The sequence below is a fragment of the Seriola dumerili genome, unplaced genomic scaffold (assembly GCF_002260705.1).
Source record: "Seriola dumerili isolate Sdu_G_001 unplaced genomic scaffold, Sdu_1.0 BDQW01000068.1, whole genome shotgun sequence".
Taxonomy (NCBI): domain Eukaryota; kingdom Metazoa; phylum Chordata; class Actinopteri; order Carangiformes; family Carangidae; genus Seriola; species Seriola dumerili.
Window position 1 is genome coordinate 5,353,777 of NW_019174323.1, and position 72,089 is coordinate 5,425,865.

General features: G+C 41.7%; 1 protein-coding gene across 1 annotated transcript; it reads right to left on the reverse strand.

The window, feature by feature from the left end:
• Positions 1–16,225: 16,225 nt before the first annotated feature.
• LOC111220152 (glutamate receptor ionotropic, NMDA 2C-like) lies at positions 16,226–58,643 on the reverse strand. The gene is made up of 17 exons (XM_022743140.1): positions 58,287–58,643; positions 57,229–57,327; positions 53,164–53,180; positions 47,249–47,285; positions 46,559–46,624; positions 45,766–45,954; positions 44,591–44,931; positions 43,997–44,111; positions 39,671–39,882; positions 32,174–32,342; positions 30,139–30,292; positions 29,530–29,655; positions 27,415–27,644; positions 22,129–22,289; positions 20,732–20,919; positions 18,985–19,217; positions 16,226–17,785 (listed from the first exon to the last, which is right to left on the reverse strand). Exons 1-17 carry the CDS (start codon positions 58,641–58,643, stop codon positions 16,226–16,228), a joined length of 4,254 nt encoding a protein of 1,417 aa, XP_022598861.1.
• Between the last annotated feature and the right edge of the window lie 13,446 nt (positions 58,644–72,089).

Sequence of the window (72,089 nt, forward strand, 5' to 3'; positions counted from 1 at the left end):
ACAAACCTCACAGAGATATTCATTACCTCTCCTACTCCCATCTACACTCTCAAAGAAACACACTCTGTCCCTGCTTCAGGTACAGCGGCATGCTTTAGCAAATTCGGTCACAAGACATTTCTTTTGTGAGGATGATTGGACTTTAAAGATCAGCAGTAAAGCACATTTGATGATCACCTGTTGCAACAGAAATCAACTAGAGCTGGCCACAGTCGCTAGGAGGAGAGGTTTTTGGTGACCTTTACTTTTACTTTCTTTTTTATCAATGAGGAATGATCATCCAGTAGATTTTTCTGAACTCTGTTTTGGCCTTTTACCTTTTTATTCATCGTGCTTGCAGCAAAATGCTTTAAAGGACCTATTTGCAACAACCTTCTTGTTTTACTTCTATTTCTGTTCTTCTGCTGAACTTAGCATGCTAACCAGATAGCTCCTGTCCGGCTAGAACCTTCTTGTCACTTTTTCCAATACTGAGTCACTGTAGCATCCAGGCTAGAAATAGTGCTGCATCATAACCTCTTACCTTGTAAACTCAACGATGACTGAAGCTCTTGGCAAGAGTAGTACTCCTTTAACACCTGGATTATCAGATGGTGGATCTAATTTTTGCAGGTTTATGTAGGCTATATGTTGCTAGGCCCGTTACCTATCATCTTACCTATGTTTGTTTGTACCTTATGTTTGTTTGTTTGTTTGGCCACCTTGTGAATATAGTGAATGTGAATGAGCTTAGAGAAACAATTCTTGCACAGAATTAAAGAAAGTTAAACAGGAAGACGACTTCTAAGACAGACACAGACATACCAGCAGTTGATAATGTAATTATGGTGAATTTAAGAGTATTAAATGCTGCGCTGCAATTACTCCCTTACTGTGTGAGTGTTCGATGAATACATCAGGCTTTATTTAAACGCAGCAAGGCAAATGGTTCTCTCATCAGAAATGAAATCAGCATGAATAAATAAGTAAACAAGAGCAGCCGGGCCCTGTGTTGACGAGCAGCGCCTGCTCACTGGATATACTAATCGATAGCAGCGGTTTCTATCTTTGACTCTGTGATGTTTAACAAGAGGAGAACAGCAGCAGACAATTAGCGGTTTCAGATGAATCCTGCTATAACTTGCTTTGTACATCTGTCGGGTAGTATTGTTCACTCACAATTGCTCTCCTTTCATTCACTGTCTGTCTCCTTTTCTGCTTTTTTCTCTCCTCTCCTATTTTCTCTCTTTGACTTGTTTGACCCAGCTGATGGCCTCCTCCGTCTGCTCTTTTATTTTCGCTCCCCGCTTCTATCTCCCGTTGTTGTTGTTCTCCTGTCCCTCTTATCACTGTGTTGTTGTATCAGGTGAGCGGTCAATGGCGTGAAGTGGACAGCAGACAGGTAAAAATGAATGGGGTCCTGGCTCGGGCTCTGCGGGGGCCAGGCCGGCGTTTCGCACACGGATCACTGGCGGTGCTAATTCAGGCATAAACAGATTCAAAAGCACACAAAGAAAGTAATGAAGCATAGCTGATTGGGCAGTGCAGAGAGAGTCCCTGCACATCTACACACACACACACACACACACACACACACACACACACACACACACACACACACACACACATTAGAGATATAAAAAGGCTGGCAAGTGTGCAGCTCTCCACTGGGTCGTGTGCATGTTCACCTGTCAGTGCTTCAGAGAACTGACCGAGTGTCTACATCCGTCTCATCCTCCTCCTCTCTTCTCTCCTCTCCTTTCCTTTCCGTTCTTGCCTTCTTCTTTTTTTCTCCTTTCCTCTTCTTTTTTATTTCCTTCACTTTCATCTTTTCCTCCTCTTGTTCTCTTCTTCCTCTCCTCTCCTTTTTTTTTTTTTTTTGTTCTTTACATCTAAACCAGTGAGTCTGGTTTGATCTCTGCCTGATGGTGATCTGTCTCCCTGAGCGCTGACAGGTAGCCTACAATGGGCTTCAGATCCTCTGCTCGGCGCCTGATGACTTAGGGTGAGTGATCAGAAAGTGCAATGTTCTCTCCTCCACATAAATGAACAGGGCTCAGCTGCATGGAGAGTGGAAACAAAACAAGCGAGAGAGTGCAGGTGTACATGGGTGTAAAAGGAAAGTGAATAAGAGCGCATGCCTTCATGCATGTGTGTGAGAGAGAGGGATTAAAGTCTAACCAGGAGAGACAAAGAGACAAAATTACTTTGGTCGATGTCTCTTTCAGTGACTCAGAGATAATTGAAGTTTACTGCAAGTTGAGTTAGAGTCGTTTTCTATCACCATCCATCTGATTTTGTTACATACTTTTTACATATATGCAGTAAAACACCTGTTATCCTTTCACACTAATTGCACTGCAGGAAAATCCACAGCTCCCCCATTTGTTTCATATCGGTCCCCTGTGTTGGTGAAGCAGTGGCGCTGACTTAGAGAGTTCAAGCTAAACAGAATCAGGGTCATTTGACAAGAGAAAAAAAACCAAGCCAATCAAACATGTGCAACAACACACTCCAGACAGATTACTTTGTAATGTGAACTGCCTATTTCTACTGTTTACCTTGCGATCGATGCACAGAAATATAAAATAATTGTAATTATGCTCAGCGTCTGATTATCCTTCGATCTATCACTCAATTTCATCGTACCGCCAGTAGTGTGATTTTTTTAACAAGCAGTGCTGTTTTCAGTCTGTACGGGTGGTAGTATAAAGTGGGCTTTATACTTCGTCCAAACAGATTGTTGGGTGGTTGTGTAACTGAAGATACCCCACCCCCGACCTCACACCTTTCAGACATCAGATAGCGATTGCGTGTGCGGCCGACCATTTCTGTAACTTTCTGAGGCCGGCGATTCTGACATTCACACCCACTTCACATCGTGATTGGCCAGCTGTGCAGATGTGAGAAAGCCGCCAAGGACTGAATTACTCTCTCTAGCTCTATTTTTTTTTTTTTCCTTTGTGGCTCTTTTCATGTGAAGAACCGAGTGCAACACTATGAATGTCTTCCAGGAGATAGTGTCTGAAAATGTGCGCCATTATCCTTATTTCTAAACAATATCAAATCTCTCCTCTCTTTGTGATGGCTTCGAGTATGGCCAATTGAATCAGGTATAAACACTTGATATCCAGCATGGCTGAACAACGTAGGTCTGAGAAACCGTAAAGCATCCAAGCCGGTACACTTTTCACCTGGAAATTCAGCTTTTTGAAAATACATACTAAGAAGTAACATCAAACCCACTCATTTCAAATGGCTCTATAGCCAATGACACAATGCATATGTGCTGTAGTCATTAAGTTTTTTGTTCTAAGATCAATTACTGTCACTGTCACCTGGAGCTGGTTTCACATTCACGAGCACTGCAGATCACAAATGGTGGCTCTTATAACAAATGATTGTCACGTGCAAAGTACAGATACACTTGCATGTCCTACAGGGGTTTTCAAGGGTCACATGGTGTTTGTTTTGATCAATGAGATGTGCCAAATTGATTAAGAGGAAAAGCATATCACAGCCTGTATTTTGCAAATTTGGTGAAATAGATTTCAACCATCTTCTTATTATTTATGAGTTTCAGTGTCGACAGCAGTGGTCTGAAAATACAAGTGTGGACTCGCATTGTTTTCCCATGAAGAGAGCTTTTTCAGATTTAACAGGATTAGTCTCAATCAAACTGACCTGGTTTAGCAGGTGGATGAGTGTGTTTGTGTGAAGTTAGACAGAGAGGGAGAGAGAGACGTTGTTCAGTGAGTCTGTATCACACGCCTGAAACTCACTCTGGAGAAATTGGTCTTGTCTCTAAAAGTGAGGATACGATCTTCCCAGTCTTACACAACACACACACACACACACACACACACACACACACACACACACACACAAGCAAACACACATGGGTATTATCAGTGTTGTCAGAGGTGGTTTGTGCTGACTCAGATAAGGTACTCCCATCTTATCGTCTCCCTAAAGTGCCTCATTCACCTGCTCTGCTCTGATTTCTCTCTCTCTCTCTCTCTCTCTCTCTCTCACACACACATACACACACACACACACACACACATTCTTGTCTCTAAGACGTGACCTTCCACAGGCTTTACTTATCACCTCTTATGTACTGATAGCTCTCCCCTCTGATACCATTTTACATCATCAGCTGGTAAGGGCTGACTTGGATGATCAATATATATTAACAAAATTATTATTATCCTGTTTGAGAAAAAGGAAATCTGTGAGAAAATGTCCTAAAATGAAAACTACGTTAATACCACAGACTGTAAATAAAGATGGACGTGGCCTCTGTGACGTCACCTTTAGGTTTCTGAAGAGCGGTTTTGAAGCTCAGAGTGGGCTGGGGTCGTCGCCATCTTCCCAGTACCTGACTCCACCTAACTCTTGGTTAATCCAAAACTGGGCAAAGAGGTGGGCCGCGTGTGGCAGGCACATGTTCACCCACCCTTCGCTCCACTCAAAGCAGCCATGCCCGCAATTATGCATAAATTTAAACATAATTAAAATTCAAACGAATGAGTTATGTAAAAATTCACCGCCCGTGCAGTTGTCATGACTGACCCTCAATTGTGTCATTTCCTGGGAAACCCCGCTTCCCAAACTCACATTCATGACAGCAACAAGAGGAGTTTCTGTGTTATGCGCATAGAGACGGTTCTCCTCATACAGTCTTTCTTCGAAACAAGAACCTGTTTTGCTTTTCATGCGCAGTCTGCAACAAAAAATTTGGGCAGACATGGGGCTGTAACTAATTTTCACTCAAACCCTCACGCTCACGCAGATGAATTCTGTCTTTCTGCTGTGAATTTCAGCAGGTAAGAACGACAGAATGAAATGCCAGCCATGGTGTAATCATTAAAACTAGAGTTACATAACGTAGCTACGGTTCTGTGAATTCTCGATAATCGTCACACATCGTCGTGAAATGGGTTAAATGGGAGCTCCATCTTTTCATCTTCGTAGCTAACGCTTTCAGGGCTTATGTGACAAATCAACACATTAGAGAATCTGCGGGGAGAGAGTGGAAGTGGAAGGTCATGAGTAGTTTCTACAACAACAAAAATGTCCTTCCCCGCTGAGTTGCCCTCGCACCAGAGTTCGATCCCTGTGGTGAACCACGATGCATGAGGAAAGAATTTCTAAACTCCTGGTTGTGTAACATTGAAAGACTTTGACAACTCAGAGTAAGTATCCAGTGTTGTCAATTAATTAAAAAAAAAATGTAATGGTTAATCACAAGTTTTACATAGGAGTTTTTACTTGTATTTTTGGGGCAGATGAGACAAATATGTGTATGGAAGAAGAATCCGACTTTTATTTACTTCATCATAACATCCCAGCTCAGGTTTGATGATTTCTAAATTAGAATCTCTTTAAAAAAGTCTCAGGGAGCACTTTGCATCGCCCACAACATCCATAAGGAATTGCAGACTTAATTAGCAGACAACCACATAAAGAACAGTTGCAATAGTCTCATCTGTCACAAAGTGAGTGTAAACAGCTGGCCTGTGATTTGTTTGCACAGTTACATCTCAGCCAAATGAATGCTACAGGCCTATTTAAGAAACTGAAGGCCCTGGTGTTTTCAAGAGACAAAGTGAACAGTCCCTTCAGTCACACTCTTAAGATAAGGTTACTTGAGAAGTGTGTGAACTTGTGTGACGTGACCTCAGTCAACCAGTTCATAAAATGTCATGGTCTGCCCCGAAGGGACTCTTTTCATCTTCTGATCTCCGTCTGCGTTTGGGTCCAGAAATCCTTCAAACTTAATATAAAACCTACTTCTCTGTTAACCAGTTGCTCGGGCAGAGGAGCTTGCTGACATTTTCAGATGCCAGAGATGACTTCTTCTTCTGCACAATGTGACCTCCAAAGTAAGAAAAAAAGTCTCTCACTGTTGAGGCAGGTGTAGCAGCCTTATGGGCACCTTTATGTGCCGACCACCACTGTAGAAGACATGCCTCTATGCCGATACTGTGCTCTGCCATACACTTTGTCTGGAGTTATGTTTGCGGACAGTGGCTCATCATCAGACTCTGACTCCATCAGTAGGAGGGCTACCGTTTTCTTTGGTGGCTATGGATCCATTTCCTCTCCTTCCTCTGGTTGCTTACCGATGTCCAGTGCTCTCCAGTCAGTGCAATAAATGTAGCTTGTGCCAACTGCTGCTCTTTTGTTGCATAACATAAATTCTTGCTACAGTAGTTCTCCTCAAAGGTGTAACTCTGACCACAGCACGACTCAGACACAGGCAGTCTTCAGAGACCAAACAGTTTACTGGTCAGAGGAATACAGGCGACAAATCCAAAGGGTAAATCTCAGGCAAGGAGGCAAGCAAGAAATCAGTAAGGACATGTGATTAACACCAAAATAAAACAGGAAATAATGAAAACATAACCTCAAGAAGAAGAGTGGGGCATGAAAAAAGGCGGTTTGTATGATGGGTTGTCTGAGGTGATCTGGATAATGACTGGAGGCTCCTGCTCATCATCAATGTTGATATTTTAGTCCAGCAGTAGCATTGGTTAGGTTAGTTGTCGCTTTGTTGACGGACCTGCCCTGACTTGATGAACACAGCTTGATGCTGTCGTAGTGCTAGCATCAGCAAAGATATATTTGCCCTAAGATGGTACCTCAGGCAGTTCATCACCGCAGCATGTGCACAAAACTTTGGTTTTATTCTTCCATCTGGAAGCTTTTTAAAATGAAATTTGCCGTTGAGCTCACCGGGGGGGGGGGAGTGTCTCCTCAGTCATCATGTTATCTGCATTTGCGACGCCTTTTTAGTATTTCAGCCAGGTGAACATCCACACTGGAATTATGGGAGGAAGTTGGTGTCAAACTCGGTAACATGATTAATGTGTGTTAAGAAAATGAATGCTTTAAAGCTCTCAAGATAAATCACCAAACATATCAGTGCTGACAGTCCTGATATCCACCTGTCCTGAAGAAGCATGTCAGAAATGAGTGATAGAAAACCAATGTAAAACCCGGAGGCGAGAAGTTGTCTTTCCAACATGTGCGTTTACATAAGGCCCGTGAAGCAGCATCGTGAGATGAAGAAGCCTCAAGAAAAGCAGCTGTTTTCATTTCATGTGCAAAACAATCACATGAATTTCCCCTGCCACTTATTGGCTAATGCCTAAAAAAAATCATTTCCATCAAGAATACAGATGAGTAAGGGATTTAGAGTGAGTGTGTCTCGGTGCTGACAGACGTTGTTTGCGGTTGTGGTGAAGGTTGCTGTGTCCCTGTAGCCACTGGGTCGGAATCATTGTTCCAAATTTCTAATAGTTGCTGCTTCCTCACTGATTTCCTCGGGGGTCCAAACTGAAATGGATTTTCCTCAACTCAGGATTCATCATATGTCTTATTTTCCTTTCTTCTTCTTTTCTCTTTCTGGTCTGACGGTGGTCTTGTAGAGCCGCTTGCACCAAAGTCATATATATGTTCTGGTCTGCAAAACTGCAAGTCACAGGCTTTTTAAACACTACTTTCATCTTTGCAACCTTGAGAGGAAAGTAATTATTGCTGTTCGGAGAGCGTAAACATGGGCCATTGTAAGAGACTGAAATGACCTGTGCTGTCATTTAACAGCCACAAAGCGACTTAAAGATCACTGAAACCTAGAAAGACCAGACAGCCCACATATGATGACTATTTCCACCGGGACTGTGGCTCAGGAGGTCCTGTCGAAGTGTTGTTGGGCAAGATACTGAACTCCAAATTGACCATGATGTAACACCGATGTGTGAATGTGTGCGTGTGTTGAAAAAAGCGCTGTATGAATGTGTGTGTGAATGGGTTAATATGGCTTGTTAAAAAGCACTATATAAATGCAGTCTATTTACCATTTTCCACCAATGTACGCAGAGTTTTTAATTCCTCATTGGTCCATGTTCCATTAAAGAAACAGAAATCAGTTTTACAATAGTAAATTAATGATGACTAACTAATTGATGCTGGAAAAAAATCGTTTCCATCTCAATTTTGCAAAACATGGCTTTGTTGAATTGTCTGAAAAACCACCTCATATGAGCGTATCGATTTTTTGGCGATATTCGAGATTTTTTTCTTGAAATTAAATTGTTTCCATTACTTGTTTTTTAAGTTCACAATTTCATCCTGTGCATTAAGCAGTGCATTAATACGTTCAGAGTGGTGGTGTCTCCGAACAAAGAACCAGCAAGAAGACAGGAAGAGAGATAAAGTAAAAGTGTGAGACGGGTTTTTGAGTGAGTAGAAGAGACAGTCTACAAACTCTGATGTTACAACTGTCCCATCTCCAACTGAGAAAAAAGGGGTCAACAACTTTGAAAACCACAAGTCTCCATTAATAACATCCTAACGAATATCTTTCTCCCTTCTCTTCTCATTTGGCAGTGCTCCTCCAGGATAGCAGAGGGCTGAACCTCATTTCAGCAGAGCGGGAAAAGACTCAGAGAGGGGTAAAGATCTGGCTGATAATAAGCCTGCTCTTGGCTACTGGGTCAGAAGGGTGGGACTGGTTAATTAGAGGGCTATGGTTTTGGCTTCTGTAGCCTGCAGCGCGTGAGTGTGAGTGTGTGTATGTTTCTGTGTTGGCAGACTGGAAGATGTCTGTTCACACTCTGTGATGATATGGCATGTGAGCGAGTGTGCGTGGCCTGGTTCCTCTTTGGTGCCGTCGGCAGCTCGTCGTGGGGCTTTGTTAATTTGCTGAAGTAATCGTTGCCAAAACACCCCAGGAGCTGTCACCTTGGAAGGACAAGAGGAGAGACGGTAGTGTGCGCTTTATAGTGTTGTTCACAGGACGTCAGCAGCGTGACACCAGCTAATCACAGCTGCGGCTTTCATCTGATGCCCTACAGTTTCTTTTCACGCAGAAATCAAGATCTTCCAAAGAGCTGATTTATTTTCCAGACGAGGTGGAGCTGAGCACAGAGGACTTGTTGTTCCTCCGTGTTTCTGGGTGCGGCTGCATTCTCAGACTGATGATATATAGGCTGTGAACACACAACCCAGACCTGGATGTGCCACACCGAAATTGCTCCCCGAAAAACTCATTGAGAAACTGGTGCACCTCAGGATTGGAGCCTCAGGTCTAATAGAGATCGGTGACAGTTTGGAAGGGATGAAAAATCAGGTTGATCAATAAGAAGCCGAGGAAAACGCCACATGAGGTGCAGGAAGTAGAACCACATCATCATTCACCAACCCTGCCCCTCAGAAATTGCATTTGTATACTGCTAATTTGTCTCTCCAAAAAGACACATGGTGAGAAACATAATCACTGCCTGGGTTAATTTAACAAGGATCTTTTTTTTAAGGAAGTGCTACATTTTTGTACCAAACAGAAGTTGTGTAGAGGACGTTGGGATGGAGGTAGGATGTGCAAAGGGCAAGACACTGGACACTGGAAACTGGAGTAGGCAACCTGAGTCCTGAGTGTGGTTAGGTTTAGGCAACCAGGGCAACTGTTTGACACTTCATGAAATATGCTTACAGATTTAGATCAGAGGATAAGTACCAGTCTCATGTTTGTTAGCTTATTTTAGCAGCCCAGGTAACAAGGTAACAAAATCCGTCTGGGCTAAACGAAGTAAGCCGGCGGCTTTCAGTCGCCTCATTTTTAGCGTACAGGCATGAGAGTGGTGTCAAACTTATTCTCGGCAAGAAAACAAAAGGTCTTTCCTAAAGATTTTTAAATATTAATGTGACCAAGATGGCTATTTTGATGTGAAAATCATTTCAAAATTTCAAAGGGGTTACTCGTAGTAATGAATGTATGTAGAATTATCCCCTGAAGATGCAGCTCCCCTCAGCTTTGTGGCGCTTTATAATGAGTTTCATCTCATTTTGGGTTCATTCTCATTGCTCTAAGAGACAGATTTTCAGCAGGAGCAGGCAGCTGTTTTCAGCCAAAAGCCTCTAAAAACCCACTGTACAACAGTTGGTGGAGACTAAAAACAGAGTGAGAAAGCAAGTTAATTTTGGATGTACATTCACCAGGTGGCCAGAAACATGACTTAGATTAAATGCTAATGCTGGTCCATGTTCCATTTTTCAACAGTGATTTGTAAGTGATGATTTACAGCAAAACATTCATTATCCATTATTGTCTCCGCTGATTTTTGGACGTGGAAAGGGAAATTTCATTTTCAAGACCATGGAGAAAAATTCTTCCAATAGAGGGCATGCGCTGGACTCCATCTGTATTGTTCTGCTTATTTGATTTCCTCTTTCCTCCAAACAGATTTGAATCAGAGGCTCGGTTGGGATCCGGGCTTCCTGAATGGCCGAGCTCATTCCCTTCCCAGAGATGGGAGTGATTGTGGGAAGTGAGCCTGAAGATTGCTGAAGTAATTAACGTTCCTGCTGGCTGGCAGATCCAATCGTCTCATCTCAAATACGAGAGGAGCTGCTGCACACACACACACACATACAGAGAGAGAGAGAGAGAGAGATACACACACACAACAGATTCTCAAATTCAAAGTTGAACTGCGTAACTGTAGCACAATAAAATGTGTCCTCATATGCACAGACAGCTGTCACACTCCGAATGCTGTGCTGCTTTGATGATTTAGTTAATGTGATAGTGGAAGTCAAAACAACCAGAGCAACTGTCATTTACGTCACGTTCCTGCATGTATGTCAGTGAAATAATAATGATGTTGTTTCTTGGTGCTCGTGTGTCTCCCTATCATTGCAACATTACACTTTTCCAGCGTGGAAATTAAAGATGTGTAGGACCTGATTGATTTATGAATCAGGTAACATCGATGATCAAGGAGCGCTGGATAGGCGAACCTGCCGTGCCACAGCTCACCGACGATTTGACCCTCCCCACACAATTTGTTCACACTCACACACAATCCTTTCCTTGTTCCTCGTCCTGCAATTCAGATTATAATCCTTTCTCTGTCAGACAGAAATAAATCGGCCCGTCCCTCGCTCCTCTCTCCTGCTCACTTCCCACCTGTTCTCATATCAGCTGTCCTAATATGGCTCCTTTATGCTGTCCTCCTCCCCCTTTTACTTCCCTATCTCTCCTATTTCCCTCCACCTCCCTTCCCTTATTCTCTCATCTCCTCCCCTTCTTCTCTCTTGTAACTTATTCTATCACTCTCCTCCTTCCTTTGCTATCTTGTTTCTTCCTCCTCCTCCGCTTCTCAAATACCCTCAACCTTTGTCCCAAATATTTCTCTGCTTTTCTTGATTTCGTCCCACATTTTTTTTTTTTTTGGTTGACTTCTTATCTCCTCCACTCCCTCTCCTTTTCCTCCCTCTCACCTATCAGGGAGGGCAGGCCATGCAGCCTTTTGTCTCAAGGTGACTCAGAGCATCTGGAGCTGTTGCCGCGATACGTGAAGCAATTTATTCGTAGGCGGGAGGTGTGAGAAGACCCAACTCGGGCCCTCTGGTGACTCCAGACGTTGTGGCCAACGACCCTGTCAAGGTTGCTGCTTGTTGTTTGTATATACATATAAACAGCACCTGTGGGCTTTTAAAATCGATTGGGACACCAGTTTGAGTTTTGCAGCCCTTGACATTAATCTTATTCAGAAAGAGTTCAAAAACAAGCAGATGGATAAAAGAGTTGAATGTCCCTGGTGGAAAATTATGAAGTGACGTGTGTCTGCGTGTGTGTGCATGAGTGAATAAATGAATAATGTTCGAGCTGGCAGGGTGGTCCTTATAGACTCCTGTGTCCTCCTGACATGAATATTAAATCCCCATGCTTGTGAAGGCGCCTAATTGTTCTTCATCTCTGCATTTGCTCCCCTCCTCCTCCAAAGATGTGTGAGATGCCATATTTCAAGTGTGTGTTTTTGCGAGCATAGATGTTTGTGATAGAAAGATTATTTGAATGTGTACATGTTTATTTGTATATATTAGTGTTAGTTCTGCTGGTAATGTGTCAGTCTGTGTGTGTGTGAAGTCTGCAGCCCGTCCCAGGTGCTCCATTGATGTTTTTGTATGCACGACTCACATCTTTCATCATTTGGCAAGACAGGCCCTTCATCAATCCTGATGCAACCACTACACACATGTATCCAAGACACACACACACACACACACATACACACACACACACACACACACACACACACACATTGTTGACACACACACACACAGTGATCTGTCCGAGCATTCAGGGCATTTGGTGATTGGAGTGACTGCAGTGAATTATCATCATTGTGTTTGTTAATACAGCACTTAAGTATAAATGTGAAATTATATACGCTATGAAATCCAAATTACTAGCTGCATGTGTGCTGGTAATGTGCTGATGAAGGTGTTCTTTGTATATATTATGAAAAGTTTCTGTTGCTTTTATGCGGGGGTTTAAGTATAAAAAAGTACAGCTGAGGCTGATGGGCAAGTCATTAGTTGTATGGATTTGATCATAAATTAAAGTAGACAAATTAACTTTATGATGCTATATGGAAAGAACAACCGTGATTAAATACTAAGAAATGTGCATGCATTAAAAACTGGGGGAAAAAGTGTCAGTTGTACAGATGTAAAACAGCTAAATGTGACACTTGGACATCAAGCCCCAGCTGGCCTCGAGGTGTAGAGGTTGTTTACAGTCTGATGACTGTTGAAATGAATGACTTCCTAACCTTTCCCTGCAGCGGCATGGAGAAGCTCCTCTGGATGATTAGTGTGTAATGGAGGGGTGAAATGCACAGTCCATGAATGCCAGTCTGAATATCATCCTCTTCCACGTGCCACCTGGATTATCTCTTTATCAGTGTAATAATGAAAGAAATATATTCCACATGCAAAAAGCTCAGACTCCTCTGTCAAGTGGAGCTTGCAGTTATACACATGTAGTCTAAGAGTGGATGTAATCTTGACAGTGGATGCATCAGTCAGTAATGTTTCCCCTTGTCTTGCAGGATTTCTCCTTGTAGAAGTTGTGGCACGTAAAAAAAAAAAAATAAAAAAATCACTTCCTAATGTCTGGGAAGTGCAAAAACAAGCTTCAGTGTTAAATATTTAATTAGTTCATTAAAGTGCTCAAAAGGGCCAACACACTCTCCAAAATTCAACAGGTGATTAAACATAGTAGGTTTTTTTTTTTCAAACAGATGGGATTTTATTTTGCGATGAAAGCCTTCAGCTATAATTCTTAATAGACTGTGAGAATATTCAATGAATTTGACATTTGAGTGGAGAAGTGTAGTTACTATGGAAAATAATTTTTCCTAAAACCACAAAGTTGAGTTTAAAGGAGCTATTTGTAAGTTTTGCTGTGCTACATAGCCAACGTTAGCATTAACAGCTGTTTACTTACCGGTCTTGCCAAGAGCTTCAGCCATTGCTGCGTTTACAAGAGGTTATAATACGTCCTCTGAGCAGCACTACTTCTTCAGGGCAGGCTGGATGCTACAGTGACTCGGTATCGGAAAATGACGAGACGGGCCAACCAGGCTTGGGCTAGCTGGTTAGCATGCTAACTTAAGTACAAGAAAAGGAGTGGTAGAAATAGGTCTTGCAACGTTTTTTATTGACTGGTAATAGCTGTTAGTGCCAACATTAGCTATGTAGCAATAACAAAAAATTCAAATAGCTCCTTTATTCATTCGTCATTTTCATTTACTCTCCTCACCTTGAGTTTGTCATATTTAGCTGTGCTTCTAGCATTCAGTAGTTTTTTTCACTTGAGCCCTGTCCAGTCGATCTCTTTGGCTCTAAAACCTGAAAATGTCAATAATGATGACCCATTTAACTTGATAAAAAAATTGCTTTGTAATGTAGATGGGGACAGCTTCTTGTTCCTACTGTACACTTTCCTCCCTTCCTTCCATACAATCAGATATTCGTACAGAAATAGATCAAATCCACCTGTAACTCTGTAAATCCAGGCTTTATGTTAGGCCAACAAGCACGTCTTAATTACATAATCATCATGTTGTGCTGAGCCCCTCTCTGAGCTTTAGGGATGAAAAGAAGTCCAATTACCTTGAACTCTAAAAATATGGGATCAGTAGCAGAGCAGGGGATTAAATCAATATTATGGTCCAATTTAAGGCAATGCCCCAGTAACAAAGCAGAGTAATGGAAAAATCAAAGCACTCGATGTTTGGACTCTGCAACATTACTCATCTGGCCTCCTGAATGGAGTCTTATCTTGTCATGACAACAGCATAGAGAGAGAGAGAGAGAATAATTGCCATGGCAACAGGTCACCTTGGGGTGGAGTAGCTTATCTTCACCCAAACTTGCTTCAGGTGAGCGTTGAATGAAAATTTTTAAGTGGCATCGTGACAATCGTGAAGCAAAAGAAGAACATGATTGCCACTTGGCGCTGTCTGTTTTCTGCAGCGTATTTGTGTCAGTCACCAGCTGACATGTGACCCAAGCATCAGAAGGATATTCCTCCAGGATGCTGCGGCAGATGACTGACCTCCATATGACAAGATCAGAGAAGGAGGCTTTGATCAACGACCAGATCGTCGTCTTCCTCTTATGTTCTGCCTTCTTCATTCCTTCCTATCCCCTCTCTTTCTCTCTCTGTGTTTCCACCTTAAAGTTAATCACTTTGGGGAAATATGCTTATTTGCTTTCTTGTCAAGAGTTACATGGACAGTTTAAACAGACAACATATAACACGTCAATCAATGAGCTTTAGAGGTGCTGGTGAGTGGATATTCTTACCTTTGGACTGAGCCAGGCTAGCCTTTTCTCCTTTTCCTGTCTTTATGCTAAGCTAAGCGGCTATAACTGTATATTTACTACACATAAGCATTTCCCCAATACGTGTTCCATGGATGCACAGAAAGGCTTTCCAAAGAATACACACAAATGCATGTTCATCCAAAAAGGCTCTTTAATTGGTCTAAGTGATTAATTACAGGGTGAGGGAGCCGGGTAATATAGATACTAGAATAGCTTTCAATTACCTCATTTAAATTTGATCATTAAACAGTTAGAGGGGATGGGAAATAAAAGAGGGGTGATGAGGGAAATATAAAAGACTGGAAAAGAGAGTGATGAAAATCTTAATATAGGCCAACTGATAGAGTTAATACAGTAATAACAAATATTTCAGTAAATCAGCAACAGCTTTACAAAAAAGAAAGAAAAAAAACGCAGAATGTGCCAGAAGTGTAATTAGAAAATTTTAAGAGTGACTATAAACTTCTATCATATGTAGAATACATGAATATGACACTAACCAGCCTCAAATAACACATTTTCTCTATATCGATATAGTACTTAGAATACAGAATCTATTTATTGTGAGGCCCTGTGTGATGTTGTGCTGTACTGTAGCCTCGAGCTGAGACCCAGTGAGGTCAACAAGAGTCCAAGGTTTAAGACACCTAGTGCTGGTCAATGCTGTCCCAATACTTTCATCATTTTTGCAGATTGTGTTCATATGGACTGCTTTCACAAAGTCTCTGCTTCCTCTAACTCATTGCTAAATGAAGACGTGAAGGGTTTAGCTCCAAAACATGAAAAATACTTCATGAAGTTACCTGAAATTCATTAACAGACGTCTCAAAACGATTATTTCATTCTAGAAAACTGCTGCTCTTCTGTGTCTGGAGTCAAAATGTTTTAATATTGAATGTTTTAGTTTGGAATTAAACTCCTCACATGTACAGTGGGGTCCAGAAGTGGTCTCAGACCTTTTGGATCCCACTATACGTGAAAGCAGTCTTCACCAATCTTGCTACAGTGGCTGCTTTGTTTTTGGTGGCTGTATATTTAAAGAGACTATCCCTTATTCTTCCACTATTTCTCCCCCTGCTGTAAACAGTTCATCTACTCCACGACACCCAAGACTGAATCCCAACCACCCACGATAAAATATACACAACACACACACAGCATGAAAACTCTGGTTATAGTTTAACCATGCGCCAACACCGTGGGACTGTTGTAAATCTTAGTGCACATTAAAGCACAGAAAAATACACAAGCGTTGTCGTAAGAAAGCAGCGAGTAAAACCTGCCAACTCAATCTCCAGCTTTCCACAGCTTTCTTGAGGATAAATTGATAACAGTGCAGTTTTCTTATCTTACTTTAGCGTACATCAAATCGGTCCTAAACTTCTGCAGACCCAAACTTCTATTAATTACCACACAAAGTCACATAGAAAATTAACACTTACTTCAAGTCATAATTTTCCCCCCGTTTCATTAATCTAACCACTACACCCTCTCCACAGTGGTCTTGTTCTTGGGAACTCCCAAGTGTCCATCTTATGAGGTCCTTTTGGCTTCACCATCAGACCTCAGACTCCAGACTGGACACCCGTCGCCAGGGACGAAGAACACAGGGGCTCCCTGCAGGCTGGCCCCCTGCTCCATGACATATCTGAGCCTCTGATCCAGTCTGGGACCCCTGATAGACCCCGTAAGCCCCATACACACTGTCCTGGTACAGCAGTGCCCGCTGGCCCCCACAGCGCCCGCCACCACAGGCCAGCAGCTGGCAAACTGGGCTGGGGCTCGGGTGGCTGCTGGAGGTCTGGCTGTGGTGCTGCAGGTCCAGGGGGCCGTGGTAGAGGGGTAGTCCTGGATATGAGTTTAGGTAGTGGGCGTACTGTCTGCTGAGCAAGCTGGTGGCTCTCCGCACCATCCCCCGCCCAAACCCAGTCCCATGTCGCACTGCTTCTCCGTATGTGGGGAGGTGGGTGGAGTGGGAGTAGCGCAGCCTCTGGCCCTTACGCCCATTGGGCCTCCTCTGGTCCTCCCTTATGTGGAGGTAGGCCTGGTTCCGTGGGAGGCACAGGTTGTTTCGAAGGTGGGCGGGGTTGTAGGCCTTGGCAGGTGTGGTCGGTGTGAGAATGCATGGGAACAGGTCTGGCAAGGTGGAAGGTGATTGGCTAGACAGGGATGACTGGGATTCGTCGAGCTGGCGTGTCTGCTCGATACCCCAGGTCGCTTTAAGGAAAGAGGGGCGGCGGTGCCGGCGTCTCCCTCTCAGCACAAGGTCCTCTGGCGGCCAGGAGCTGTAGTTCTCTACCAGAGGACCCATGCCCTCCCCTGAGTAGATGCTGTCAACACTGGGCGTGGAGATGTGGTTTTCTTGGAGGTGGTTGGCTTTCAGCTCACTCAGACAGACGGGACTTTTGTTGCTCTTCTCCTGGTCCCTGTGTTTCCTCCTCTCCACATCCCCTTCCTCACACTGGAAACTCTTGGACCTCCTTTTCCGTCGGGAGAAGCCGGCTTGGACGTGTGGGTTCTGAGGCGAGGACACCGGGTGAGAGGTGTAGATGTCAGGCAGTTGGAGATCAGCGTAGGGGATGAAGGGCGAGTGAGGATGGGTGTCTACGTAGAGTCTCCCTGTGGTCTGGTAGTGGTGTGGGTGCTGATGAGGGAGTGGCTCACCCACAGCCAGGTGGGGGCTGCTGAGGCTTGACACGGGGAGCGGACGGTCATACAAACATGAAGACGAGCGAGTCGGGAGCGTGTAGCGGAGCGGCGTGGGCCTCGCCACGCCCCTCTGCTGTTTCAGAGAGGTAACAGCAGTCAGAGGTGGCGTCAGCGAGCGCTGGGGGAGGGAGGAGTGATTCTCCGTAACATAAGCAAATCCTCCAGGCGCGGCCTCTGTGGCGACTTGTGGAACACGAATAGGCAAGCTGCCGCCATGACGACTCAACTGCTCTATGGTTTTAGTGGCGTTGTCAAGGGAGCTCTCAACATTGGCAGTGGAGACCAGGTCCTTGGCGGTGCGAAGCATCTTCAGCATGTTTGCTTGGGCATAGTTGGAGGTGAGGTCAGGTTTGGCCAAACCAGATGAACGCCCAGGATCCTCCATTCCATTGAAACAACTGTAAATACCCTGAGAGATGGAGGAGATGCACAAAGAATGAAAATGAATGAATGAATCAGCTAATTATTTGTAATTAAATCAATAGTTAGTCACAAACTTTTAACCTTGAATCAACCTGGTCGTCCTAAGGGGATGAGATTTTCAACCAATTTGTGCATCTCAAAGTGACGATCCACCTCCTAACTAATAAAAAACGCCACTGGCAGTAAAAAAAAAAAAAAAAAAAAATCTGATTTCATTAATATCTCATTTTGTCACTGAGGCAAGACTTAGTCACAAATTCATTATGCATTCTCCCAGGACTCAAAGAAAAACAGTTTAAGCTGAGAGGATTGCCCCAATAAATGCACACGGACACACATGCCTAAAGTCCCCTGCAGAACAAACCGTCTCTAACTGCATGGACAAACACAGCCAAATCCCATGACTGCTTTCTGCTTACAGTTGGCTGAGAGATCCTGAAAGAGCCAAATTTAATTTGGCCCTTGGGGCCGCCCCATACGGATTAATGATCAGATTGCCGTTTAGCCGTTAATCTGATAAAGCCCAGATCCAGGCACAGTGGTGTAATTACACAGTAGAGGAGCATAGAGGCTGGTGTCCACAGACATTCCCCTGGCTGTAACTTCCGCCAGGGCTTTTTGCCTCAATAGCCACATTCCCCAACAACACAGCATCGACAAACTGGGTACTGATTTAAGCTAACTGCTAATGAATGCTAAGCAATCAAAGTTAAATGCTGAGTAAACCAAAATTAGTGCTGCTTTTCTTTCTTCTTATCTCTCCTCTGTCCCCTCCCCTCTGCTAAGAACACAGTGTCATTTTAGCTAATTTTATAATAAGGATACCATGTAATTATATGCAAATACACATCCATTTAAACAAATTTTTCATCACATAAAAGCCTCCTCATGTAAAACAGCATATTAAATGGAAAACAAAGCAGCCAACCAGCCACTTCAAGTCAAAACAATCAGCCAATCTTTCAGTCACTCAACCAAGTTGTCACTCAGCTAATCCAATTACAGCCAGCCAATAAGTCACCACACAAATAATCAAAGTAAAAAAAATCAGTGAAGCTAATTTTCAACACCACTTCCATGAACTTAGGAATCAGCAAACCAACAAAGGATTCATAAATAACAAGCAACCCCCATCTCCGAACAAATAAAGACTCATCAATCAATGGACTAATTTGAAAATCTCACCCTACTGATGGCCAACAGGAAGTCAAGTTTGTGAGACTTGTGCAGGGAGTGTCGTAGCTTCCAGTAGAGCAGGTGTTCCCAGGCGAAAACCAGCAGGCTGAGGCCCATGGCCACCAGCAGCATATAGAAGACGCCCGCCATGTTGTCGATGTCCAGCTTGCTACTCATCACTTCGTTCTTCTCGTTCTGACAGATGCCCGACAACCACACGGTCTCCAAGCGCTGGGTGTCTCCTGTAGATGGGGGAGTATGAGATTACTTGACAGGGCAAAAGAAGAAATGGAGGTGTGACAGTTTACAATATCCTGAAGATAGCCGCTCCTGCAAAACGATCTCTGCTGTTTTGGATGTGTTGTAGAAAGCAATCATGAGCAGCAGTCTGTTGTTTCTTTCTCTGCACTCCACCACAATAGACTCGAAATCAAACTCTGACTGAAAGGTTAAAGTGCTGACTATGAACTTAAGTAAAATCCTGATATTTGATGCCAAAGTGTTTGCAGCAGCTGAAGTCTATGATCCACAGGCATCAGCAGACACTTGGTATTTTCAGGGGTAATCCTCTGCCAGGCCTGGACTGCAGCCACCTTCACTTACTGCTTCTTTCAGGGACTTTCTCCATTTATACTGTGTTAATGTCATGTGGGAGTTGATTTCCGGTTTACAACTAGCACTGAATAATATGGGAGTGGCTGGAAAATCAAAATAAAGCGGATACTTCCATGATGTTTGGCAACTAAAAGCTAATGTACTGGATATAGTGCTATGTTGACTGTGCACAGAAGCTTCACTGGATATTTAGATCACATGCTTCATACACGCCATTGATTTATTCACTATGTTTGTCACGTTTGAGTTATGTTCATTTTCAATTTGCACATAAAACATCCTCTTCAGCTGGAAGTCAGAACTCACTGATTGATTCAAGTGATCCAAAAGTTTGCAAAGATACCCAATATATCAAGCTGACATTTAGTCTAAAAAATGATGCCAACATTTCCATGTGGTCGAATGCTGCAGCATCAAACAACATAGGGTCTTGGGTTGTCTTTATTATTCTATTTCAGCAGCAGGCAGCAAACATGCATACATCAATTCTGCCTTCTTTGTTCTTTGGTGGAGTAAATGCATTTCACCATGCTGACAAAGCACCTTTTAAATGAGAAGAATTTACAGTGCTTGAACACATCTCCATTAGCTATCATTACCACATAAGCCACTCCTCCAGGCCTCCGGAACAGGTGGCCACCTCTTGTGCTGCACTCTCCCCAGCGGCCTCAGAGGAGCGCGGCCCATTTTATCACTCAGTTACCGTATGTCGACCATAAACTCGCTATTTATTATATCATCATGGAAAGCTCAGAGTGGGAGTGAGCGTGTGTATGTGGGGTGGTCTTAAGCTCTCAGAGGAGGGAGGATATTAACTCCACACCGGTGGCCGTCATGGCGAATGTGTTTGTGGGTATGTGTAGGTAGGATGTGTGTCTGTGTGTGCGTGTGTGTGTGATGGAGATAATCATATCCCTAACACTCCCTGCTGTTCTGCAGGATATTAACTCTTCCCTGTAAGCCCACTTCCCTGCTGATACAGCACACACTGAACTGGATTGATGCCAGTTCCGTGGTGCACAAACAGTGTGCCAGTGAGAAAGAAAGTAATACAAACAGATAAAACAGAGAAAAAGTGTCAGAGCGCATGCGCAGGCATCGGTTGTGTATTATAACATGTAAGGTTTGGATTGGTGCCCACCGTCTCCGAGGAACTGCAGCAGCGCCAGGTCAATAAGCCTTTTCCAGCGGGAGTCCTTCTGCAGAGCGATGCCGTATCCTGTGGTAGCGAACACTTTCCCGCTGCCAATGGTCACCAGCTTGCAGCCCTCATCTTTCCCAGCCATGTAGTTCAAAACAGCAGCGTCGTAGATGAAGGCATCCAGCTTCCTGCAAGCAAATAAGTCACCTATGTCTGAGAGAAGGTTTGGCTCCTCCAGAGTTTAATATGTTCCCACATACATACACTGTATTTACATTTTAATGACTCCTACAGCATCAATGGGTTTGTTTGTTTTAGCCCATTAGATTCAAATAGTAAAGACTTCACATTGCTGCTCATCCCTTTTAAAAGCATAATATATGGGCTTTTAGATTTTTCCTAACTTGCAGACTGCGGTTGCTTCAATTAATTTCAAAGACAATCTGTTTACAGAGACTTGACATTTACTTGAGATTGGTAATCCATCATCAGAAGATTTTTGAAAAAGTTGGTAATGTTTACCACGTTCACCTCCTTAGTTTAAAATGTTAACATGCTAACATTTGCTATTTAGTCCTAAACACAAAGTGCAGCTGAGGCTGTTGGGAATGTCATTAGTATTTGGATGTAATTTTGATCTGCTTGTCGCACTTTGTCCGTACCAAACTTAGCCCCAGTTCATCTTGCAGATTTAGAAATATTTCATTGGCGAAGTGAAAAGTAAAAACTTTGACTTGTTGGTGTCGTCGGATGAAAATTTAGGGATTGCAAAGTCACTGTGATTCATCCTTTGATATCTGAACCAAATTTGATGGTAATCTGTCCAAGAAGTATTGAGACATTTCCCTGAAAACAAAAATTTTCAACCCCATGGTGGCACTAGAGGGAACGTCAGGGCATCACCAAGGTCAGTAGTGTCATTTTCTGGTGACCATGAAAGTCTTAAGCAGCTTTTATTGCTATCAATCCACCGACATTGCCATCCCAAGAGCCATGCGGCTAGCATGGCTAAAAATAAAGGAAGTTGACTTTCAATCCACACTGGAGGTAGGAAATCAGTCTAACAAATACAGGTTACAAACAATTTGTAGGTATTGGGTTCAAATCGTGCAAAATCACTGGTGTAGTTCCTGAAGCGTTTTGAACTTGTACTCTGTGAAAATGGGATGTTTGACAGCACTTTTCTATACAAATTAAGCTGCACTACAAAATGATTTCTTCATCTAAAAATACACCCATCACATCGGCCTAATTCTCAAACAACACAAAGCGCGTCAAATCTCTGCTGTATCACCCAAATTATAATCATTATTGCTATGGCGTCTTAGGGAGGATCAGTTACATATAACCTCCTGTTTAAGCATGTTATATAGTTCAAATATTTTTAAAAACTGTACCCGGTTTTGAGGCTTTCTAGGGCTTCCTCCACCCCCTTCTGGTTGTATTTCGTCATGTGTGTGTGCATGTCAGGATAGTTGCTGCGGATGTTCCTCTCTGTGCTCCCGTTCGGGACCGTCCCAAAGCGAAAAGGAGGGTAATGCTCGTGTGGTTTCTGGAACTGTGGGGAGATAAAGGAGGGTGAGAGGAAAGGGAAGGGGGGAGAAGATATGAGTGATGAGGGAGACAAGAGTGTAGAGGGAAGTAAGAGAACAGAAGATTTAGTAAGGAGAAGGGGAGAGAGAGAGAGAAGGGAGTAAGGAGAAAAAGGAAGAAGAGGAGAGAGACTGAAGGGAGTGAGAGCAGAATAGGGGAGAGGGGAGAGCAGGGGATGACAGAAAGAAAAAGGTGAGAAAGAAGAAGTAGAAGAAATGGTGATGAGGTGATGAGGAGAGAGGGGGGAAAAGATGACAGAGGAGAGGGATGAGGGAGAAGAAGAGAGAAGAAAGGCAAAAGAAAGAGGGAAGAGATTGTAGAGATTGAGATTGTAAAAAGTAGAGAAAAGCAAAGGAAAGAAAAAATATAAGTGGGACGAAAAGGAGGAAGAGGAGAGTGTAGGGAGAGTTGTGGAAAACAAAAATGGAGGAGGAATGAGAGGCAAGTAGAGAAAAGGAGGGCAGCAAGAAAGAGGAGACAAGAGAGGAAGGGAGGTAAGTGTAGAACAAAAGAAAGAGGACAGAAGACGAGAAAGTAAAGGAAATGGAAAGGAAACAAAAGAGGAGAGAAAAAATACAAAAGAGAGAAAAGCAAAGGAAATGAAATAGGGAACAGGGGAAAGGAGAAAAGAGGAGATGAAAAAGAGGAAAGGAAACAGAAAGAATAAGGAGAGAGGAAATGAAAAGAGGAAAAGAAAAGTGGGGGAATGAAAAGAAAAGGAAAATAGATTGGAGAGGAAAGTAAAAGGAAGGTAAAATGACAGAGACAAAAAAAAAGACCAGAAGTTGTGAAAAGAGGAGAAAATGGGGAAGAAGGGAGTAAAGCGGACGAGGTACTCCTCAGTTAAATGAAATCCATTTTAGACTCATTCCATTTTCTTTTTTTTCCAGAACTGATCTAATGAGCAGCCAAACTCAATACTGCATGAATGGACTGGATGCCACTCACTCACCTCAATCTGATTCAATCTGATATCAGTCAACACACATCTGTTTGAATGATTTCACTGCCCACAGATGATCCTAATCCGCTTCAATCTGCACCCGATCGAAGTTCACATTTCACAGGACGAAGCAGAAATACGTCCGTTAGAGCTCAATTAGACTGTAAACAGGAAAGACCTATTCATCTTGGTTACGGCATTGACCTTTTGAGCTGAGCGCAAATGAATGGGCCAATCAAAATGTGAGCGTGTGAGTGGGTGTGTGTGTGTATGCGTTAATATAATCACTCTTCAGCTGCAGCAGTGATGCTTTCACTTTTTTTGTTCGAACAAAAGCCCACATCACAGAGATAGAGAGAAGGAGAGAGAGAGAGAGGGAGAGAGGGAGACAGAGAGAGAGAGAGAGGGAGAGATTATAAATTAAAGGATAAGTTCACATTTTTCAAGTCTAGTTCTCACATGCACTGAAAGAATTATTAGTGGCTGTAAATGTTCCTCCTATACATTCTGGCCACATATAAATTCCCTCTGTAACTGATTTCAATCTAAGTCAAATGAATTGTGTGTCTTCCAAAGTTACAGTCTTTTATTGACCAATTCTGCTTTGTCTCACTGCCACAGCTCAACAAGACAATACAGAATCATTTCATTTATCTTACCGAGACTGCTGAAGCCTCAAATTAGCTTCAAGTTGATACAGCTGTGGCTCCACCTCTAGTTGTTTCCCCTGTGTTTTTTCCTCTTTCCCTGTGTTTCCTGTGTGCCTGTGTCTGTGCACCGGTGTGGGCACGGCTCCCCTCTCCTGGCTCCCTTCCCCTGCACACCTGAAGCCCCTCCACTAATCTGCTCATCAACTGCAGTATATCTACTCCGGCTGTCCAACCGTTTCTCGCCAGATCGTTACCGTGACTGCAGTGGTAGTGAATGTCTCAGGCCAACACTTGTTGTCCAATCTGCTTTTCTTTGTGTTCAGCATCACTACTCACCTGCCAGTTCCTCAGCCTGCCTCTTCGCCTGATTGCCTGCTGTTTCCAGTCCTCCAGCCGGTCACTACCAGCCAGGCTTCCCCCTTTTCCTTCCCTGCTCCCTCACTTCCTTTCTCCAGCTCCCACTGGATTCAGAGCCATTCCAAATCCCATAAAAAAATGTCCTAATCAATCCTAACCTTGTATGACTTCTGCATCAGGGTCCTGTTTGTGTACATATTACAACTGAACTTTCAAATGGACTGTTGTCCCCCATCACTTACTGTACACATTAGAAAAGGATCTCTTTGTGGCCAGTAATGGACAGGAGGAACAATACAGCAAGCAATAACTCTTTCAATGCATATATGGGCTTGTCAGTGTTGTTTAAAGATAGACTTGAAAGAACTGTTGTCAGCAATTCCCATGAAAAGGCCAAAACCAACAATGTATTTCTCCGACTATTACAAAATGATACCTGTGTAACTTACTCCTCTGTGTCACAGTCGATCTGAGTTGGTCCAAATGACATTCAGTCTAATCAGGTTTATCATGCTCCTGTTGTATTGCCATGGGTCTTCAGTCTGTGTGTCAGTCTATCTAATCATCAACTAGCAGCTCCGATTACGTGATGCATGATAATTAACGCGAGATGGAGAGTGTGAGCTGTGAGGTGATAGCACTTTTATTTTACAGGTCTGTAAGTTCAGACTCATTTCATAGTAATTTCCAACAATTTTCCTGTGAATAATTTTCATTTTGTACTAATTATAGGAGAAATAGAGTTGTCAATTTGTACTTGTACCAGTTAATTAATGCCTTTTAATTGCTGGAGTTTATTTATGTGGGGAATACACAATAATTACTGACATTTAACAGAATCAATGTAAATGTGCCGACGTTTGCTCAACAGCAAAGTTGTACCTCCAAACTAAAAGCGAGAGTAAACTAGAGATTCAGTGCTGAGCAATTTAAAGGGACCGTCTCTGTCAAGGATTTCATATTTTCCCTATAATAGTACCACATGACAACTTTTCTCTCAACGTTCCTTCCAGACTTCCTTGGGAATTAGTTGGAATTTACAGCGCGGTGTGACGGCCCTGTGGCTCTGCCTCTACGGTTGCCTTGTCCTTCGTTGCTGCTTCTGTGTTGTTTCCCTTAAGGTCCTGGTAGGGGGAGTTGGCATTTGTGCAACTGGGTGCACCTAGCCAGTTCCTCCAGAATGCATTTAAGTTCCCATCTCCATTGTCTCTCTCTCACTCCTTCACTGGATCTCCCCCTTGCACCACATTGTTTATACCAACACTACTGACCTACTGACTACCCATTTAATAAATTCAATTGATACGTTTGGATTTCTTTTATTTAAATAAATATGATTTATTCGTAATTTTAAGTTGAACTGTGTGTTTTTCCCTCCGCTTGTCATGGCCTAAGAGCCGGGTCGATTGGGCAGCTCTTGAATTGGTGTTGCATTATTTCATTTCATTTATTTATTTAAGCCTCGAAGATCATTGAGGTTTCCTTCATTGTCGAGACACAGAAATACAGTTAAAAGTTACAGGACAACACTCAGTGAAAGCATTTGCACACTGTGGTGAGGTGGTTTAAGATCATCGTCATCATTGAATTGTCCAGGTGCAGTGACTGTGACAATCTTGAGAGTGTGTTTTAGATAATTCCATGTGTTTGGTTTGCAAAAACTAGTTCAGAGTAAAGAGGACTTGAAGCAGAGGATCATTAGCACAGGGTCCTGTGTTCCAGTCCTGCATAGATGTTATATAGGGTGGTGAATGTCCAATAAGGGCTTTAGGGATGAAAAGGTACAGGTTTTTATTACACCTCTGCACCAGAGAGGACGAACCAACTTTGTTATACAGAATGCAGTGTCGAGTGGGATAGGGATCTCCGGTAATGAATCTGAGGGCAGACTGATAAACTAGTAGGGGTTTGAGAGTGAAAGCTTCAGCATGTATGTAGATAATGTCACCATGCTGCTGTCAGTGATGGTGTTCTCAATGTATTTGGGCTGAACATATTTTGAATCAGGTCAAATTATCCTCAGGTCACTTACAATATTAATGCTCCACAGGTTCAGGTAGGTTTTCCCCCAGATATTTTTATGATGAAGAGTTCTGTTTTAGGACTGAATGCCACTGGGAGCAGTAGAAGAAGTATTGAGAGAAACACATTGTTGGTTATGGTCTTCTTCATGGCATTTATTGACGATAAGAAAAAGACAGAATACCACCAGCCTTATCCTTTAAACCTGCGTGATGTGAACCCGGTCAGCCTACGACCCTAAACCCCTCCTAATCCTCAATCGTGTAGGATTGCAGAATTAAGGGGCAGCTGAGGTTGTGCTGTGTGGTAATTTATATCAGTCTTTTATGCTGTGGGACACAATGCATCTGCATAAAGTTAATATAGTCAGTTAATACAACCATAGATCACTGAGGTGGCTCTGCTGATCCCTGCCTGGGAGTTGTTTTCGCTATCTGTGAAGAATGAAATGCTTTCTTGTAAAGCTCCTCTGAGGCCCTGTTACCAGGTTGAGTGTGTTGTGTGTGTGTGTGTGTGTTTGTGTGTGTGTGTGTGTCTGTCTCTGTGTGCACACACACATTTAAGTGGTAGAGGAATTTGTGGGCGTTGTTTTCCTCTGTGACTTGACTGTTTTTTTTGTTTTTTTTTTAAATCTTTTGACATTTTGCGGTCTTGTTTTAGCAGCGTGAGCGAGACAAGAGCTGGAGACGGCACAGGGGGAATATTGATGGACAGACCGAAACACTGACAGCACAAGTCAGGACTCAGACACCATCTGTATTGACAGAAGGCAGTAATTGATTAGTCATTCATGCCACTGAGCTCCCCACTGATAGGAAAAGGACAAAGACGTTCATAACAAAGTCCTTTTACTTGACTTCATCTTGAAGGCTTTTTGCAAGTCTTTTGTCTCTCTTCTGTTCATGGTTTGTGAGTCAATGCAGTTGAATTGAGAAAGGAGGAGATGATGTAGCATGAGCTGGATTCAAACACAAAGACGTGGTTTCCTCCATATCTCATGGCTCCACAAAAACAGCCTGCTCTCTGTGCGTCTGAGTGGACTTTAAATAGCCGTCCTGCCTCATAATCACTCTGAGGTTATTATTCCCAGTAAAACTCTTGTCTGTTCAGTCTCTTACCTTCTTGTCGGAGAGGCCCGACACTGTGTCGATATACTGCTCCTGGATCATGAAGGCAGCCAGGTTAGCGGTGTAGGAAGCCAGGAAGATGACGGCGAAGAAGGCCCAGACCAGAACCATGATCTTACTGGTTGTTCCTTTGGGGTTTTCAATGGGGACAGAGTTGTTGAAGACGATGCCCCACAAGAGCCACACTGACTTCCCAATGGTGAACGTTGGACCACCAGGAGCTGAGGAAACAGAGGGGGTAGAGAGTAAGACAGAGTGGGTCAATATAACAAGGTCCTGCAATCAACACGGAAACATCCCAAGCCCAGAGAGAGAAAAGAAAGAGCTCTGTTTAGCACTTTCTATAAAGGACGGGTTTGTGTCACATCCAAAAAGATAGTAGTGTGGCCAAGGGGTATGTCTTAAGATGCACTTAGGAAACAAAGAAATGGAGGGTTTAAAGTTTCCTCTGTGGTGGTATGTAGTCATACAGATAGTTTTGGTTGTATATGGGATCTCCCTCCAAGATTTCTACCTCTACCCCAAATAATGGAGGTGAGTGGGATTTAATTTGTGGTGCTCAAAGCTTTCAACAAAAAAAATTACAGCTTTGAGATAAGTTATGTTGTGAATTGGCGCTATAAAAATAAAAACTGACTTGACTTGAGGTTTCAAATAATATATAATTTCAAGGTAGTGAGAAATCCAGTACAGACCATAACACACTTAAAGTGGCGCTACCAAGGTGAAAGCCCCTCCACAGGTATGACAGTGTACAGTAATTCAAAAGGCTAAGTTTTGGTTAAGCTTAGGGAAAAAAACAAGTTGCCTAGGGTAGACACAACTTCGGTTGAGGTTGTGGTACGGCCACTGTTATAGTTAAAACTTACATTGACTTTAAGTAGGAAATGGAAAGCAAACACCCAGTCCTCTTCCTTCTGCAGACTGCTTTGCAGCTCTATTACATCGTTACACTGTTTCCTCCTTTTCTCATAATTCCTGCAGCTGCTGTAGGGGCTTTGTCATTTGAACAAAAACACATGTCATTATTGGGCATTTGCTCAAGTGGGACTATTTTAGGGACTATTTTTTTCAGTGGAAAGTATTAAATTGTAGAAAGAAGCAGCAATCTCAGAGACAGACATTTTGACAAGAAAATATGAATTAAAACCAAAATTATCCGCATGGCCCCTTACCACCAGAGAGAGGTAAGTAAGAAACTACAGCAACACTTGTAATATAAAGAACAATTTTACTGTAAGAACAACACATTTCCGCTTGTGGTTTTGATCAGGCTCTGACAATAAAGTTGTCCTTTATACTTCAAGTGTTGCTTCTTCAGACTTTTTCCCTTCTCCATGCACCTCACAAGATGGTGAAACTGTGTCGAACTGATTACATTGTTTTAAAGTCCCATTTTTGTTTACACATTCTCTCATCAAACGAAATATGTCTACTGTTCACCGTATAAGTATTCACGAGCTATCTCATGCCCTTCTGCAAACTTCCAAACAACAGGAACAATTTCACAGCCTCGGCCCGTTTTCCATCGCTCTCTGCCACCGTTGCTCATGTGCAGCAACGAAGGGTGCCACCGCCATCAATCACACTTCGATTAGCGCAGCGACGAATGCTAATTAAAACAGGAAAATGACCTTTCGGACCCGCAGACAAGGCACGCTCTGTCAGCGCTGCATTCTGGGATTGATTAGCCCTCTCCCCAAAATCCTGTTGAGGAACTCTTAATGTCGCAGGATGTGCAGATGGGGCTGGATTTAGCGGCTTGCACACAGGCTTACTGTGAAAATGCTTTGTAAGATGCAAATTAAGAACATTTTATGGATCTTTTTTTTTTTATTTATTTCACAGCTCTGGATATTTTTAGATGAAGTAAATACAAATAACTAAATATATTTTGGCATATTACGCTCAGAAAACAGCAGACATTGCAAAATATGTGAGATTAACAAAATATGATTTACATGGAAATCTGTGGGATAAATATGGACTTTACTGGACTTTTCTCTCTATTTTACTATTGTGATGATGCTGTAGGGATCATTCACTCCTATATCATCCACTGTACTTTCCACTAGTAAAAGGGAAACAAAGAGGCGTGAAACTCACCTTTGGCGCTCACCAAACTGCGATTGTAGCCGACTGGACTGAAGTATTCAAACACAAAAACTGTCACCGCCACGACGGTCAGGCACATCACAAACATCATGACCCACACTGCTGGGCTGTAGGGCTCTGAAGGAGGAGGAGGAGGAGAAGTGAAGGCACAAACATAAAGGATTAAAAGAAGTCTCTTTTGTGCTTCTTGCCTCTGAACCTCAGCCTGTGATGGAGGTCACCATGTGTGGTGGGAGGATAGCAAGAGGGAGAACGAAGAACCGACTGATGTGAAAATGAGAAGGAGAGAAGTGCTCCGTTCATTTTGTGCTGAATTTTGTTGTTTGGGGTTTGGAAAAAGGGATTTAGGTGTGTGCGTGGCACGTAAGGGGATTTAGTTGTAGGCTCCAGTTATCATCGGGATAAAAGCTTAATGGGAAGTTTCCTGAAGCGTCTGCAGAGACAGAACTCGTTTAAGTAGGCCATCCTGGGAGAAGCTGGTGACACAGAAGGTGGCAGCAACATGGCTCACATGTACTGTAAATGACACTCCAGGATAACGCATGTATTGAACTAACACGACCAAAACAAAGTGGATGTTGCAGTTGTTTTTTTTCTTACCAAGGAAGGCAGATGGGGAAACTGTCCCGTTGCTGCGGGCTACCATGACGCTGATGCCTGTCTCAACAAACGGCACTGAGAAGTCAATGATCTCTGAACGCTCCTCGTTGATAGTGAGGGAGCCAATGGCCATGTCAGCTCGTCTATAAACAACCTGAGAGAAGAAAGACAGACATAAAATGAGTGAGGCATTGACAGTGAGCAGCAGTGTAAAAATGTCCTTTCCTGTATTTATTCTGCATTTGTACCAGAGTATTTTATTTGTTGGTAAAAGAGTTCTGAATGTGTATATTTTAACCCAACAAAATGTCCCAACAGACTGCTCTTCTTCGTTGAAAAGAGAGCAAATTCTAAATTTCATGAAATACCTTTCGAACATTGAAGCCACAATGCAGTAAACACATTGTGCTGTACAGTAAAGTGCGACTTCAATAATGGCCGCCTGCAGAGATTAATGGAAAAATATTTCTCACATCATCTGAGCATCCAAGAGAAGAAGGCTGCAGCTCAGACGTGCTCGTATTCAAGGTATCTTTCCTGAGAAGCTGGAATTTTGCAGAGAAATCTTTTTCTTCATAAATGTAGCACACACACACACACACACACACACACACACACACACACACACACACACACACACACACACGAGTACGGACCCCGAGCAGAGCGCTTCAGGCAGAGAAACACAAGCAAGAATTCTCTCCAGAGGAACACCTGTTCAGGACGTTTCACTTTCAGATGCACCCGTGTTTGATGTGGCGTTGTGTGCGGGAGGAAAAGTGTGTGTTAGCTCCACGGCCTCACACCACTCACCTACATAAAACCCATCCAAGAATCAAAGAAACACTCTGAGCCAAGCTTTTGTCACTTAAGACACTGTGTATCATGACTATCATCCACCAACTGTTCAATAGCGCGGAGGTCACTATATATATTTACTACAAGTCCTTCAGTACTTCTTTGAGGTACTTACATCACTAGATCTGTGTGGCAGCTGTACCAATTACTTAATATTTCATAATCAAAAGTAGTAAATAAAAACCTTTTCAAAATAAATGCTTTTCAGTCAGTCTTTTTTTAGCTTTGTGACACAATTGATTTAAGCCCTTATCTACAGAGTAGTATGTATTGTTCTCAGCTGGTGGAGGAGCATGTAATCTGCTCCTCTGGTCTGAATGCACAAAAATTCCCAAACTGATTTTCACACTTCCTCCTGCTCCGACTTGATGGGACATGTGCTTCAAAGCTAATTTAAGATTTGAAGGCAGGTGTAGTGAACTTAAACAGACAATGAAGGATTTGCTGGCAGCTGTTTTTGTTGTTGTTCAGTGAAGAGTTCAAGTTTTTTCATTCAAGTCATTTTGATAAAGCTGCAACAATTAATATTTTTTAAATTAACAATGGGTAAAATGACAGTGTGTAGTTCAGCCAAAAAGCTCTGATAAACCCACCATATGCTTCCTGCCCAGCACTAAACAGCATACAAACAAAGTAAAGGACGGGCTTGTGAGACTCCTCACAAGATGATAATATATCAACTTGGAGTTTACAACTTGCTGGAATGGATAACGGATAGTTAAAGAATAGTTACTATTACTGTATGCAACGTTCCTGAAACTGTGGGTCAACATTCACTTCTGTTTTCAGTGGCATCTAACATCAGTGATGATCCTAGACTCTCAGGGGCCAAAGGCAAAGAAGCCCATCGAAGAACCACCCCCACATGGAGACTATCTGCAGACGCTAGATGTTCCATAGATGCCTCACCTGCAGATTATCAGTAGACACTACCATTTACAGATGTTGCCTGAATGCCTCACATGGAGGCAATTTGTAGACTCTAGGTACAGCACACATCATCAGGGGTCCCTGATGATCAGGGGTCCCTGATGATGACAGATTGGTGGATGAACATATTAACACTTTGCTCTAATAATTGTGTGTAGAAGGCCACTAAGCAACTCAAACACAGCTGCACTGGCTGCTCCATTCAGGGATTTTCTCCTCCTTTAAATAACTCTGCCCTCATTCTCACCTCCCCAATCATGCCGTTCCAAATCCCACGGACCAGCTTGCCGTGTTTTCCGTTGGTGACCAAGTAGAGGTCATAGGAGAACTTGATGGTGCGGGACAGCTTCTTCAGGATATCTATGCAGAAGCCCTTACAGCACAGTTTGGTGTAGGACTCTGCATGGCCAATGATGCTGTGTGAGAAGGAACGAGAAAAAGCAGAGTCATACAGTTTTGTCTCAACATCTTGTGATCAAAAAGCCTCTCTGGCAGCTGGGACTGTTGCTATCTTTAGCTCCTGTGATTCTTCTTCTGTGTTTCACTTTGTTTCGGGGAGTGAGTGCTAAATAGTTGTGGGCTGTGACGCTGACACTGACCATCGTCTACGACAGCAAACTGAAGGGCAGGCGATGGCTGGTTCATTAGCTAAAATCAATGTCTGTTAACAAGGTGTCTTTCAGAGAGACTGAGGAGACGACCAAAAATTGACACACACACACACACACACACACACACACACACACACACACACACACACACACACAGGCAGCGTGACAGAGCCCACAGTGAATGGTTGAGCGATTGTGGCCTCTAATCAAAGGCCATTAAGGTGTGCAGCATTTTGAGGGACACACTCACTTCCTCTCTGTGGCCTTGTTATTTAATGGGGTGTAGAAGAATAGAACAGAAGGACAGGAAATGGTGAAAAATAATAGAATGAAAAAACAATGGAGAGCAGCTTCAAGCAACAGTGGACAATGAAAGTTATGAGCAGACAGACCAAAAATGAAGTCGACACACTTCCTGAGGAAAAAACCCTCTCCTTTTCTTTTTTGTTTTCTGCTTCTTCATCTATCCAGCTGCCAAAGTGGAGGTTTAAAATCTATGAGGGCTGAGTCACAGTGTGTCTGTGTGCGCGCGTGTGTGTGTGATTGAGATAACCTCATGTCAATGAGTCAGCAAAAGAGCTGAAGACAATAAAGAGAGCATGAGAGTGAACAAATGAGGTTGAATGGAAAAAAAAAATCAAGCACATAATTAACATTCAGGTTGATTATTTTCAAAAGTGTAAGTGTTCATTTTAGACAAATTCTAAGTGTTTTTGAAAGGCTCCCTTCTTTCACGGGAGTCAATAGCTCTGATAAACGCAGCGTTAATTAATTGCTGCAGGAGCTGGCCACCTGTCGTCATTATACACACTCCACTAACAATGCACACACACACATGAACGCAGTTAAACTGGGCCGAGTCTCTCCGTCTCGCACACAAACACACGCACACACGTACAGTGCAGGATCCTCTGAGGATTAGCAGCAGTTGTGTTGTGCTGTGTGTTCTCCACAAAATGCCCAGAAACTAGTGCAGCGTGGAGGGAAGCACCATGAGGGAGTTGGACCAGAGAGAGCGAGAGAGGATGATTCTCAGGTGAACGGCAGACAGGAAGCACAAGGCGAGCAACCAGACGAGGCCCTGACAGAGAGGCGACTTCAGTTTGGAGGGAAAAGAGGGCAAGACCAAAGGAGGACAGACTGAGGAGGAGGAGGAAGAAGAGGAAGAGGAGGATATTTGAAATTACCATCACTGTGATCAAGTAGGAAAGATAAAGAAAGCACTGGGCTACCGTTACAGTCAACAAACCATTATTTCCAATAATGATAAGTTGATTGTCTTCTTGATTAATCTATAAAAGGGGAAGACACACTACCGTGAATGACCAAAAGTATACAGACACCTGGACATTACACCAGTATGTGATTGTTAAACATCTTATTCAAAACCACGGTCCTTAATCTGTCGCTGTAAGAGCCTTCGCTCCTCTGGGAAGGTTTTCCACCAGATTTTGGAACATGGCCGCAGGGATCTGCACCACTTCAGCCACAAGAGCAACAAGTCCTCCAAATTAATTAATAAAATATCTCGTTTTTAACTGCCCTTTAGAACAACACATAGAAATATTCACTGATGTGACGCCACTATCGCCAAGTCAACATGCACAAAAATAAACCCTTTATGAATCACAACTCTTTGGTTAACGTTCGCTTCGCTTCTAGCACCAAATTGACTCGGTTAAGTAAAAGGAAATATTGTCGTTCGGCTTGAAATTACTACTTTATTAAAGTTAGGGGACCTTTTCATTGTGGTTACAGTAATAACCCAGCGGTTTAAGGTCTTGGAACGATCGTTGTCATGCTTAAAAAAAGTGGGTCGACTGTTAATTTGCCACAGGAAATGGACAGCACTGTTTGTGGTCAAATCAGTCAGATTCCTCCATAAAATTCCTTCCAAACTGGTGCCACAAAGTTCAGAACTCACTACTGTCTAATATATCATTGTATGATGTAGCATTAAGATTTCCTTTAATTAAAAATTAAGAAACTATGAATAAGTCACCAAGACCATCAGAGCACAAAACCTATGTGGACAAGCAGCCCAGTATCCCTCAGAATTCCTTTCATATTGGATGACTCTAGACATTTTACATGCTATGTTAATGTTCAGTGACAATGCAGGAAGTAGTAGCTATGCCCTTTATGTAACGAAGGGTGGCAGCCGTCCAAGTGCAACCATCAATTTTAGCTTTTTTAATCTTTCCCTTGTATTTTTGCTGATGAAATTATTTAAACAATTAACAATTATCAAAACTTTTGCTGATTAATTTTCTGTCAAATCACTTATTAATATTACATTAATCCAGTTGTTCTGCACAAGTTTACATTACCATCTGCTCACTGCATGTTACTATATCATATAGCCAAGATTTCCATAGTTGGATTTTAGTGTGGGATTCCTGCTCTTAATCAGCTCAGCTCTCTGGCAAAAGAGAGCCCTTATCTGGCTATAGAAAGGGTTTTTAATGAGCAAGACAAAAAGTTTTAATCATGCTAAACATCTGCTCAGCAAGGAAGCTGCTCAGACACAACAGCAAGATTAACTGATTTATATAGCAGCAGTCTTGTCTCCCTCTCTCTCTCCTTCTCCCTTTTTGTTGGTCACCGTCCAAATGGGACATGCCAGCCGGAGAGAAATGGTGAAAGAGAAACAGAAAGAGGGTAGGATGGGATAACATTGTCCCATGCTATGACAGATGTCCCCATGTTGGACAGATAAATCTTCTTTACTGGCAATCAATGTGCCATCGCACCCAACAACCACCGTTACATATTTCTCTCTATAATTAATGTGCCAGCCATGGTCAGCTCTGCAATCTGCATAAGCGATACATACCTACACACACATACACACCTTTGTCTTACCATATTTGTGGGGACCTGTCATTCACATAATGCATTCCCTGGCCCCTTAGCCTAACCTTAACCATCACAACTGAATGGATAACCACTATCTCCTAACCCTCAAACATTAATTTAAACATCTGGGGTCCACAATTTTGGTCCCCACAGACCCAACGAATATAGAAAAACAAGCCCACATGCACACACATGTGCACACACAGTATTTGTGTATTGTGTGGACATTTCTCCCCAAACCTGTTGTTTTACTGTTTTAGGGGAACACTCCTCTCCTTGCTGTACAAAGATACAACACAAATGTCACTTCAAATATTAAAGACAGAGAAGATGCAGTGCAGGGATCATGTAGCCATTGTAGTATTGATGCCACAGTCTGTGTTCACCACAGACAGTTCCACTGGAGGCTGTGGAGGTCTCCTGTTTGATAGACAGACATCAGTACATCAGTATGTTCAGTACTGACAATTTCTGAAAGAAAATTACAAAAGCAGTTTTGCATTTAAATTAAAATGAAATAAAAATGAAATAATAATTTTGTATTTCACTTTTGTTTTTTCAAGATGACTAGAAATAGTGGCCCAGTTGTTATTACTGCACACGCTGGTGCAGGGATGTCTGAGTGTTTTATAAACGCACACACTGCCTCCAGAATGACAATGGGGTCACTGAATTTCACAAAGGAGGTCACAGCAGCAGTAGAAGATTCAGTGGATCTCATAGTGACACTTAGTGAATGTTTTACACCAAACATTACCAGGCTGAAATAAATCTGTTGCCATAAATGTGAAACTTGATACCCTCTGAACCCATTTATGTAAGCTTTCCCAAATCTGTCTTATAGCTGTGTATGGTCCCTGCTAAATAAACTCTAAGCAAGAAAAAGAATAAGGCATAATTCGCAAAATTATTAAATATTCCTTTGGGCTCAAGGACACTTTACTACCATAAAAACACCCTGTTGAGCTGCTGATCATTCACCTTTTTCCATAAAAGTATGTGTTAAATGAATGAACTTGAGTAACATGTCTGAAGGTTGCATGTGCTGCAGGATTTACTTGTTGTGTATTTTGTTTAATAATGTGAGGGAGCAGCCAAATGTTGTTTGATTTTTTTCCCTTTTATACATAATAATAAAAAGGGAGGCATTTTATCTGCTTTTGAATGTCAGAATGAAGAAAGATTGAAGCAGTGATTGCTTCAGATCTTCGAATATATCATTCACAAAATATTTGTCTTGGTGTGTTAACTGCAACACAAACTTATCTGTAAAAGTTGGGTTGGCTGTACGTTCAGTATGGTTCTACCCCGCTGCAAATAAACAACACAGCAGCATGAATACATAGCAACATGATCAATAACAGGCAGAGAGAAAATCTTCCAGTGGGAATTAAGTTAGAAGTAACAAACCTCCAGAGTGAAATGAAAGTGTTACAGTGGGTGAAGGTTGGGGTGAGGAAGTCTCTTGCCAACAGCAATAGCAACAGCAAGAAAACATCAGCATACAGAAAAAAATGTGTTTGTGAAGACCTTTAAATAAATTACCAAACCACTGCAGTGACATGTGGCAGGTTAGACAGAACAACATTAAAGTTGTATCTGTTCTCATGGTGATTCCTGCATTTGTTGGTATTCAGAACATGATGTGTGTCCTCTGGTCACAATTAAAGATGATTAATAGATTCTTGGCATGCTGCACATTACACTACACATACACATGCACAACTCCAAACACTCCAGCAATGAATTGGGTGCATAGTCGTGCAGATGGTCCTCTTGTTTAATGTGGGGCAAAGAATGAATGCGTTTCAGTTATAAGCCATCATCAGTGTAAACAATAGTAGTGGATGTGACAGTTCATATAGATAGGTGAGGTTTAACTTCCAATCGACAAACAAAGAGAATACATGATTGCTTAATGAGAAACATCCTTGAAAGAATCGCCCAGAGGAGACACCCCTAGGTGTGGCCATGACAACAGCATCACACGATGACAAACAGCTAAACTGAAAATTCAAGATCAATTATCCACGCCAAGAATTGCTACTAAAGAGATACCTAATAGAAAGTGATAATCTATTGAATATGTTGTTCTGGGGCTGTTATTCTAAAGTCCATGAAATACTGGTCATTGGAATCAAATCTTTTCTTGTTCAGTAAGTCATTGTCCAGAGAAAATGAAAAATAAAAGCTTTTAGAAATATAGTCTGGTTTCAATAGATGTGTCATAAACTCTTAAAATATTCACAGAAAACCAAGAAAAACATTTGTAAACAAGAATTAGCCATTCTCTCACTGATGAAGAACAAAGATGACCACGTGAAATATTTAAGTAAATTTAACACCTCGCAGATCACGGGAGGAAAGACATAATAATAATAATAATATGTCCGTGATCGGAAAGCTGTATGCATTTCCCAACATTATTGATTCATATTAGGTTTTATGCATCACAGACAGGCTTTGGTAAAAGTGTTTAGTCCTGATTTTAACCTCCTATTTTTCATCTCGTAAGCTACTGAGGTGTAGTTGACATGTAAATTATAATGTGTGCTAAAAGTACTGATCAGCTAAGGAAAGAGACTGTCAAGTATTTTAAATAAGGATCATGTTTCCCAGCTGTGGTTGTAACATATATTATGTGGTTTCTCGGAGTGGAACCATAAAGCTAAGCTGACAGAGCGGTTGATACTTTGTCAGATCTGCCATTAGATTTACGACAGACTAGTGTTTCTATTGTCTGTGTTTGTTTGAACATAATGAAGACATTGTGTATTCCTGGTGAGCACCAGTTGTAGGCAGTCAGAGGTAATAGCTGTTTAATGACTGTTTTCTGCCATGCTGTGATCTGAGTTTGACACCAGAGGTGTGTTTTTAAAGTGCTTAGACACTCAGCACACACAATTACTCTGTTTTTAATGAAGTGAAGAGGTTTGCAGTGTCTACTCAGAACTAAACTAGGGCAGAGAAATGGAGAGGGAGGGTGCAGATGTCTGTGTGTAGCACTGGGTATTATTTAAATGTTTCCACACTGGTGCCGACACAATACCTGACTTTCTGTACTGATACCAAAATGACGCTTCACTTTGAAATATATAATGTTATTCTAAACATTTTTTTATTTAACAAAAGTCAACATGGATGAGAAGGTCTGGAAATGCTCAGAATAATGGAAAGTTTGCACAAAGAGTTGCAGTTTAAAGGGGCTATTTGTCAGTTTTCTCTGCTGCTGAACTAGGTTTCTTGCTGGATGCAGGTGGCGTGAAATATGAAATATGATTTCTGAGCAGCACTATGTCTTCATGGCAGACTGGAGGCTGCAGTGAGTCGCTATCAGAAAGGGACAGAAACAAGACAGGCCATGGCTAGCTGGTTAGCATGCTAACTTCAGTAGAAGAAAAGACGTCATAGAGACAAGAGTTAACACGTTAACGCGTTTCTTTCCTCCACTGGAGACAGCTCTTGGTGAGTAAAAGAATGAAGTTTGATGCTGAACTTGCAGCATTTTGTCTACACTGGTAAGTAAATAACTGTTAATGCTAACACTGACTATGTAGAAAGAGCAAAACTTACAGAATAGCTCCTTTAAAGGTAGCAGAGCAAACTGAACCTGCAGAAGAGGACAGTGTGACAGATGGTGGGCTATCCAAGCAGAAAAACAAAAGACAATCGTGAGAGAGAGATTGAAATATGGTGCTGGTGCTCGAGACAGTAAAATGAGACTCGTCCACTGAATGCCAATTTCAGCTGCATCAAAATTTAGACAAAATAACTGTTGCTACAACCCACCTTTACAAACCAGCCACTCAGAACTCAACATGACACACAATACACTGGCAAGTTAACATAATGCTACTGCTACACACACTTTTACCTCAAATCAAACTTCCATGCTGCCCTCTTTTCCCTGGCCAAGACCAGCTTCACAATATCCCTCCTCCTCCTCCTCCTCCTCCTCTTTAAGGTTTTTCAAAGTGTCAGCGCTGTGAAAAACAGGCCAGCTGTTTCCCTGTTTCAAGTCTTTATGCTAAGCTAAGCTAACCAACTGCTGAGCTTATATTTAATGGACAGACATGGGAGTAGCATGCCATTTCCAGCTTTTGGTACATGACAGTTTTCAATACCCAGTGCTACTGACACATTTCAGCTGGCACAAAAATGTTTTGGGTTCAATACATAGCCCTGCCTGTATCTGTGTCTCAATTGCATAATGTTTAAATCAGCATGTATGAGCAGACGTAAAAAGGTGTACATGTTTGTGTTGCTGTCTGTACCTCTCCGTTTGATTGGACTGACGCCTGCAGGGCACCGTGTTGCGGACACATGTGCCGGTGCCAGGGTCCACGTGCTCCACCATGACGAAGGGATGCTCCTCCAGCGTTGCCACAGTCAGGTGACGATCATCAGACACGTGCTCCAGGAAGCTGCCATACCGAGGCCAAACAGGGTAGCGGACCTGGAGGATCCCCCGAGCGTACGTACCCACCTGGAGAGGTAAGGTGGGAGACGAGGAGCTCATTGGTATCACGTACATGTATGAATCTCAGCCGTGACCTTCACTTCATGTCAAACCCTTCTCTTTCACCTGTTTTGTCTTTCCCTACTTCACAGGACGAATGATTTTTTAAAGAAAAATTAGCATGTGCTGACCTGGAGGAAGGAGATTAGAAGATGAAAGGAGAGTTCATTAATGCATACTGAGGAGACTTTAAAGTCTTTGAGTTAGACAAAAAAAAGAAAGAAAGAAAGAAACCAGAAACTAATACAAAGAGCAAACCGACTGCATCACATTAATAATACATCCCAGCATGTGTTGCCTTCAATCTGTGTTCATTTTGTTGACTGATTATTCAATTATTAATTTCCTTTTTTTCAACTGAAGAAACAAATTGAAATGTCATTGTTCATAAATGGGAACTGTTCAAGTGATAAGTGATATTTATGATGTGTTTTTTCTGTCTTTGTGTGTTGAAACTGCTTTAATAATAAAAAAAATGTTTTTGTGCTAAAAAAAGGTTTTTAAGCTGAAATAACTTCACAAACAGAGATTTTGACAGGTAAAAGTATACACTTACAATAAGTATTGAAAAAGAAAACGCAACAGATTGAGTTTTTTTAATGTCAAAGGGAGCCACTTGGGACCAGAACTGTTGTATAATGTCACATCACACAATGAATAATCCCATCGAAGTCTGCACTAAGCTCAGTGAAGCCCTCTCTGTGAGAACCAGGACTGTTTGTCATATCAACCCAACCTAATGAGCCATACTGAGCTCAGCCTGCGCTGACTTACTGCATGCAAAACTCGCTCCCTCACAGGTTTAATGAGACCTCTTCTTCATACCAACTCTCGATTTGTTCTTCAGCTCACTCATGCTAACGCTCTGCCTTCGTCATACATGGATGAATTACAAATCCACATCTGAAGGTATACAGTATCATGTGTAAGTTGCTGATTTGTTTCCCGGCGCCATCTGTGAATCACAGAGATGCCAGTTGAGAAGATCAATCATTTCAATCAGTCTTTTTTTTGGGATTCTCATGTGTCTTATCATCTCGTTGAGCATCTTAAGCAGGAGCTGTTGTTCTCACATGATGCACCGCACTGTTGGGAAGGTACCAGGGCTTTTTTAAATAAAGGATATTGGGTTAAAATGCAGGAATTATTATTATTATTATTATTATTTAATGATTTTTTCATTTGAAATGTGGAATGTTAGTTTCAGTAAAGCAGCCTATTCAAACTAGTGTCAGACTCTATCTGTAAGTATACAGCCTCTTTCTATTTGATGGCCATCATACAAATACTGGAAATCAGGGCTTGTCCAAGCTTTTTTTGTGGCTCTACAAGCTGAACTTGAAAATTCACTTTAAAAAAAATTGTAATTACTCCTTATTCTTTATGATATTGTTGTCTTATGAACCCTAAACCGTCCCTCCCTACCCCACCCCCACAAAAAAAGTTTGTTTACCTCTAATGGCTACCTTGTTTTAGGGATATACTGGGCCAATAAACCAGATTGGCATTGATGCCAATATTCCGCTTATTAAGCAGATTGGCTTTTGACCATTAAACCCAGTTTCAGTGTGTCCACTATCAGTTCATTCATTCAGTCATGATGGGATCAGTGTGTCCCTATAGTTTCAGTTTTATTTGAGTTTTTAAAATATCTGTTGCTGAGGCTTTTGTCACTGGCCAAAAAAGGGATGACATGATCACCCTAATTGTAATTTATGGATTAAAAAAAGATATTACTCACAGATTAAATTCTTTCCACTCAACATCTTATGAAAAGTTTTTTTTAAATCCAAAAACCCAATTTGCCAAAGTAATCCGGAGTTTTTCACAAAATCTAAATCACCTCAAATTCATTTTTCTTTAAACCACTGATTCTAGGTTTCATCAAGTTTTTCATATGGGAGTGTATCCAGTTATTTTTACTTAAAGGGGTATCCCAGTATTGTATTCAGTATTGCTCACCATACAGTTGAGGGACAGATTAATAAAAGCATGGCCAAAATGAAAGCAGCCGAGTTTGAGATATCCTGAGTTTTAGTCCTTAGTATGAGTTGAGCTCCAATAACAACAGATCCTATAATTTCATTAATGTGACTCAGTAGCATCTTTTCATTAAACCATCCCTGCCACTTTAATGCCCACTTCTTTCAAACCCCACACCTCCAGGTTGCAATGTAAACATATTAGCAAACAGTTGCATATTTACAAAGCAACATTAGCATTCATTTGGTTATGTTTTTGTCCACCAATCATGAATATTTACTCTCCTTCTAACTCCATTTTGGTCTACACCTCTGAGGGAAATATGAATGATGGAAATGTTGAAGCTGAATTCCCTCGCACATTCATCAGCTAACTTTGTCGGCTGGAGCGTTTTTGCTGGAGTGGTGAGAGTAAACCAAAACAGTAAAGTTGTGGGCTGAGCTGAAAGATGCTAAAACACTCTGCAGAAATAAGGGGAACTTCAGAGTCGGGTGATAAGTGGGAAAAACCAGGAGAGGGGCCCAGCAGAGGAAGGGGGCTTTCCTGTCCTAAATGTCACACAGCAGCACTCCTCAGGAACAAAATCATGTTAAATTGTCAAGGTGTCACAGTGGAGGAGAAACACTTGAAAAGAGCAAGTACACCACAACCTGTCATCATTATGGATGAGCTACATGACACGAGGAGGATGGGAAGAAAAAGCAGTGACAGATCAGGTTGTAATGAGACAGAGAAGGAGAGAGGATTCAGAATTTAGACGCATGTAGGGTATCTTGTTTTAAGCGGTGTCCTGTTGTTGATAGTGTGTGTGAACATGGCTGTTGGCTGCACAAGTTTGACTTTAACGTCTCCGCACTCATAAAATCCGAACCCCACTTCGGCACAATTACATGTCCATGTTCATACACACACGCATACATACACACCAGCCAGGAGGTGACATTGATAAAGTAGGTTGGTCTTTCCAGGGCAGAAATAAATGAGTTCAACTGTAGCTGTGAGATTACGTTCAGGTCTCTTTGTGTTGTCGCACTTTTTCAATACACCCTCGGGCTTTGAGAAGTGTGTGTGTGTGTGTGTGTGTGTGTGTGTGTGTGTGTGTGTGTAAAAGGGAGTGAAAATACTCAACAAAATTGCAAGGCATGGTGATGATGAAGCAGGAGTAAGAGAATGACACAGCTTCAGCAGGAAACACACAGACAAACAACATTATTGATTTGAAATTACGACTACAGTTATACCTTCAAATATCACCAGGATTTATTTTGTGATCTCTTGTTCAAGTTTCGATTTTTAATATATCCACTTTCCCTTGACCAGCCTTGGTTCCTGCTTTTCCCAAAATCCATCTTGACATCACAATCCAAGTGGTATAAACTTGTTGCATCCAGCCAGATTATAGAGTCAGTGTAGGCTAAAGGTTTTCAAACTCAGAGGCAGGAGTTGAGGGGGGGGGCACAGAGGGAGATAGATGAGGCAAAGATACTGAATGAGGTTAAAGGGAAAGGTACATGCTGGTGTTCTAAAAACAACAGGCAGGTAGTTAGTTAGTTATAGTAGTTGGGATGCTACTTTAAAACCTTAAGCCAGGTTTAGCTCAGTCAAATCTAAACATACAGGTTCAATGTGACTTATAAAGGTGCTCAAGAACTTGCCTGAGAATCCTCACTTTAGGTTTTCTTCAATATAAAAAGTAATGTAATGATAGTTGTTTTAACGTCCATGCATACATTGCAAACAGTAAAAGCAAATTGTTTTAATGGTGCTAACTTGTTAATTCACATGGATGTGTTGGGGGGGCACAGGCAGATACACAGCGGGGGACTAGATCATGTCTTTAATTTGTTAAAGTGAATGTATTTTCAAACAGCGAAGTCTACCCAGCGTTTGTATGTCTGTACATACTGTATGTGTTTGGTCTCAAATCCTTTAATGATTAAATAAGCAATATTCAGAGTTGAGGTTTGGGGAAAAAACATCCTAGATTATTCATTAAGAGTTTAACATTTTCATTTCAATATTGCGAGTGTTGACTTTGAGGTCTCCCGTGCTATTAATGATAGTGTGTTTTTACGTATCAGTTTCTGCTGCCCAGTACCTTGTCCCAAAGTCTCTCCCGGTCCAAAGCAATGATGACCATGGATGGGTTGGAGAGGAAGCCTTGGTTGTTGAACGAAAGATCTCTCCTTTCCCACGTAACGTTCAGCATGTGCCTGCAACTCGTAGAAACACAACACTCTTCAACACATACAGCGAAAGTATATAGTACGCAATCAAGGGACTCTGATTCTACATCACACTAGAATTTGCATATTCATGTCCACAGATAAACACACATAATGATCATGTCCTAATTAAAGCTAAAGTTCCCCTGGGAGGCCTTAATGTAATGTGGGTGACTGGAAGTAGCTCATTAGGGGATGATAGAGGCAGCTGATTGGTCAAGGGCAGGGTGTTTCTGCTGAGTGATTTCACTGATACGTCCATGACAGACTGGGCTGTAAATAATGAATCCAGGTAAATTTGCATTTCAGACCACAGGCAGAAGTGGCTCAAAATACTTGTTGTGTTGTGTACTGGTGAGCTCATGTGAGAAGTGTGAAAGCTAAAGTTGTGCTCTTCTGTCTATGCATCAGAATTGTCTACAACAATTAATTCAACTTGTATTCAGGCTAACAAAAGTATGACTCACCTGAAAAGAGTATTGTTGTCTGACTGTTTAGCCGGCTTGTTGCAGTCGCCATGACCCTCAGGAATAAAACCGTACTGTTTCTTGAAGCTCTCGGCCCCTTTGGCTACGATGGCGACTCCCTCCCTCACCCTCTGCCGCAAGCTTTTCCTCCACTGGTCTGTAATTACACCAATCACGCCAACAGGGAAGCTGACAGGTGGAGGGCTGTCGGGGTTGCCCACGGCCAGGCTGGGGAGGATCCAGATGTAGCCTGGCCCCAGCAGGCCCACCTCAGCTGCCTGATGGAACAAGTACTGCGCCTCCTCGTAGGAGCAATATACCAGCAGGACCTGAGAGTCCACCTGCAGACAGAAAAACAGTCTCTCAGTGGTGATTCGCAGAACAGAGAGAAAACACAGCCTGAACATGCAGCACTACTGTAGGTCACCAGAAGCCAGTGATTCCAGCTGTTCCTAAGTTTCAAACTTAGCATAGTTATTACAAAGCGAGGGTAGTGTTTACTAAGTGGAGCTTTAAAATTGGCCAAATTAAAAGATTGCATCACATAAACAAGTTCTTACATAGACTTCAGTTTCTACTAAATATTTACACCCAATAACTGCTTTTGTAGGCTAAATGTTGCGTTGCTAAATGATGCCAATGAATGAAGCCACCGTTGGCTTGTAATCATGACTGGTTTCAAAATGTTTTGTTTTTTTAAATATGTAAAGTGGGAAAATTTTTAATTACATTTCACAAAATAATACACTAATGATGTTGGACTAAATTACCAAAAAGTGTTGGTTAGGTTAGCATAATTGGATATTTCCCAGAGTCCCTGAACTGTATGAATACTATTAACCCTGAATCACATATTTATACAGACAAAACAAAGTCATACCAACATTTAAGAAGTATTGATATTTAAGTTTAGTATTGTATTTGTCAATTAAACTATTATTTTTGGTAGTTATGTTACATCTAGCAATGCTACATTTTTGATGTTGTAGCTGGTTGCTTTTGATTGGATATTACTAAAGTTGCACCATTAAAACTACAACTTTCTTTTTGTTTTATTGGTGTAACCAAATTTAGCCAGTAGTTTGTAAGAATTTAAGGACTTCACACACAAATTTAGTGTTGGATTTACGGATAGCTGGTGGAACCCAATCCGGGAGCTGTATATCTCATTGTACCTGCTGCAGCATGCGCTTGGTCCTTGCATCATTGGCCCCAACAGACATTTCCAGAGTCAAAATATCCTGTAGATTCCACAGGAAATAGGAGGTATCTGTGTAGGACTGAACTATGTCCACAAAGGTGTCATATCCCGGCAGCAAGCTGGTGATCACTGCAAACTCGCCCCAGTCATACTCCTCCATGAGCTAAAACAGGGAGATATTGTTAATAATCACTGCTCAAATAACAGTGTGAAGGACTGATGATGACAGGTTCAATACCACCCTCACCCTCAACAGTTCAGCAAGTAACCTCCCATATAATGGTAAATAGGTTTTAGACCTCAGTTTTTGTATGGATTAAACAAACAAGATATAACTTAAATGAAGGACCTTGGGTCTGAGGTTTGGGTTGACACGACAGTAATCATAGGAACTTTTAAAATCCTAACTGATTTAATAATCACAAATGTGCCTAATACAACTGACATTTCTCAGTTGTGGAAATGCTCCCACTACATGATGAGGTAAAGTTGGGGTATCACAGATTTAACAGAGATTATCCCGTTGACTCCCGGAACAATCCCTATAATCTCATGAGAGTTTTTACAATCCATCCTAAATACAGATCGTATTTGTTTGTGGAAACTGGTCCAGAACATCAGATCACGGCTTCCACCCACTGACTGTTAAGGTTTCCCTCCATAGTGTTAATCAGCAATTAGACTTGACCCTCTCACCATTTGTTATGACAACACAGATTTTTGTCCAAATATTGATTGACAGTTAGCAATGAAATCCGTTTCTGGACCTTGAACATGCAGAGGATCTGCTGCTCCAGAGACGCTCCCATCTGCAGGAAGGAGGATCCCTCTGCCTGTAAAGAGACCAAGAGAGTTTCATTTAAGGATTCAGGTGGGGAAAATGTTTTTCATTAAATGACAAATGGGTGAAGGAATGGCATCATGCTTTTTTCTTTTTTAAAGACATTTCAGCAGGGTGGATGTTTGCTGTAAAAGCAGTTTGAAACGGTGTCTTGTCAGTTTTTCCATTTCTCAAAAATCTTATTTCATTTCAAGACAAGTCAAACATACACTTCTCAAAATACATCTTGAACTCTGAATGGGCCTTCGGGTCAGGAAATACTCCTCACCTGTGAAAAGAAGAACTCTGCTGAGGGAAAATATCTTGAGTAAATCAGCAAACGAAGATTCAAGACCAGCGCTGACCTTTCTGTCACAACAGAAGCGAACTGTCGAAAGGTTTTCAAATTAGCTTGTCTGCTGCTCCTCATTTTGGCTGCACCTTTAACACTGTCGCTACTGCAGAATATTTAAATTTGAATGAAGTTTTACAACCACTAGGACTGTGCATTTTAATGATTTGTCCTCTTGATCAATAAGCATCCTATCACTTGTAGAACCATCCCTGTTAAAAGTCACGTAGGCAACACAGTGGAACGGCCTTCCTAAAGCAATTAAGTTGATAAGAAGTGACAAACGGGGAAAAAGAAAGGACTAAGTTGTACGTGAACTATGCTTGGACAATGGCACTTAATTTAAGTTTATCACAATTTAAAATCTTCAGAAATATCTACGATTTCCTGAAGAGCACAGTTGTAAAGTTTATAATAAAAATATAATATCTATATATGACAGCAAGCAGACAAATGTGTTGTATATGGAATGGTTTCCGTGAACATATGTATTACAGTTTGCACCTTCACAGACGCTTACATTTTACTATAGAGCTTTGAGTGTCCATGTTCAGCCTCAGTCTGGTACAAGCGTCGCTGAACTGCAAACTGCTCTCTTTCTGTCAAGAAGGGGTGGTTCAATGTTGTATGTATCTGCATACATTTGCATACCTACTGAGTGTGTACTCGTGTGTGTTGGTAGATAAGATGGAAAGTTATAAGAGCCCACTGAACCCATGTCCTTCAAATAGCATTCAGATAGAATATGCTATAGGGATAAGAAGAGAAGGGACTGGATGCAGAAGCAAAGAAGCCGGAATAGTCAACATGGGGAGAATAAAAAGACTTTTCTGAGTGAACCGTACGCTTTAACCATATCTAGGAGGTCGTAGGAGAAGTTACACATATTTTCCTAAGGGATACAAACTTGAAACCCTTCAGTCACATGAAAAAAATAACGGCAAAACAAATATGTACTCAAGTGCTGCATTAAGGTTAGTGTTAGAGCACGAGATGAAAGGTTAAGGGATCACTGAAGGGATTACAATTCATCCCAACAGTGACATGAATTTTACTATAATAATTAAGACATGTCATTCCAACCTCATGGTGGATCTACAGGAAAAGTCAGGGGCTCACCATAATCATTAGGATTCATCATCTGGGTCCCATGAACATCTGTACAAAGTTTAATGCTAATCCACCCCATAGATATTGACATATTTCACTGGATTAATGTAAACTTTTACCTGCTGCTGAGGCTAGAGGAAAAGTCGGGATCACAAAATTTATTAGGCTTCATCCCCTGATGACCATGAATGTCTCTACCAAATTTCATGGCAATGTATCCATCAGTTGTTAGACATTTCACTCAAAACTGCAAATATCAATCTCACGGTGACCCTAGAAGAAAATTAAGGAAATCACTTTATCCCGTCGGAACCATGAATGATTGTACAATATTTCGTGGCAATTCATCCAAAAGTTGTTGAGATATTTCAGTTTGGACCAAAGTGGTGGACCGACTGACTGACTCTGCCATCCATGGAGCGACCCAAGCACAATAAAAATGTTCAGCCAATTCAGTCCAGTTTAAAAATACACACATACTGTATATGTACACATTTGCATACACACAGAAAGAACAAACATAGACTGCATTCAGGTGTAATCTAACAGCAAAACTTGAAAACTGTATCAACAGATTCAAGTGAAACTGTTCCACAGTCTGGACACCCTGTCCCTGCCTTTTTTTTTTAGATGGGACTGTGTAATAACAGAGTATGGATGGGAGATCTAAGGGGCCTAATGGTGCTGTAAGGCATAAGTAGACCTGTGATGTAAGCAGGTGCAAGACTCTGCAGGGGTTTAACACAAGTAATAATATTGTAAATTTGATTCAATAACGGACAGGGAGCTGGTGCAAGAAGGTGAAGATCGGGGTAATATGGTCTCCTCCATAAACTGTACAGCAGCATCCTGCACTAACTGAAGGAAGGAAGTCTGGGAAAGTCTCAACATACAGCGGCACACTTGTATGCAGATAGAGAGGTCATGCATGAGAGAGAGCAGATAGTGTTAAAATGTCAAGTGCCATTTGGGACCAGGTCTCAGATCTTCTCAGTCTGTTCTCCTCTCTGAGGTGACTAACTGTCATCTCTTCTTCCTGTTGCTGTTCCCTCTCCCACAGCTCAGAGCCTCTGCAAAGCCCCAGAGAGCCGTGCAGCCTGAGGAATACCGCAGGAATATCACAGTTAGACTCTCCTTCACTCAGTTTTAACCAGTTTTATCTCTGTCAGAGCTTGTTTGAGACTCACCTCCGGAGGCTAAAGCTCCACTAGACCAGTGACTGGGCTGTGCACCAGAATAGCTATAAAAATAGCGGTACACAACCATGTCAGGCTGTCAGTGAATAAATAAAAAATGCCTCTGGATTGGAAGTCCTGGTTACCGATAGTGTCCCACTTCAGCTGATGTGAAGGAGGAGTGGTGAGGTACAACATTGGAAGAAGTGTCATTAAAATCCAATTAGTTGTGTCTGAGCTATTAACCAAACAAATAATGTGGTGACCCGCCCCCCCTCCCTCCCGCCCCAAGCTTCCCCATCCCTCCCCCCGCCAATCACTATTTCATCACTTTCCAATTAACATCATCTTAAATTGTGAAAAATCAAACAAAGTCAGAAGCGAATGTGTTGAAAGGCATCGACTTTCTCCTTCACAGTGAAATCAAGCAAGAATTTACAACAAAATTACCTTCTCTTCAACATCTAACTCTCAAACACTCACACACTCAACCCCCCCTTCCTCATCCTCCACTTCCTAGCCGTCTTGTTCTCGCCACCCTGGCACTGCGGCTGTCACACGCAGACGTAATTAACAGTCCTGCTGCAGAAGCGTATGGTAATGTGACAGGAAGACGGTGGACATGGTGGCTGCTCACACACTCCTCTCCTCCCATGGGGAAGAACTCTGTGCTGCACCTCCCCACGGTGAAGAGACTGGTGTCGGTCAAACAGGAAGCAGGTCACAGACACAGTTGCTCGCTCAGATATGGACTCAGGCGTGTCATTCGTCAATCTCTTGAAAGGTTTGTATATATGCGAGCTCCCATCTCCAGTGGTGGAAAGTACATTCACTAACTCTCCTTTAGTACCATTTGGAGGTGCATATACTTCACTATTACCATTCCTGATATTAATATCTCTACTCAACTAAGGATCATTGGTAAATATTTTAATTTTATTCCACTGCATTTATCTGATGGATATTATTACTTTGCAAATTAAGGTTTTGCAAACAAACAACTACCCAGCAGTATGTAAAGTACTTAAACTAAGCTCCACCTTTACCAGCTACATTAAAATACTGCTTACACGTTATTGTAGCAGTAATAATAATCGGGATAATGACTTGATTACTTTTACTTTACTTAAGTACCATTAATAAAGTGAAAATTTGAAAGTTATCATGTGTTTTTGCACTATTGTATTGCTATTTTAATGTGTTTTGCTAGTGGCTCTGTAAGGCTAGATATCAAACCAGATGCAAACACCAGCATGGTAACCTGTCTCAATGGCAAAAAGCTGATGTTAGCAGGTGTGATGCTCACCATCTTAGTTTAGTGTGTTGGCATGCTGTGTAGAAATTTGCTGATTTGCACTAAACACAAAGGCAGCTGAGGCTGACGAGATGATCACACTAGAGGAAAAGTCAGGGGATTACCTAATTTTTGAAATTCATGTGCACCAAATCCCATGTTAATCCATCCAATAGCAGATGAGAACTTTACTGAAGACCACAAAAGTGAGCCTCATGGTGGTACTAGAAGAAAAGTCAGTCACTGGGGTGCATCCTCTCAGAACCGCGAATGTCTTGGCAATTCAATGCAATAGTTGTTGAGATATTTCAGTCTGGACCAATGTGCTGGATCTGACAGACAAACATTGCCACGCAGAGCAACACCGCTACCAACAGAGATATCCTGACTCTGAGCGTAAGGTACAGATAATCTCAAACCTCAGAAACACTGGATCCCACACATCCAATAACGCAACGTGACAGTCCCTCTCTCTGCCTGTTGAACACCTCGATCCTCCAAACTCCTTCCAAACTCCACTACAGGTGTAACACAGGCTCTGTGTTACCCCCAAGCACAGAAGGCACTATACAACTTTTTTAAACAGGATGAATAATACTCCCTGTGATCAGTAAATTGCCTTCAACATGTCATATCAATGGAGCAAAGATCTTAATATATCTCAAGTTCCACCAGTGTCCATCTCACACCCATGATTATTCGCCTTGCATATAGTTAATACAGAAAGATAGATAAACACCAGTGCAGTGATGCACACATGCAGAGGCCAAAAAGGATGATGAACCAGATGTTTGCGTTTTTAACAAGTTTTCAACACAAGTCCATATCAAGGGTCAATCTGTATTATGTTATTGCAGACGGCGCTGTGGTTACAGTGAGCCTTTGAGTGCGATATCTATATATCTATATATATGTCCATATATACAGTATAGACATATATATATAGATATATAGGCATTACATCTGAGAAACTCAACCGCAGCTTCTCTCTCCTGAAATAACCCCACAGGCCGAAGAGTATGAGCCCCCAAAGCTTTATCCCGACTGCAATGTACTGTTTGTAATCCTCTTGGAGAATGAAAAATCTCATTAATTGACTTAGTTTTTTGCCATAAAATAATCTAATTTTAACATATTTCATGTCAAAATCAGTCCTAAAAACGCAGCGTATAACACTGTATGTTTGTATGTAATTCAACAAATTCCCAGACATATTACTGAGGACACACCCTTGGTGTCTATCTCCATGGTTAGCTTCCTCGAATGAGAAGTGGAGAGATATGTTTGTGTGATCTTACCCTTTGAATAGAGACAATTGGGTGGAAAAATGCATTTGCCACATGTTAACACAGTTTGTTTCATTAGATAATTAAGCTCCATCATGGCAATCATGTCCTCATTATGTTAGCAGGGGCTCTAAACTGATGGATAAACCTTCCCGTCTTACAAGCACCCCCTGGCTATATAATCAACTGCTCCCACAAAAAAAGAAAAAAAAAGACACTACATTCAATGCCACAGTGTTAGTAGTTTGACTGACTGCCTTATTGAAATTACTGGGCCATGATGTGATGCTTAGAGGCTGCCTGGCCATTAACGTAGTTTCATTCCCAGCGATAAAAACTAGTTTCCAGTGGGAATTACTGCATGGCGGCTCTGGGCTTCTCGTGACCTGCTTATGGAGATTCTGGTTTTCTGGACCATGATGAGGCCAAGAGAGAGCCAGACATGAGAGGGGGGTGGGAGGGTGGAGAGAAGAGACAGAAGTACAGAAGGACAAACAGAGAAAGCGGGTCAGTCTGAGCACAGAAACAAAACCCAAAAAAAGAAACTTGCACAGTGATCCAATGAGAGACGTGCGGCTCGTTGCATCACTCCGGTCCAATATGACAACCAGAGTGTGACCTTAGACTGAGGCTGTAACTCCTGAAATATAATCTTCTATTGACAGATTTAAATTATAATAAATGATATTATACACTCGAATACTCAAGATCAACAGTTTCTTCGCCTCAGGTGCCACCATGTTCACACTTTAAAGGCATTTTGGTTCCTTTTTACTAGCAAACACATTAAGCCATCAGCTTTGTTTATTCCGGACTTAACTATCGTCTACAACCACAATCCCTCATTGCTTGATGTTTGCAACTGTAATGAACAAAATGTGGTTTGTGAGTGATTAAACATTCACTGTGTATTTCCTAAAAAAAAATTTAAAAAATAAAAGACGACTGGGAGATTTAATAGTGCTTCACGATAATAGATAAGAGTTGTCATCTGTAGTTAATTCATCTGTTCTCTCCCAAAGTAGCCATAATAAAAATGTTTTACAGCACCCTCATTATTTAACAAGTAAACAGTCAACACTAGTTTTTCAAAAGCAATTATACTCTTTTATATGTGAAAATTATTTATCTTCAAAATTTCTCAGAAATATTTGAAGCTGGGTGATGGTGAATCTTTAAGATAATCCAGTGTGTTCTGAAAGGTTTTTATTTAGTGTAGGATGAAGGTGAATTTTCTTAGCACCATAAAGTCACTGGTGGCAGTTTGAATGAGCTTCACGCTTGTGTCTCCACAGAAAGCTCAGGTTATTTTATAGGACTCTCTGCAGCCTTTACACAGTGAGTTCAATTTGCTTCCATCTGGGTGGAAGTTTTACCTCCATAAACTGGTTTATGAGCTCTTTAATCCCATCAGCCACTCTGCTTTTTAAACAAGACAGACCGTCCTTCCAGGTAATAAAGTCAAGACTGCTGCTCATTTCTTCTTTCATACAAACAGTCAAGTTTTTTTTAACCATGACTACAATCATTCCCAAATCTTAACCAGGCATCCATTATTGCCACAATGACAACAAAGGTCCCCTAACCTTAACAAAGTAGTCATTTCAACGCAAACCACAACTTTCACCATAACTATAACATAGCACTTACTTCAACCTTTAACTATGATCTTTCCCTGTCCGTGACATGTCTGTGTCTACTACATAACCAAACCTTAACCACAGTGTTGTCATGGTTTAAAACAGATATTTTTCAACAGTCATTTGTAACTGTTTTGGAAGGAACTGGTTAAGGATATTTTTCTCAGTGCCAACAAATCACATGAAAAGTCCAAAACCAACAATGTGTTGCACTTCCAGAGCTCATTTGTTCCCATTCAAGACGTAAATCTTTAAAAACAGGTCACAAATATATAATGTCACTGTTGAAGACAACTAAATAATTTCCTAAATCAACTGGGCACTGCATGTTTTAGCAAACGTTACTAAAATGGAAGGTAATAATGCATTTGTTAGGGACTATTTCAGCTGCAGATTAGCAGGTTGGTGCATGTGGATCTCAGACTAAACTACAGTGCCCATGTTCATGGGAGTGACATGTCCTCCAGTGCAACGGTGTGATACAGTGATGTGTTTTTAATAGTTTTCCACAACAATAGAGAATTGTACATACATCATGCTTTGGATACATGGATAATACTAGTTAGAACTTTACTCTTTACACCATATTTGTACTGTAAATTTATACATACAACTGTCCACATACTTTGAGACAGATTTTTTTTTAAACAAAAATGTGCTTCCACCTTTATAACAACAGTTTGGAGAAGTTGTTTTTCCAGTGTCAACAAGTGAGGTCCATAACAAAAAGGTCTTTCCAGTTTGGTGTGCACAGAGCCCTGACCTCAACCCCACCCAATACCTTCAGGTTGAACTGGAACATTGACTTATCACCCAACTTCTTGTGGCTGAATGGGAGAAAAGTCCCTCCAGCTTGGTTATAAAATCTATGTAGGTCGATATAGCAACAATCTGATGACTATGGTTTTTTTACAATAATGTTTGGATATCCACATGTTAGTGTTAGGGTGTCTATATATTTTTTGCCATGTTGTGTTTCTGAACGCATAAAACTTACCACATTTGGAGATACGTGGTTTTCACAGGACAGACACTGCTGCCAATTATTATCATAATCATTTCTATCACACTCATTTATCACACATCGGAAATATTGTGCCAAATAAATTAAACTTTTGTTACTGTTGTTAAAGTTTGTAGTTGCTCCCCTCCGCCCCCTCACCCCATCCCCAACCTCATTGGTAGCATCCTCCCTCCTCCCCTTCTCTCCTCTCCTTCTCCTCCTTGTGTTGTCTCTGGCTCTACTACTCCCATGACTCGACATCTGGATGCAGCACCCTCTAATGATCACCCGGCACACTGCAATGACTCTCTCTCACACACACACACACACACACAACCTCTGATTTCAAACTCCTCAGAGAGATACATCGCAATATTTTTTCTCTTTCCCTCACAGGCCCTATTGAACAGTCTTTATGCCTTCTCTCAACCGTTCCTCACGCTGTCTCATTTCCTCCTCTTCGCCTTTGCTTGATGTATGTGTCGTCTAACAAAAAGACACACTTCCTCTCCTCCCTTCAATCTTTTCATCTTTGTCTCATTCCCTCCTTCCTTGTTGTTTGCCATAGAGAGATCACTGAAACAGGAACCATAAATAGGCGGCCTGGGCGGCTGCTGCTTCTTTTTAAACCCACCATCAAAGATATTCATCATCATCAGGCTATTGATAATCAAGCACTATTGAGCTCTTTTATCCCTTAAGAGAATCATGCTCTCTCACATATGTCTTTCTCCGTCCAATCCACCTGTCCCATTGTGTGAGACACCTCTGACAAGCTTTTTTTTCCCTCCTTGCTGACAACAAAGGAGTGTATAAGAGAGAAAAAGTGGAGTGGAGGGGGTGTGAGGAGGAGGGCTGAAAGAGGCCTTCGACAGGCACACCTCAGAAGAGAGAGCTTTACTCTTTGTGCCATATAGAGAACTGTCACTCAACACTTTGGGCTCGTCAGACAAAGGTTGCTCGGTACAATACATAACGTCCCATCGGTGCGTTTGTCTTTTGCTGCTGTAAAGCAGAGAGGTTAAATAATCCAGACTGAGCCAGCCGTGACCGGCAAATTACAAAGTATAGAGATCGTTGATAACTGACAAACTTTGCCCCAAATATGTTGCAGGCTCATATATACTTTGCACTGCCTGAGACGAGTACCAAAAGTTCATCTGGGGTAAATATGAACTCCTTCTTGCCAAGTTAAGGTGAAGCAGCAGTGATAGGGGGAAGAGGGAGGTTACACAAGGAAGGCAGCAAAACAGAAAAATGAAAGGGAAAGAAGAGTGAATGGTTTAGATTTGGAGGGTGAATGATAAGGGCTGTGGGGGGCTTCAGCCTCCTGAAGGGTCTAATTAACAGTTTAATATGGTCCTGGAGCTCCAAGAGAGCAGAGAGGAGCACAGCCCTGTTGCTTAATGGATTCAGCCAGTGCACAACAGAGCCAAAAAAAACTGGATTTAAATGTGTCAAGGAGTAAAGGTGATGGAGGGAAAAAATAAAAACTGGAGGGTTTGAAGAGCTAAAAGGAAATATGGAAAAGGAAGGAGGAATGAGAGAAGGTGAGAAGCAAAGGAAAAGAAAGAAGCAGCGAAACAAGAATGACTATTTCACTTGTGAAAGACGGAAGGGAGACTTGTCTGTGAGACAGTAAAACACTGCCTTCAGGCAGCTGTCAGCCAAGCTTCATCGAAGCATCTTTCTCCCCTCTCTCTGCCTCTTATTCACTCACTCCCGCTCTGCCATCAAAATACAGCAAATCAATCACCCTCCTGCAGCTACAACTCCTTCTGTTTAATATCTATGACGTGACATCTGCAGATACCTTTTGATTAACAGGAAACCGATAAACACAACATGCTATGATTTACAAAATGTCCCCTGGGGGGGTTGAACTCCACCACTCACAGCCACATTGATACACTTTTGTCAGCTCAGTTTATATGCTGGATAGGTCTAGGAATCCACCCATTTGGCTTTGTGAGGGTGAGGGTGTTCATTTGCATGTGTGTTTCTATGTGTGAGAGTTGCTTCTATAAATACAAGGTGTTGATGATAGCAGTTAAGCAGTTAAAGGAAGGAAGGGAAGACGAGCGGAGAAACATGGAGAGTGAGAGGAAGAGGGGATGGAGCCATTTTGCTTCTCAAAAGTAGAGAAAAAAAAGTAGATTAAGGATCCGTCTGGTGTCATTAATCTCTTCTTTACAATCTAACTACACAGCTCACTGCTCCCCGTCTGCATTCAACAATGAGATACATGCTAAATCATAGCAGGAGAAACCTGCTGCTCTTCAAGTGCACAGGGATGATTGATTGAGGCACGGATTGCCCGTAGCATTTGTCTCCCCTCACAAACTTTCGCTTCCCACAATTCACACTTTTCCCAGCCAGGGATTAGAGGATGGTCGATGGCTGCAGTCGTTGCTGATAATTCACCCATCTGTATTGCTCATATCCAAATATTTGCATGCAGGGAGTTGCTTGCCAAAGTAGGTTTCACCGCTCTGACCTACTTAAGTTGTTTTAAGCTGAATGACGCCGGTGTGGAAGAGTTCTGACTAAGACAGCAGGCTGTGAGGAGCGAGTGCTGCCGCTGACAGGGTTTACATTACAGCCTGTTGTTCATTTTATTCCTCAATTTTTTTTTTCCTGGCGTCTTTGTGTCATCACTGTGGGGTAGCAAGAAGACAGCCCACTCTACACCCATTTCAGACTGTAAGTAGATGACAGGCCAGTGCTTTAATGGCTGGTTCTTTATTTTGACATTACCTTGTATGGGATGACGACTGCAGAGCCACCACTGATGCCCACGATTGGCAGCGCTGTCTGAGTGGAGAGGAAGTCCAGGATCTGTGCCACTTCTGCCACCTGAAGACCAAACAGACACATTTAGTTTTCGCATAAAGAAAGATAAACTGTGATAAATCAGCACTAGTGTTAATTAGGCCTTAGAGTTGGGTACCACAGGGCTGAATACAACGCTGAAACCTAACTGATTGTGGTCATCAGTCATAGGTCAAACCTAAGTGGTATTTAACTGAAAGTTAATTCCTGACCAATGAAAGTTGACAAAATAATAACATGAGAAGGTCCATTTACACACTCACGATGTAAAGTAGCACTAAATTTGAACAGAACTTTTTTCTTTAAACTTGCTCCTTTAAAGTGCTCAGAAAAATGGAAATTTGGACTGGACTCAATCTGCTGAGGAAGATCATAAGATACAATCAAAGGTTAACTGAGCTATTGGATTTCAAAGCAAATAATTTCTAATATATGCATACGTATGTATATATATATATATATATATATATCATATAATGCAATGTCAACAATGCAGTGTTGTTTTCCACCACTGGACACAGCTCTCAGTAAGTAAAGGAATTTAGTTTGATGGTGATTTCTTCTAAACTAGTAAGTAAACAGCTGTTAATGCTTACATTAGCTATGTAGCAACAGCAAAACTTACTTAGAGCTCCTTTAAATAAAAGAGTAACTGTTTCAGCACTCCTTCCCCTCGTATGAAGGGGCTATTTACATTTTGTTTTTATGATCTAATATCGCTTCTTCTTCATTTATGATCAGGAACCATATCAACCAACACCATAATTTAATTTGAGCAAAGGTAGTACATGCTTGGCATCTCAATTAGTTCTTCTTTTTTGCGGCTCTGCTTTGTGATTTAAGCTGACAGGACAGGTGCTTTTTTACATAAAATGTTTCCTTGTGCAGCTTTAGGAACCGCGGATGTGGGTGACTGAGCACCGTGACTCTGAAGAGGATGTTTTTATCAAAAGAGCCCAAAAATGCACAAATAATTTTTTTACCTGAACACCAGCACCCGAGCCTACATCATCCTCAAACACCACGCCATGCAGCTTCTCCGTTGCCATGGTGTCGCAGAGACGTGTCAGCAGGTCACGGGGGTTGGTGTCGTTGACCAGCACGGTCACTGGGCTGACCACCACGGGCAGGTCCACAAAGTTTTCCCCACTGAGACGACCTCTGACCTCATTCTGGTAGCTGGAGCCGCTGAACACCACCGCCACGTTGATGGACGGGTTGAGAAGGAGTGGCCGGGCTTGCAGGGGCAGCGGGGAGGAGAGGAGGAGGAGCAGGAAGAGGAGGAGGAGGAAGAGTGGAGGCCAAGGTGAGGGAGGAGGTTGTCCCCTGGGAATGGCCATCTTGCCAGCCTACTGCCTGGAAAGGGGAGGTAGGAAAGGGGTGAGAGAGGGAAGGGGAATGAAAAGAAAGAGAGCAACAGTCATTCATACAAGCTGCTTTACTTTTGTGATGCTTTTGACATAATGCCTCATAATCCATCAGAACATATCCATCCCTTATTTCTCTCTCCTGGTCCGTCTCTCTCTCTGACCCTTTTGTACGACAGTATTAGCCCTGCATTTAGACTCTTGTGTCATGAGGAAAACTGTGTGTGTGTGTGTGTGTGCCAATGTGTGTGTGCAAGAATGCGTGCATGTAATCCTCCATAATCCAACCCCCAGTGTCATGACTGTAATCACCTCTCCATCTCTACACATCTCTGATTCAGCACACACACACACACACACACACACTGCAAGCAGGATTCCAAAACTGTCAAACAGACCCCTCGACCCTCACAACTTGTATTACATCACATTACATTACTTCACCCGGCCTCTCTCCACGTGGTGTGATGTCATGTGCTCATGAGAAGTGAAAAAGCTACAAAATTAACTGCTGCTGAAATCTGTGCATGTACGTAACACCCTCATAAGCCAACATATGGCAGGTGCAAATGTCAAACTCCAGTTTTTTTGTATGTAATGTGATTAAATGCTCACATCTCATCAAAGCCCAAGTGACAACTATTCTTAATTGCTGAAAACTAAAATTCAGTATTTACTTGATAGAATTTCAGCATTCATCATCGCTAGTCAATACCTTTCAAAATGGTTACAGATCACTTTCTAAATGGTTCAAAATAAAATAAATCAATTTAATGATCTCTTCGGTTATGGTTTGGATTAAAATTACTACTTCGTTAAGGTTAGGGACCTTCGTCACCATGGTTGCAATAATAACCACTTGTTTAAGGTCAGGGAATGATTGCAGTTATTGACCTTTAACATTATTTTTATGTACATAACAAGAGAGATTGTGAAATTCAAACCTTGACTGTGTCCCATAAATGTTTAAATGTCTAAGTAACAAAAATTGAAGAAGGCAGTTCGAAAAAAAAAAGGAAAAGACACATGTATTGAAATTGAAAATTGCTGGAGCTTAGTGTTGTCCTTCCCTCCACTATAAGGCATCTCTTCAATAATCAACGCCTAATTCCTGGTGTGCATTCACCATATAACTCACAGCAGTGATACCTTCAACATTTGCATCTGCTGTAGCCACATCAATCAAACGTTTGAAGATGTTTTCTTATTGAATCAATACCTTTGAACCTTTGATAAAGGCAGGTGAGCTTTCTTATAGCAAACACAGCTCTCCACACACATATTTAATTGCAGGTTTTATATAGAGTCGGTCTCATCAGTGGCCATCAGAGACGCACTGATAATTAACAGCACCTCCCATCTTTGATTCAAAGCTCCTTTCAAAGCAACACTGGGTTTAATGTCTCCCACCCCCCCCACTCCACCCCCCCCCCTCACTCCACCCCCCCACCCCCCCTCACTGTTCATGCTCCTGGCATATCAATCATTCATCTCAATAAGGTTTTAAGCACCAGGGCTTTAGGTGCCCATAGCAATAAATATACAGTTTGAACTTTTGAAAGACAATCCATCCCTGTTATTATATACAGCCCTCAGTCAATATAGGGTCAAAGCCGCAATGATGGACGGAGCCGCCTTTTTTAAGGATTATTTCAAAGATCTGTGTGTTTTATTTATGATATATGGATGATTTTTGGCACCACAATTCAAAAAAAATTTAAAGACATTTTCTTTAAGATATTTGGTTCTGCAAAGGGTCAATGACGTTGCACATTTAGGAAAACCGAATGATCTACTATAAATGTATTGAGCATTGTCATCTGCATAAAGAGACATTTTGAACATTTGGCTATTTTAGCTCTGTGATCAAGTCCATATAGAAAGGAGTTTATTGGAGAGTAAAACATAAAACTACAGTTCAAAGTCTGAAGTAGGATTTATACAGATCCCCCTGAGAGCTTATGCAGATTTTACAAACGGCAGCAGGGTGTTACACTTTCTTTTTTTCTTTTGTAAATCCAGGGTTTGCTTGTTTTGACTCACTGAGATCACTTTATTTGTCTCCAGTGAATCATTATATCTTGATGTGAGCACAAAGCAGCTGTTAACCAACCACCCACTTGTGCTAGGTGAAGATTAAAAACAAACTCTACACCGTGAAACTCTAAAAAGAAATGAAATAAATGGCAGAGAACTAAAACTAAAGCAGAAAAAAAATTATTATATTTCTAACCCTCAACCCACTCTTTTATTTATCAACCATAGCCTTGCATATAGCTAAATTTACAACCTGGTATTCACAGTTGGATTAATATTGTAGACGGAGGGACGACTTGATATCATGAAGGTTGAGAGATGTTCTTGCTTGACATAATTAAAGTCTGTGGAGTACGTTCATATTCTGAGGTATATTTACACCCAAGCTGTACATACATAGAGAAATTACACTGAATGTCTGAGTATTTAAAAGGTAAAATTATGTGGAGATTCCTGGATACTGATGTTGCATCTGGGTTTCTTATTATTTTCTAGTATGTGTAAGTATGTGTAAAATTACACTCTTCACAGATTTTTACCCTGAATCCTTCATGAACTATAGTTCACAACATGCTTGCCACTCATGAAAAAAGAACAAGGAAACTTTAATGCCACATGTTATTGATGTAAAACATGATGTTTACATTGATAAGAGAACATTTTTTAATGCAGGGGTGTGACTTTAGACTTTTTTGCGTTATAGAGGATATTTCAGACATACCGTCAAAACAAAGTTGATGTTAAAAGGACATGTTCAAGCAATGATCTCAAATTAGACACATGTAACACCTTACTCCTAAAATTTAAACATACAGTAACATAAACTGACTGACTAAGATATATGGAGCAATAGGAGTATTTTTATTTCTGTGATGTTTTAATTGTTTAAACTGTAACAGGAAGACTGTCAAACTCAGGTCATCTGGTCAGGTCTTTCACTCTCCATCAAAGTAGTATACTTTTTACAGAAAACACACAGATCTGGCAACTCAACTACTGGTAATAACTCGCAGTGGCATCTGTACCCACATCAACGCCTATGGTTCAGAGAATGGAAAAGTAGAATATATACAGAGAGAGAGAGAGAGAGAGAGAGAGAGAGAGAGAGAGAGAGAGAGAGAGAGAGAGAGAACAGATAAATGCTGAGAGCAGGTCAAGTGTTCATTTAACAGTGTAATCTCTGGAAAAAGGCATGATAATGAGACCTCAGATTAGCTGTGTGTGTGTGTGTGTGTGTGTGTGTGTGTGTGTGTGTGTGGTGGGGGTGATAGTTAAGAAGTTGAAGGAGTGAGTGTGTCTGCTCCAGATTAGCAGCAATGTAAAATGGTGTGATTAAGCCACGGAAAAGGTTGTGAACACGAGGGACGAACCATAATGTGTTGTATCTGAATTTCAATCACACACAAACAGCACACAACAACAATCAAATGACTATCCTCTTATCTCTTTTTTTTACTGAATCTAAAAAAACTAAATAAATGTAAAAATGCAAATGTCTCAGACAGCCAGCCAGAGATAAATAGGAAAACATCAGACGGCAGATTATGAAAAATTGCATAATCACACGATAAATCCTGTTATGTTTGTGCGCTTAATTACCAAAATTGTATTCACATGTGCAGATTGAGAGAGTGAGCGTGGTGGTGCATGCACAGGTTTTCTATTATTATGGAGATTTCCAGATGGGGTGCAGCTCTGCCATGTGGGATAAACTCTCTCACTGGGACTCAGGTAGGGCTGTACCTGCGTCAGCATCGACATGACCACACGCACGCACGCACGCATCCAAACTTATCCTGTTCTATTAGCAAAAACTAAAAAAAATTTATGAAAGATTCAGAAGACAAGCGAGAACACGGGAGAAACAGGATTACTATGTGAGGCACAACAAAAAAAAGGAGTATACAGATTTCCTATTCACTACCCAAGGGTAGTCCTATACAAATTCATAATCTTTGTTTAGCATTTCTTAAGCAATACTGAATATTTTCATCCTCTTAGCCTCTGACAATTGATCAAATAAAACATCCTAAAAAACCTACAACAGGCTTTGATTGAGGTAAAAAATAAATCAGATCCAGTGTTGAAAGTTGACACTGAAAGGCTTATAAACCCATACTCTTATCTTTCTATTAACCAGCTTAATGTGTTACACTTTCAGTTGTCTAAAATGAGAAACCATAATAAAATATGTTTTATTTATACATACATTAGCAATTTCTTTGAAAAAAATTGTGAAAAAAATACCAACAATGATCCATAAATGACTTCTCATATGCACACTTTTCATGTCTATTATATATGCCCAGATAAACAAGATCATTAGGGACGTTGTGAGGACACCTGTTGGACCAAATGTTGGACCACATGTTCAGCTGATTTCTGTCCTGTTAAAATAGCATACACTGTACCCCCTGGGACATACAGTCATTTAACTACTTAGCAGGGATATGATAAGAGTCCCTCTACTGAGTCCCTGGGGGGTGGAGAGGAAATGAGCGGAGAGGATCTAGTTGATGGGATGAGCATCATCACGAGAGAATTATCAACACGCACAGCTTGAACCTTGATTTTTCACAGCACCTTTGAAAACTGATTTGATTGCATTAATTAGGGGGGCTTGAATTAGTGGGGTAGCATTAATGTAGTAGACGGCCTTCCTCTCGTCAACATACTGCAGGCAGAGTGCTCTGACAGCTGCGTGAAACATCAGGATTCTCTAGAGCCTCATTTATGCAGACTTGGAGCAGTCCAAGAAATCCCAGAGTGGAAATTTATTCTGCAGCAATGATTTCTTGGTAGTGGTATTCTAACTGATACTGGAAATTTTTTATCAATACTTCACTTCACTTCACCATGCTTGGCTCCGATTGGCTGTAAACTTGTGTACATTACATTACTATAGGAATAAGCATACACATTGTTGTAATGTAGTTTCCGACCACCAGTAGCAGTACTGAGCATGATGTGAGGATGAAACTATCTGCCACCTTACATGGTTTGTATCAGCTGCACTCTACTGTCTGTTTGTTACTTAAAGCTGGTATGATGAACATTTTTATATAAACAGTGGATCAAATGACTCATCAAATGAAAGGACAAATGAAAAGAATCACTTGTAGTGACAAACCCACTTGAAATTCACCAACTGTGCTGTTCCCCTCAGCTCTTCAGAGCAATTAATCATCTTTGACCTCATTCTTTTGCTTCACTCTCAGCACTCTAATCAGCATCGTTTCCAGCCATAACACCGATAAACCCACTTGACTCTACCTGCTCAGCACCAAACGGCAAAGTTAGCTTCTCACTGGTGACGCATTTAGCAGCTAAAGAGACAGATATTTTTCTCAGGAGCTGGTGGAGACCAAAACAAAGCTAAAAAGAGAGTGAATATTGAAGGTGATAATATTTCAATGTTGACTGCTTGTTTCAGCTGCACCCTAGTGGCCAAAAAAAAAAAATCAAGGAAAGTGACTTTTTCTCTCCTGTCAGGTTGCTAAGAGGTTGATTTCCAGTCCTCTGAATTGCCAATTCAGTCTGATTATCAGGCTACACCTTCAGTGTATAACAAGCTTTATGAGTAACAGATGTGTGAAATGAGCAGGTTCCCTCAGATGACACTCCAGGTATAGATCAGGGCTACTCTATTCTAGGCTTGTGGACACCACACACACATTTTATAAAATGTTAGGACTTCATGCCAGGTAAAAAAAAAAGTCCTGACTTTGATCATACTTTGGATTAAAGAGACTCCAGTCAGTGAAGCACTTCCATCACCGTTTCCTGAAGTCATCCTTAAATCGGTTACATTAACAGTTATGTGTGTAACAGTAAACACACCGCAGAGCCTGAACTACGAGCGACCACTCTGTCAACGTCAAGCAGCTCAACTGCTCCACCCTTCCTCTCATCTTTTCATCCCTCCATCGCTCCGTCTCTCCTCCTTGTGGATGACATGTGGAAGACAAGCTGATTTGTCAGCGTTGCACATGCAGCTCTCACAATCCCATGCTCATGTATGCACACATGCATCAACCGAGCTAATAAACCATCTACATACAAATTAAGCTCACAATATGAATAAATGAGCGTGTCATGCTGAACCCCTGAGCTTATTATGAAACATATCACATAACGTCTGCCATGTAAATTTATCATAATTAGGGTTTTAACTGGTAACGTTGAAAATCCATCTCTCTGTGGGTTCCTGCTCTCACACATAAGGATTTGACAGCTTTATAGGAAATCGTTGCAGTCCGGACATATTGGCCCTGATGAGTGATGCTGACGTGGTGGGGGAATTTCCAGATTGGCTTGGCCCCCTGCCACTCAAATGTAAAGCAATCAAAATATCAGTGACACCCAATCTGCTGCTACACCTAATATTAAACAGACAGTGGCACATTTATAGAAACATACATAAAATGATGCCAGTATGCATTCATTCACACACACTTTCCTGAATGTGTTTGTCATTGGTTTGCAACTTTTTTGGCTAGTGACACTTAAATATAAATCATACCTTCATAATAGCTATAGAGCAGACACAAGTTATGAACAGCTTTTTTCAGCAGATTAATGGGGAAAAGGTATCCAATATTTCACAAAAAAGCAAAAATTAAGACAAAAGTCAGTTGAAAAATGGATTTTGTGTATGAGAATTATGTTTTTTCTTTTAATTTCCCAACGTCCTATCATCTCAATGCAACTGACAGAAACACACGAAAACAGACAAAACACAAGCAAATTAATTAAACATCTTCAACTGGAATTTGACAACACATTTGCCGCAAATACACACAACACAACCAAATAGGGAAACATGCTGCCACCATACTATAAAGTGGAGCAGAGGAGCCCACTATCGAAAAGTTCACAAAAGGGGTAAAAATTAGACATGTTTTTTTTTTTGCAAGATATTTTTTTTGTTGTCCCTCTAATCATCTAGTGACCCCTCAGGTTTGTCATGGGACCACTGGGAAGGCTGCGACCCTGAGGTTGGGAACCACTGGTCATGAACTGTGCATCTACAAGAAACTGTGGTACATTATGTTGCAAACATGATCTACATAAACTGCAGAAGTTTAGCGTCTCAGAAAGAATTCTCAAAAGCCGGTAAAAGTAAAGGTAGCCAGAAAAATGTATTGTATTTTTGTTGTATTTTGTTTACAACACATATGAAATGTATATTTTTATACTACTATGCTTTAATTATCTCGATACCCCTTAGAATTGTATTGGGGCCCATTGGGGGACCATAAACCTCATGTTGGGAACCACTGATTTATGTGACTGTGAACTATGCAGCTTAAAGAAACTGTGGGGATGTTGCTACATAATATATATGTAAAATGCATCAGTTTGCAGCCGTAGAGGATTTTCAGAAGCTTGAAGAAGTACAAAATATCAAGTACGTCTCAATCACTGCATACATATATGTTTTATACATTTGGAACCTGTTTTTTTACTTGTACTGTCCCACTGATTATGTTGTGTCCCATTGATTATGTTGTGACCCCTTGGCCCCAAACCCCAGGCTGGGAACCACATGGTCTATGTTCCTGTGCAGCTAAAAGAAATTGTGGTACACGTGGGTTGCAACATGATATATACGTAAACTGGAGCAGAAAGCTTGTGTCACTAATGGAGAAAAATGAGAGCTGCTACATACAGCTTATGGGACAAATCAATGAGCATTACTAGATAACTGATACGACAGTAAAACACTGCAACTCTAACATCTTTAATCAGTAAGTAAATGAGTCATATTGAGTAAGCATGCATGCAGGTATGTAGGGATTTCACACACTCTTACACACACACACACACACATTTGCACACACATTTGCACACACTTCAAACAAGCAGCTAACCACCAAAGCTCAGAGTGAAAAATGCTAATATGTAGTCTTACATTAGTTCCTGTTATAGTAACAACTGGCTGTTCTGTTTCTGTCAGCAGCAGATGGTAGCTTCCTCTCGAGGACACTCTTCACTTATCAAAACTGAAAGTATGACTGCACTTACACTCTGTGTCTACACTTGTATTCCCCCTGAGCATCTTATCCCCACCATCTATCTATTCTGTCTTTATCTATTGCTCCATATCTGTCTTTCCCACTTATATAAAATCTATGAATTCCTGACAGAGGATCAGATTAAGTGACAGAATGAGAGTGTGAGGGAGTGTGTGTACATGTGTGTGTGTGTGTGTGTGTGTGTGTGTGTGTGTAACAGACTTACCTGCACTTTCTGCTGTCATCCAACTTGAACTCCTGCTGCTCCATCATTCCCCTGGCTTCTTCCCTCCAAAGGTCTTTCCCTCTATTACTGTTTCTTTCCTTTTTCACCTGGTTTTCACCTGCCTCTCTCCCCTCTCAGCACCTGTAGGAGTACGCATTTAGACCAAGTCTTTGTGTGAGAAGGAGTGTGTGTGAGAGTTATCCGCGACTCTCTGTGTGTTTGTGTGTCTGTGTTTGGCAGCTTCGGATGTCTGCACACTCCCGCTGGAGGACTTCACGACGTGACAGCAAGCCTATGTGATCTCCAAAAATCTCTCTTTCTAACTCCTCACTTTCTTCACCCTTCTCTCACTTCTCTCTTTCTCTGTTATTTTTTTTGGGGTGTGTGTGTGTGTTTGTCACAGGGGAAGCATTTACAAGTGGTCATGAAGGTGAAGACAGGACATCAAAATGGGAGAAGAAAGGGAAAGTGAGGGAAAAGGAGGGTGGCAGAAGACGAGAGGTGCGGGAGCTCCTAGACGAGCAGCCAGCCTATGTTGATGTGTGTGTGTGTGTGTGTGTGTGTGTGTGTGTGTGTGTGTGTGTGTGTGTGTGTGTGTGCATATGTGCATAAACCCACTGTGTTTAGCTCTCTGTCTGTATCCTTCAGGCTCCCCGCTGGTCGGATGAGGAGAGGAGTGAAAGAGGAGGGGAGGAGAGGAAGAATGATAAAATACCTCTTCAGCAGAGGAGCACAAACGCCGGCAACACTTCAGCAGCAGCAGTGACGCTTCCCCACCGTTTCCTCCTTTCTCCCCCTCTCCGCCTCCTCTGTCTCCTTTTCCCTCTCCCTGCTCGGGGGTAAGAGACACAACAGATCCATGGGAAGTTAGAAAATCTCACACACAGATAAGGAAGGGTCCTGTGCAAGCCTCTGCATCTTTAGAGCAAAAGTTTTTCCCCCTCCTTGGGTCCAGTTATCAGCCCCTGTGGTGATGGTACTCCGCACCAAGGGATCCCCTCCAGTGATGATGCGCCTCCTCAGGTCCTGTGATCAAAAAGGATGAGGGGAGGATAAGATTTGGGTTCTGTGGCCCCCCCTCGCCCTCTTTCCCATATGGATGCAAGGTGATCCAGATGTTGGTTGATGGTGGGAGCGTCGGGAACACGGAGAGAACAGCGGGACAGATGGCAGGTCTGCGGGGTCGGGCCGGTTGTGCACTAGCAGGTCCTCATCCTGTTGCACTGATTTGTTTTGTTTTTTTTCCCACCAGAGTTTCTCTCTCTCCCTCAACGTTGCGCTGCCGCTCATCTGCCGGTGCTGTCACACCAGTAATCCTGCTTTCCATTTCCTTTTTAACTCCATCTTTTCTTTATCTCTCTCTATCTGCTCTCACTCCATCACAGGAGGGGCTGCATGTGAGTCCTGATAATAATGGTGTGAGGATTTAGCCTGCCTCCCTTCCTCTCCTCCCTCTCGCTCACTTCAGCGCAACCCCTCCTCCTCTCCCAGCCCACTTTTGCTCCCGTTTTCTCCGTATTATTCACCTTCATCCTGTCACATATCCTGCCTTCTTTTCCCTAAATCACCTCACCATAATGCTTTGCTGTCTCATTCCCAATCTCTGCCTTTTTTTCCTCTTTCCCTTTACTATCAACAGGTCCAAAATGAATCCCATTAATAGTATTGTTTTTCCACTCAGGTCCCCCCAGCCTCTGACTGTTGGTTATTAAGGTGAATACATTTTTACAAAGCAAATAAGCCACTGACAGAAAACACACAAGCCAGTAACCCATAAACGCTTCTTAGTACTAAAACAATGAGTCTAGTAAAGGGACCATACACCAATTTTAAATGACGTTCAGCTTTCTCATCATGGGTATTACTACACTGTGAAAACAGTATTATGTCCTCTTTGGCTCTGGAAGAGGTTTTAAAAGTCTGAGAAAATAATCTTTTTGGCTTGAGGACCCCTTTTGTGTGTGTATGTGTGTGTGTGTGTGTGTGTGTGTGTGTGTGTGTGTGTGTGTGTGTGTGTGTGTGTTGGGGGGGGGATATTTACCAGGTAAGAGGAAGTGTTCATACAGAATGAAAGGTAAATCTTCGTTGCAGACTGTTTGTGTAATCTGTTTCTTCAGCCCAAGTAGTTAGCTGCTAGCTAGCTACGTACGAACTGACCTTGCGTGTGAGATTGTTTGGCAGCTCAGCCTCTTTGCTATTCTTCCCTCCAGTTTCTCCTCTTCTTCCTCGTGTCTCTGTATGTTTCTGAAGCAGATTCATAAACCCAGACATATTGAATGTGGTCATGTCTTCAGCAGTTAGCGCCGCCTAGCGAAGCACCCAGCACCAACGGCCACTTCTTGACGACATGCAGTCCAGTTGCATTATGGGAAATGCAGGATCTTTCACAAGTCCCCCAACTTTGAGAAAGTGCAGAACTAAATAGATTTAGCAACATTTAACACAACTAGTCAAAAGAAATTTTAAGAATTTCAATATCCAATTAATCATTTAGTCATTTACCAATTTAAAAAATGCTGAAAGTTCCAGCCACTGAATTGTTTCTCAAATTTGAGAATTTTTTGCTTTTCTTTGTTTGTATCATTGTAAATTTTCAACTAACTGATGAAGTACACCACATATAAATTGTGGCTAACAATGTGTGTTTTAACAGTCTGATTGCATGATTCTGATTTTATTGCAAATTATAGCTGGACATCTGTCATCAGCCTTATTAATTACCAGCATGTTCATCAGTTTTTTGTGTTTCCTGAGAACTGTGTGCATTTGCCCATTTTTTCATTTGTTTTTTTTAAGTACATTTTGTTTTAGTAACTTGCTGTGAGCCGAGCCCTATGCATTTCATTATTTTCTGACATTTCATTGATAATAATCAATAAAGAAAATAATCTGTGGTTGTAGCCGTAAAATCAACAAGCCTACAATCACCACATTTACCGTCAGGTATCAATAGTGTAAACACACTAGCCGGTAAAACCAAAAGAGACAAAGCAAATATGACAATGAACTTGGAAGTGCTGCATCCATACAAATGTGTCTCTTAGTGTTGTATGTTGCCGGTCTCATTCATGGATGTTCATTGATAAGGCAATCATCTGTCTGTGAGGAACCTGAAAAGTAGGGGAGAAAAGGAGAAAAAAAAATCAATCCATCATAATCATCAGTCCTTTTCATTTTGCAGAAAGAAAACACATCGTTTTTAGGTAACGACTGGAATCGTGTTGACGTGCATAAGTGTGTGTTGGTGTGCTGAGAGGAGAAAGTAGTGAGAAATGCTGAGTGTGAGAGAGAAAGAGAGAGAGAGGTGTCTGATTGCCTCTCACTTTTTTTCCTCTTTTCATGGCTTACTTGTGACAGTAATTTCACAGAGGAGAGACAAACAGCTTCTGTTTGCTCTCCTCCCCTCTTTCACTCACTTTGTTGGACAGGCGTTTCATAGTTTTAAAGACTGCTGTCGTTTGCAGGTTACCATCAGTCCTAATAAAAGCAGTTTTCTTCTTTTTTTTCCTCACAGGCAGCTTGGTCAGGTGACAGGCCTTTTAACACAGCACTATAAATACAGATGAGTGTTAAAATAGAGTGTTTGAGATGTGAGACATGTGACTGGGGTGTCTATATCTGTATGGGTTGTGTGTAGTAGGTACAGTGATACCTGTGATGAATGGAAACAGATAATAGCAGACAGATGTTTCAAAAGGATAGACTCTCTTTCTCTCTCTCTCTCTCTCTCTCTCTCTCTCTCTCTCTCTCTCTCTCTCTCTCTCTCTCTCTCTCTCTCTCTCAGCAGCTGGACAGGGTGTAAAGCAGCCAGTGGAGAACATATGTTCCCCGGTCAGCAGCCCGATCAGATCCACAGATTAACTCAGATTGATTCAGCAAGTAACAAAATTATGTTTACTGGGGAAAGCTTGCTGGCTGACAGGCAAATAATTAATTCTACAATTTTGTGTGTTGTCGAGAAGGATTTATGTTAGGCTATATGTGTCTTGTGAGATGTGGATTTGTTGAGAACCAATGCTGCGTGCTGATAGAGTATTTGTTCTCTGAAGCCGTCAACAAATCCAGCCCCTCCCAGGAACATCTGCGGCACTACACATAACATAGACATTATATAGTATCTGCCATGTGTAGTAATAAAACAATTAAACTATTGATTAATCGACTGAATGTGATTCAGCAACAATTTTTTAGTAATCAAGCAAAAATGGAAAAACATTTTAAGGCCAAATGTGAGGATTTGCTGTATTTCTTTGTTTTGTATCATTATAAACAGAATATATTTGGGTTTTGGACTGTTGGTTTGACAAAAGAGACAATTTGAAGATGTCACCTTAGGCTCATGGACGTTGTGATTGGCATTTTTCACTAGTTTATGACTGTCCTCCCAAGACAAATAAGAGCATTATTTGGTCACATGGGACTTTGACTTTGACCTAACCAAACTTTAACCATAGCTGATATCTGATCTGTTTGGACGGCACTGACATATTAGGTCCTTCTGCTGATAGGGACGTCAGATCAGAAAACACTTAAATGTGTTGTCTGTAGGGCAACTACAATATACAATGTTGTAGATTAAACAACAGGTTAATCAGAGGAATCAACAACAGATTATTACATAATTAAAATAATCTTTAGTTGCAGATCTGTTCATGTGTAAAAGACCTGGCAAAGGATTCAGCACCATGGACAGCGCTTCACAATGTAGACACCCAAAACACCTCAGGCAAGACGATGTTCCTCGAGGTCTTGACATGTCTGGTGAATCGTCCTCCTATCTGACAATTCTGTTATTGTGCTGGAGGTCAGGCTATTTTTAGGGTTAGTTGTGCAACTTGTTTTTGAATGGTGCTGTATAAAATAGCAGAATGGACATTTAGTTAATAGAGCCAAGCCTGTAAGCCAGTTCAGGCAGTCAACTCAAGCTGTGCAACTACATCACAGGACATACTCTCCGCAACACGTATTCATTGCGTATGCGCTCTTTCCCACTTGGGGGGATCAACAACAAGTCCTTCAAACAAAGCAACAAAATATTCTGTTTGTTGTTCCCTTCCAAAAGAATATGTGTCCCAATTCAGGGGCCTTCGGAGGCTGCATTTGAAGACCAATTGCATTATAGCAGCGCGACTAAGCTGT

What these genes read in the sequence shown, in the direction of transcription:
- LOC111220152 (XM_022743140.1), bottom strand. Translation starts at nt 58,643, where the DNA reads ATGGCCATTCCCAGGGGACAACCTCCTCCCTCACCTTGGCCTCCACTC. An exon ending in TTAGTCCTTTCTTTTTCCCC is followed by an intron (nt 46,625 to 47,248) that starts GTTTGTCACTTC and finishes GTCTCTTTACAG; the next exon opens with GCAGAGGGATCCTCCTTCCT. An exon ending in CGGGCCTCTCCGACAAGAAG is followed by an intron (nt 22,290 to 27,414) that starts GTAAGAGACTGA and finishes ATCTCCCCACAG; the next exon opens with TTCCAGAAACCACACGAGCA.